General features: G+C 38.1%; 1 protein-coding gene across 1 annotated transcript; it reads left to right on the top strand.

Annotated features, from left to right (window-relative positions):
- The first annotated feature begins 26,757 nt into the window (after positions 1-26,757).
- On the top strand, positions 26,758-53,723 carry LOC134213732 (protein takeout-like). Its single transcript, XM_062693051.1, has 4 exons — positions 26,758-27,110; positions 36,395-36,632; positions 36,696-36,829; positions 53,264-53,723. Exons 1-4 carry the CDS (start codon positions 27,038-27,040, stop codon positions 53,569-53,571), a joined length of 753 nt encoding a protein of 250 aa, XP_062549035.1. The 5' UTR covers positions 26,758-27,037; the 3' UTR covers positions 53,572-53,723.
- The last annotated feature ends 18,366 nt before the right edge of the window (positions 53,724-72,089 follow it).

Here is a 72,089-nt window from a genome sequence, read left to right on the forward strand (position 1 = left end):
ATAAATATCAATTAAATAATGCAGTCGTATGCATGTTAGGCCGGGAATGGGGTAAGAAATCCTAATTGACGTTATCAGTGAACATCATCGCTTCTGTATCCTATTCCAATTTTGTTTATATACAGCGCCGTAGCGTGTGGTTGGCCGGGTTGGCCCCCGCCAAGGGCGCCAGCCCTCAGGGGGGCGCCAAAGTCAAGAATTACGGTATGATAAATAGAACAATTTTTGTTAGTTACTAAATGTGTTGTTTGTTTTGATACTAAATTATTAACTACAGGGCACATTTATAATGAACCAACTACAGAGTTCAAATATCTATGATGATATTTTGAGAAATGTAGAGCAAACAAAAAATATTCCTTTCAACTATTTGAGTTGTCGAATAGTTTGATCTTAGGTTGAACCGCTATTTCTATTTTTTATGGCTTCCAGAACCGATTACAAAGGGTCATGAATAAGTCTAGAAATCTCATGATGATGATACGACTATTTGAAGAGCCAAAAATGGATTGGGTGGTTCCATAAGCAAAGACACTTATGCGAAATCCACGGGATGAATAGAGAAGCCCTCATTTTCCAAATTGACCCAATAGATAGGAAGAATAGTCCGACCTCTATCCACAAAATATTAACGATAGAAAGTTGATTGAGAGTTCGACTGCCAATGTGTGAGTATTTTTGAGGTTTTGGCTTTTCAGTCTGTGGGTTTTTTAGAACAACCGTTTAAGATCTGAAGGCAACAACAATTTTCCGAAACGTTGGGACAGATCTTAAACATTTGTTCTAAAAAACCCACAGACTAAAAAGCCAAAACTTAAAAATTACTGATAGAAAGTTGGCAATCCCACTCTTCCTATCCAAATCGCTTCAATCGGGTGTCCTGATGGTATTTTCAAAAGATATTTTAGTTACTAGATAAAGATTGTCGCTTCGGTTCCCTTTGTTCTGCTGTCCGAAACATGTGTGGTACATACCTGTCAAATCGTATGGATTTTCCTTCTTTGACATTTAGCTCCCCTATCCTCGCCAGCAAAAGATGTTCCGGACAGCGACGACAGCGACAATCTTTATCTAGTAACTAAAATATCTTTTGTATTTTCATATAAAAATATGTAATTGTTTCATACGCAATATTAATTAAATATTTAAGAGATATATTGGAATTCGCTCATTAAATTAACCTTCGGGGAATTTTCGGTGAATAATTGGAGAAAATGTTTCGTTTCGAGTCAATATCTTGAAAAGGGGGCTCCGAAATCAGCAAGTTTGAAAAACAGAATTCTTGATTCTAAATTCTTATCCGCGGCTGGTTCCTTGACGGCCACTGATGTCAAGGGAAACCACATACGATTGGCATGGATGGAACACACGCCGATCTCACAGGATTGAAGGTGTTCCGAAAGATGCGTGCAGGTTGTATACTATTTCGCCGAAAACCATTTTGCGGAAAAATTTTTCGCGGTACGATATTTCTCGGAATGTATCTACTCTCCGAAACACATTTCGCGGAATGCACATTTTTTCCGAAAGACATTTCGCGGAATGTACCTTTTCACCCAGTCATTCCGCGGAATGCCATTTGGCGGTATTCACGAGACACGAGACTTTTTGTATTCGTAAACTCGTACTTAACCCGAACACGACGTAATTTAATTATTTAAGTCCGCACTATTTAATTTCTTACCCGTACCCGACCGTCTGCCCGGTATAAGGCGAAGGGAAGAGTAACGTCTACTTCAAAAGAAAGCATCTGCTTGGTATAAGGCGAAATGAGTTGATAATGCCTTCTTTAAAAGAACGCGTCTGTCCCGTGTAAGGCGAAAGGAGTTGATAATGCCTTGGATGCGTCTGTCTGGTATAAGGCGAAAGGAGGGGTAATGCTTTCTTCAAGTGGATGCGTCTGTCCGTTGTAAGGCGAAGGGAGTTGAAGCCTAAAAAAGCCTATCTGCAACAAAGTAAAAATAGGAAATAATGCCTTCATTATATCTGGCCCGTCTGCCATATATAATAAAGGATTTGTAAGAGACAATTGAAATTTTGAAAACTTCTTCTACATATTCTGGGAGGTGTTTCTTATGCATGTAACTTGGCTTAGCAGGAAAGCAGGTAATAATTGTGCTGAATAAACACTAAGCTAATAATCCGCGAAACGATGCATTCAGCGAAATGGTACGTTCCGAAAAGGTACAAACCGCCAAATGTCGTACCGCGAAAAGTTACAAACCGCCAATTGTTATTCCGCGAAATGTTCAACCGCGAAAATGAATTCCCCGAAATAGTTTTCGGTGAAATGTTATACAATCATGCGTGCATATATGAACAACGAACTATCATCTTGAAGGTCTGCTTATCATCGGCTGTTCCCCTGTAAAGACTGAATGCATTTTGGAGTTTTGGAAATACTTCCTTTGGATATTGAAAGGAAGGGATTCTGTTGGAATGCCTTCTTCTTCTTTGCCCTCGGGACATCAGAATCATTTTCTCGGAAACTTAGGAAACTCGGATTTAGGTAACTTTATAAATGTTGTACATTATATTTCGATATCATCTGGATCATTATCCCGAACGCTGATTTCGAGCAACATTATGTGAAGATCATTCCATTCTTCACCAACTTGTTCAGAATGGACAGTTTTTTTTTGTCATATAATGACTTGAGATCTTCATCGCAACACACAATTTCTAAAACCACAACTTCATGATAATTCAATTTCTATTTATTTTTTGAAGTTGAATTTGAATGGAAGATGAGATTATTTTTTTAAAAACATTGTCAGAAAACTTCATATCGACCGCTTTCAATCAGAGCCTACTTCACTCTATTTGAAGCTCATTTAGAAAAAGTCAAAACATCTAATATTCAAAAATTGTGGATCGAATTATTTTCATTTTTGGACACTTAATGTCACCAGTTAGTTGACCGCACTTCGAAGGGTGGACTTTGATTGAAGTTACCACTGATGCGAAGAGAACGTGCAACGTAGCATTGCTAGTTATAACATTGAAGGGTATGTGTAATCTTATATCGAACTTTGGAGAAATAGTTCGGAAATTTTGAGTAGATCTCCTTCTCAGAGTTTTTCAAATTGACTCCCCCTGAGGTAGTCTCAACCGAGAAAATAAGACGCGTCGTGCGGTCTCCGAATAGAGTGGCGCTTGAGTCGCACGATTTTTAAGAGCATCGGCCAGCGCTGACTACCCTGATAAATGGCTACTTCGGTCATCAAGGCTTTCGTAGATTGGCAAAAAAATTCTACAATATGCACTGTCAAAGCACTCACTGCCCCAATTCACCACGTGGCCCTCTTGCTTTTGATGGCGATTCCCTCCACTTCAAAGTTGGATTTTATTAACCCAAAGAAGTATCGCAGTGCCTCCAAACCACTGCACTGACAGATTCATTCTAAAGCATCCGATACCGATTTCGAAAGTCGATCGATTGGCTTGAAGGAATCATGAGTAAAGAACTTTCAGCAATTTTAATGATCTTTCAGCGAGTTCTAGATGACTTTACAGATTTCATACGATGACCCAGTAATGGCCAAGACTCTGCAAGGTTCCTTACATATTTTGCAAATAGTAAAAATTCCACTAAATTTCAAATTTTTCCAGGGACATATCCCCGAATTCTTCTTGCTATTTAAAGCATCTAAATCTTACTTTTGAAGGAGATTCAAAATTATATTGGAATGTAAAATATTGCACATCTTTTTCTTAGTTTGATAGGGGCGCCCAAAACAGATTTCGCCAAGGGCGCCGGGAACCCACGCTACGGCTCTGTTTATATATTATCATGAAACGTTAAATAAACGTTTGACAATTCGCTTATTGCAATAACAATAATAGTAAGATAGTTAAACGCAAATTGCATGTAACTTAACAAAGCATATGAAGTTTGCTTTCATTAAACGTTTCATTTGCATTCATGAAGTTAAAATTCATTAAACCAAACTATAACTCCAAGACTGATAAATTACTTTTCGGAAAGATATTACACTAACTATAACGTCATTGAACTCTATTAAGCTTTTGTTCGACTGTTTTCAATTTTGTTAAGTAATGACCAACAACAAAAGATATTTTAGTTACCAGATAAAGATTGTCGCTGTCGTCGCTGTCCGGAACATCTTTTGCTGGCAAGGATAGGGGAGCTAAATGTCAAAGAAGGAAAATCCATACGATTTGACAGCTTGGTACCAAAAATGCTCCGAACAGCAGAACAAAGGGAACCGAAGCGACAATCTTTATCTAGTAACTAAAATATCTTTTCCAACAACCCCATTACCAGTATTATTCAACAACATAGGGTTTAATTCAGCTTGGTACCTACTATACAAGGCATAGGCGTAATGTAAACACGAGGGCTGGGGATTCAAAGGTCGTTGGATCGATACCGGTACCCAATTTATTTTTCATCTTATCTCTAGTGTGTTGAACAATGCCTTAATAAGTGTAGTGTAATCACCGACAAACCGACGTGCCTTCCCATAGAAAGTTCTTCAAATTTCTTGGCAATTACTCTCCTTTCATTACCTAGCTCCATCTGTGCGATGGTTTACACAACAGCTCTCACAAATGTGCGGGCAAACTTGATCATGCACGCTTTAATTTATTTCATCAGCTTCCTCATAATAATCAATATGAGATATTATAAATATCAAGAGTTTTATGATAGGTTTCGTTTGCCAAATGAAAAACATTCGACTTTCAAAAATCTGTGTAATGATCTTAAAAACTGAAATGTTGATTTAAGCATCAAAAAAGATTTTCTATCACTTGCTTATTTTTATCTTCATCGCTGTGTAGATTGTTTGAAACGTGCATATAATGCTTACGTCGACCAGCTGGTGGATTGCGCGCATTTTGCTTTTTCTTTTTCTTGACTTTTTCTATAAAATGAATGTTAATGTCAGTAATGACAGAACGAGTTACTACACTCGAAGTAAAACGATTGTAATTTTTTTTGCCAATTTTGGAATCAGAGAGGCCCGTCGGTTTGTCGGTGGTGTAATAATTGTAATGAAATAAATGTATTTAGAAACGCAAAATCAATCAAACTGAGTCAGTTTGTCGCAAATAAGTTGAATTAACATGATATCTGGTTTTTGGACAAAGTCGTTGAATAAACATTATTATCGACTATTTAAGTAAAGTTGAAAAGAGATAACTAGTTGGTATTGAATAAATACTCCATTTTTGGGCGTACAATGTTGGAACAATCATGTATAATAGTAGGGGAGGAGGTTCGGTTGTGGGCACCGTTCGGTTATGGGCACCCCTTTGTATCTTTTGACAGATAAGAGATAAGTCATTTGTTTGCTATAATAGCATGATGTTTTGTGCTCAATATCAAACCAGATGGGCATCTCTACTTTGAACTAGAAACAAATAAATGTTTCGTACAAGAAAAACAACACGAAAGTTTTTTTTTGCCTTTTTCAAAGTGTCATAAATTAAAGGATTTAATTCAAAAAGTGAGTTCTAATGCGTATTTACACAGTAAATTTAATCTATTTGAGGCTCAATGTCGATTGCCATCAAAATTTTAGCGCGATTTTTTTTTTCTTCTCGTTCCAAAAAGGCTGCGAAATTCGGTTGTGGGCACCCTCATTTTATTGATAAATCATTCAATATCGTTTTACTTGTCCCTTAGCTTATTTTCAACCCTTATGCGGCCAACAAAAAAACACACGTGGATGGCCGACAGGGTACCCGTGTTCCACTAAATTGATATTCTCATAACTTCAACAATTTTCAACCGATTTGGATAATTTTGACAGTTTTGGAAACAGAAACTTATATACTTTTTGCCAGTTGTCAAGGTTAACAGCTTATGCCCATGGTTATTCAAGAAATCTTTGAAGTAAGGCTTAAGAGTCTACACGCGTAACCAAAGGCCATTCAATCAGTTTCAAATATGCTACAAGCTCTTTGCGCTTCTTAGAATTGAAGGTGTTCACAGTATATGCTTCGGGTAATGCAAAAATCCCTGAAATGAGGTCTTAGTCATCCAAGAAATCTCTGGAGTAAAGCCTAAGGATCTACTCGAGTAACCAAAGGCCTATTATGCAAATTCAAATACGGTACATGCTCTTTGTGGTACTTAGCATAGAATGCGTTTACAGTATATGTTCCGAGTCATCCAAGAAATCTCTGGAGTAAGGCCTTAAGGTCTACACTCGTAACCATGGGTCTATGGACTTGTCTCAAAAGTGGTACATGCTTTTTGCGCATCTTGAAATCAAATGTGATCACTACATATGTTCTGCGCTATCGAAGAAATCTCTCGGATAAGTCCTCTGGCGCCTTCATTGCATATGTTCATGGTCATCCAAGAAAACCCTGGAAAAGGCCTTCAGGTCTACACGCGTAAGCAAAGATCTTTTAGATTGTTTCAAAAGTGGATGCCCTTTGTGGTACATAGAATAGAGCGCTTTCATTGCATATGTTGATGGTCATCCAAGAAAATTCTGGAAAAGGCCTTAAGATCTACACGCGTAACCAGATATCTTTTAGATTGTTTCAAAACGGGTACATGCCCTTTGTGGTATATAGAATAGAACGCCTTTATTGCATATGTTCATGGTCATCCAAGAAAACCCTGGAAAAGGCCTTAAGATGTACACGCGTAACCAAAGATCTTTCAGATTTTTTTAAAAGTGTTACATGCCCTTTGTGGCACATAGAATAGATTGCGTCCATTGCATAGGTTCATGGTCATCCAAGAAAACCCTCGAATAGGCCTTTAAATCTGCATGGGTACCCAGAGATCTTTTGGCTTGTTTCAAAAGTGGTACATACCCTTTGTGGTACATATAATAGAATACGTCTATTGCATACGTTTATGGTCTTCCAAGAAAATGCTAGAATAGGCCACAGGATCTTCACACGTAACCAGATACCTTTCGGATTGTTTCAAAAGTGGCATATGCCCTTTGTGGTACATAGAATATACCGCTTTCATTGCATATGTTCATGGTCATCCAAGATAACCCTGAAGTAAGGCATTAGGATCTACACCAGAGATATATCAGCCTGTTTTAAATTTGGTACATGCCTTTGAAGTCCATGAATAAAATGCGTTCATGGCATATGCTAATGGTCATCCCAGAAATTTATGGAGTAAGACTTCTAGGCTTACAAGAATATCTAGAGGGTCTTTAAGGTAACTCCTTACGGAATCCAAGTTTCAACAAGACAACAATAACTACTTGGAATGTTAATATATTAAGATGAGGTTTCACATCTTGTTTATTCTTCATTAACTGCCCAGAGCTAATGACAACAACTTGAACTACTTGAAATGCAAACATATACCAATAGCCTTCCGTTCGTGGGTTGATCTGCAGATCATTCCTATATGGAGTTCATAGACTACCTAGTACCATGGCAAAAACAAAAACTACAGCAGACGTTCGATAACTGCAAGTCATTTAACTGCAATGCTTTTTAACTGCAATTCGATAGTTGCAACAGTTTTACAGTTATCGGACCGCTAAACTTCAAACCGATGTCAGACTCAATGACAGCTACAATGCGCTGCACATTTAGATGCACTTTTATTGCATCTGACGTCGATTGACAACCGTTTGACGTCTAGAGTGCGTTACAGTTATTGAACGGCATTCGATAAATGAAAAGTAAACATTTTGCATTTATCGTACGGCTACTGTACTAGGAATGCGTACATTCACTCAGATGAGGTTGACCCGATTTTGTCACTCCCAGATTTTGTCTACCCCTGATTTTGCCTAACCCGATTTTATCACGTTTTCGACCCAATTTGCCGCAAACAATAAAGATTTTCATGAAATAACTTTCACTGCCTGTAGCTTATTATGAATCATTTATGAGTACCTGTTGATAAGTTTGTAAGTCTCTTCGACAAAAAAATACGGAATCCGTTCAAGTATTTTGCCTTGCCTTCATTACAGAGCCCATGACAATGAAAATAACTACTTAAAATACACACATATACCAAGAAGGGGTCACGCAACTTGTTTATTCTTCGATAACTGCCTCCATTACGGAGATTGATCTGTAGATCTTGACTGTATGGAGTTCGTAGACTACCTGGAACTCACGACAACAACAAGAACTACATGGAATACAAACATATACCAAGAAGGGGTCACACAACTTGTTTATTATTCAATAACTGCCTCCATTACGGAGGTTGATCCACAGACCTTGAATCTATGGAGTTCGTAGACTACCTGGAGCCCACGACAACAAGAACTACTTGGAATACAAACATATACCAAGAAGGGGTCACAACACTTGTTTATTCTTCAATAACTGCCTTCATTACGAAGATTGATCCACAAACCTTGACTCTATGAAGTTTGTAGACTACCTGGAACCAATGACAACAAGAACTACTTATAACACAAACAAATACCATGAAGGCGTCACACAACTTGTTTATTCTTCAATAAGTGCCTCCGTTACCAAGGTCGAACCCCATACCTTGACTCTATGGAGTTCGTAGACTACCTGGGGTCCTCGACAACAACAAGAACTACTTGGAATACAAACATATACCAAGCAGGGGTCACGCAACTTGTTTATTCTTCGACAACTGCCTCAATTACGGAGATAGATCCGAAGATCTTGACTGTATGGAGTTCGTAGACTACCTGGAGCTCACGACAACAACAAGAACTACATGAAAAACAAACATATGCCAAGAAGGGGTCACAAAACTTGTTTATTCTTCAAACGCTGCCTCCATTACCGAGGTCGATCTCCAGACCTTGACTCTATGGAGTTCGTAGACTACCTGGAGTCCTCGACAACAACAAGAACTGCTTGGAATGCACACATATATCAAGAAAGGGTCACGCAACTTGTTTATTCTTCGATAAACGCCTCCATTATGGAGATTGTTCCGAAGACCTTGACTGTATGGAGTTCGTAGACTACCTGGAACTCACGACAACAACAAGAACTACATGAAAAACAAACATATGCCAAGAAGGGGTCACACAAGGATTCTTCAATAACTGCCTCTATTACGGAGGTCTATCCACCGACCTTGAATCTATGAAGTTCGTAGACTACATAGAGCCCACGACAACAACCAGAACTACTTGGAATACAAACATATACCAAGAAGGGGTCATGCAACTTGTTTATTCTCCGATAACTGCCTCCATCACGGAGATTGATCCGAAGTCCTTGACTATGGAGTTCGTAGACTACCTGGAACTCACGACAACAACAAGAACTACATGAAAAATAGATATATATATCAAGAAGGGGTCACACAACTTGTTTATTCTTCATTAACTGCCTTCATTACGGAGGTTGATCCACAGACTAAATTTATGGAGTTTGTAGACTACCTGGAACCAATGACAACAACAAGAATTACTTGGAATACAAACAAATACCAAGAAGGGGTCACACAACTTGTTTATTCTTCAATAACTGCCTCCGTTACTGAGGCTGATCCACAGATCTTGAATCTATGGAGTTCGTAGACTACCTGGAGCCCACGACAACAACAAGAACTACTTAGAATACAAACATATACCAAGAAGGGGTCACGCAACTTGTTTATTCTTCGTTAAATGCCTCCAACACGGAGATTGATCCGAAGACCTTGACTGTATGGAGTTCGTAGACTACCTGGAATCAATGACAGCAACAAGAACTACTTGGAATGCAAACATGTTTTAAGAAAAGTTCATTGGATGACCCGGAACATATACTGTGAAAGCATTATATGCTAAGCACCATAAAGAGCATGTATCGTTTTTGAATTTACACGATAGACCTTTGGTTACGTTAGCAGACCATAAGATCTGATTCCAGGGATTTTTTGGATGACCCAGAATATATGCTGTGAAAACCTTCAATTCTAAGAAGCGCAAAGAGCGTGTAGCATATTTGAAACTGGTTGAATGGCCTTTAGTTACGCGTGTAGATTCTTAAGCCTTACTTCAAAGATGTCTTGTATAACCATGGCCAAAAGCTGTTAACCTGTCAATGGGCAAAAAGTATATGAGTTTCTGTTTTCAAAACTGTCAAAATTATCTAAATCGGTTGAAAATTGTTAAAGTTATGAAAATATCAATTTAGTGGAACACGGGTACCCTGTCGGCCATCCACGTGGTAAAAAAAATCAGATGTCCCTCCCCACGTCCCTCCTCACTGTATCAACGTGATTTTCTCACAGATGCTACATTTTATGGAGTTCTTAGATGTCACCGAGTTTCAGCTTTCAGCTATAAAAATTCATTGAAATATCACCATTTGAATTTGAAAAAGGAACACGGGTACCCCGTCGGCCGCATAAGGGTTAATAACGTTTTAAGGCAGTTTTTATAATTAGTTTGACATAATTGTTCGAAATAATGAGTTTATTTAATATTTTTGTTCTTTGGGCATGTCTAGTCATTATACACACACTTTTTGGAACAAAGCGTTGACCGATTTGCTTGCAACAAGTTGCATTCGACGGGGAATGCTTTCCCATTGTTTCCTATTGAAAATTGGTCAGATCGGACTATGGGATCAAAATTTATGGCCAAAATATTATTTTTTGAAATGAACGAGTAAGGCACTATTGCCGCTAGGGTGATCAATCAGGATTTTTTTGACTGTGATGCATACCAATAAAACGTAAATCAATGTAAAATTGAAACCCATTTACCTAAAGTGCTATTTTAGACCTTTCTTATGTGATTTTTTTCAACATCCTCCTTAATGCACCAAGGCAGGCATCATCACTGCTAGGTAAATTGATTTGAGTTTTTTTTAGCGTCTCCAGGCTTTTAGAATGAATAAACTATTCCTTGTCTTTAAATCTGGGTGGTTTTTATTCGTGCTTCTTCATTTTTAGCTAAGTTTTCAAGGGTGCTGTTACGATTAACTATTCTAATTCAACGGAATTTTAAAGAAATGATAAAACTAAGAAAACTACAAAACTAATTCAATTGGGAAAAATTCACTAAAATAAAACTATATTAATACAAGAAAATTTACTAAACTATTTACACTTCAGCCCTCTCAGGGTCTGTCCGGGATAATCGTTGGGGCGGACTCACTTCCCAAGCTTGCAATGCGAATTCAATTTCAATAAAACGAATGATGGAGAAAAGGGATTTGCGCGTGAAATAAGTATGCTAAACACTAGATATCAATTCAAAGTTCACTGGTTGGGTTTATTTAGTATTTACAGGAGTTCACTGGGTTTATGGGAATGTACAAAATTTTCACCTGACTTCAAAGTGATTAATTATTTTAGAGCGTCTTAAGGGAAATGCTACAAGGTTAAAAGACTATCATTCTTCCATTTACTTCCACTATTAACTTTTTTATGTATCAACAAGCAGATACGTATTTCGTTTCCTACTTGGAAACTTCTTCAGTGTTTGTTATCGACTGAAGAAAAACATTGCTCATTAACTTTAAATATGGTATGTAGGTAAAAATTAGGGCATATCGCTTGGACCGATTCGTCGTCGTCCCGTGGGTAGTAATCTAAACAGCCAGGTATATCCGTTTCCTTGATCTTTGTTAAGTAAGTTTATTTGTTTTTGTTTGTAAATTTCTAAGCTTTCCGCTACGTCAAGTTTCCAAGGATTTTGTATTTGTCTGAGAAGTGATATGTTGTCTTTGGTTAATTGATGATCTTCGTTAAATATATGTTCGGCTACTTTAGATTTGAAATGATAATGTATACCTTTTTGTCTTTGTTTGCTTTAGTTACTTCTGCCAAATGTTCTTTGAACCTCGTGTCTAGTGTTCGTTTTGTCTGTCCTATGTAGATTTTGTCACAGTGTGGGCATGATATTTTATAAACTCCAGATTTTCCTAATGCGTCAACAGGGTCTTTTGTGCTTCCAAGTAGTGTCTTCAGTGGGTTGTTCCTGCTACTGAAAACTAATTCGATACCAATTTTCTAAATTTAGAGCGTAATGGTCTGGTTATGTTATGGTCAAAATTAACGGATACTCGTCGCAATTTGTTATTGGTGATAATGTAGTTAATGATTTTCTGTACTGGGTTTTCTATGTTTGTCTATAATAGCTTGAATAGTTCTAGTTGAGTATCCGTTTAGTCTAGCTGTTTCAAAAATGTAATTTAATTCTTTCTGTTTCCCTGTGACGCTAAGTGGAAAAGTCTCGAGTCTATGTATCATGTGTTGGAATGCGGCTGCTTTGTGTTGGTGTGAATGGTTTGAAGTGTTGGGTATAACTCTTTGTGTGTGTGTGGGTTTTCTGTAAATTTCAAAATTTATTTGGTTTGATTCTCTAACTATTAAAACATCCAAAAAGGGCAATTTTCCGTCTTTCTCTTGTTCACAAGTGAACTTGATATCCCTATGTGCACTGTTAATGGCTTCTAGAATTGATGGAAGTGCGTCTTTCCTTATGATGCTGAAGATATCATCTACATATCTCCACCATCGCTCAGGAATGGCCCCTTTTTCCTTCAAATCCTTTTCAAGATTAGCCATGAACAGGTCACATAAGAAAGGGGACAGAGGATTACCCATTGGTGTTCCTTTTGTCTGCTTGTAGTATTCTCCTCTGAATGTAAAATAGTTCTCTTCTATGCAAAGTCTTGTTAATTTTAAATATGTGCGTACTTTTGTCTTCCAAATTGCGTCTGATTTTTGTCTAAGTAACCGATCTTCCAACAAGACAATAGCTTCTTTTACGGGTACACTTGGGAATAGTGCAGCCACATCAAATGAAACCATTATCTCGTCTTCTTCGATATTTCCTGAGTTTTGCAATTTTTCAATAAACTGTTTTGTGTTTTGTACTTGTCTAGTGTCTGTTTGTGTATGTGTGTAGAGTGTTTGGAATTCTTTGACTAACCATTTTGCTATTTTGTGAGTTGGAGATCCTTCCGCAGATATTATTTCTCTGATTTCGTTTCCGGGTTTGTGAATTTTTGGTTGTCCTCTAATTCTAGGCAAAGTTGGGTTGGAAATTTTAAGTCGAGGCAAATTTTCAAATATGGGTTTACATTCTTTGATGGTTTTATCTACTTTTTTCACAATATCTGTCAAGGGATCTTTTCTTTGTTTTCTGTATGGACCATTGTTAAGTTTTTCTATCATAAGGTTATCGTAATTAATTTTATCTAGAATGACAATTGCATTACCTTTGTCTGCTTTCGTATAGAAAACTGGTTTGTCTTTTAATTCCTTAATAATGTTAGTCTCGAGTGTGTTGGGTGTGTGTTCTAGTGTCTTTAATGTGTCTTCTGTAAATGTCCTAGCTGTGTTTTTTCTGGTCAAGGGAAATTTGGCATGAATCTATGGCCATCTCTAAGTCTATAATTATTTGGTTTAAATCAGGCTTTGAGGTCAAAGCGTAATTTAAACCATTTTGTAATACCTGTACTTGTTCTGATGAAAACTCCTGCGATGATCTGTTGACGACGAATCCTTCCAAGGGTTGCACTTTCACTTTATCACTTTTCACTATATCACTTTTCACTTTATCACTTCGGAATTTTAATAAATTTAGTTTTTTAACATGTAACAATCTTTTGCGCTCAGACTCACAGTTTTCTGCTACTTTTACTTTAGTCAAAAAAGAGGGGAATTCTGCTGGATATTGTTTAGCTAATTTAAGGTGCAAATTATAACATTCTAAATTTTTGATATTCAATTTACTGTACAATGTTTTTATGCTTTCTTTTACGTGCTCTCGTTCTATTTTCTGAATAAGATGGGCATGGGTTGGTGATCTGACTTTAATTTTATGGCTGACGGGGGTAAGTTTTAGTTTTAGGCAATTTTTCAAAAAGGAAATATCTTTATGTAATGAGGCAATGATTTTCTTGAGTGCGATGAACTTATTTGGCTCTGAGGGCTTGGTTGCCATTATAATGATTAATTATTTTAGAGCGTCTTAGGGGAAGACAAAAGTACGCACATATTTAAAATTAACAAGACTTTGCATAGAAGAGAACTATTTTACATTCAGAGGAGAATACTACAAGCAGACAAAAGGAACACCAATGGGTAATCCTCTGTCCCTTTCTTATGTGACCTGTTCATGGCTAATCTTGAAAAGGATTTGAAGGAAAAAGGGGCCATTCCTGAGCGATGGTGGAGATATGTAGATGATATCTTCAGCATCATAAGGAAAGACGCACTTCCATCAATTCTAGAAGCCATTAACAGTGCACATAGGGATATCAAGTTCACTTGTGAACAAGAGAAAGACGGAAAATTGCCCTTTTGGATGTTTTAATAGTTAGAGAATCAAACCAAATAAATTTTGAAATTTACAGAAAACCCACACACACACAAAGAGTTATACCCAACACTTCAAACCATTCACACCAACACAAAGCAGCCGCATTCCAACACATGATACATAGACTCGAGACTTTTCCACTTAGCGTCACAGGGAAACAGAAAGAATTAAATTACATTTTTGAAACAGCTAGACTAAACGGATACTCAACTAGAACTATTCAAGCTATTATAGACAAACATAGAAAAACCCAGTACAGAAAATCATTAACTACATTATCACCAATAACAAATTGCGACGAGTATCCGTTAATTTTGACCATAACATAACCAGACCATTACGCTCTAAATTTAGAAAAATTGGTATCGAATTAGTTTTCAGTAGCAGGAACAACCCACTGAAGACACTACTTGGAAGCACAAAAGACCCCGTTGACGCATTAGGAAAATCTGGAGTTTATAAAATATCATGCCCACACTGTGACAAAATCTACATAGGACAGACAAAACGAACACTAGACACGAGGTTCAAAGAACATTTGGCAGAAGTAACTAAAGCAAACAAAGACACTGAAAAAGGTATACATTATCATTTCAAATCTAAAGTAGCCGAACATATATTTAACGAAGATCATCAATTAACCAAAGACAACATATCACTTCTCAGACAAATACAAAATCCTTGGAAACTTGACGTAGCGGAAAGCTTAGAAATTTACAAACAAAAACAAATAAACTTACTTAACAAAGATCAAGGAAACGGATATACCTGGCTGTTTAGATTACTACCCACGGGACGACGACGAATCGGTCCAAGCGATATGCCCTAATTTTTACCTACATACCATATTTAAAGTTAATGAGCAATGTTTTTCTTCAGTCGATAACAAACACTGAAGAAGTTTCCAAGTAGGAAACGAAATACGTATCTGCTTGTTGATACATAAAAAAGTTAATAGTGGAAGTAAATGGAAGAATAATAGTCTTTTAACCTTGACTTCAAAGGTTGAGGCGATTTCCAGTCGGTCGGTGGATGTTCGGACTATTGGCTTCGACCGGTCCACTTCCTCACCGATGGCTACGTCGACGATTGGGTCGGGTCCAGGGATGCAACGTCCGAGGTTGAAGGGGGGGCGTCGCACAGTTCTCTTCCTCTTGTACCGGATGGGTGATTTCACTATCACTTACGGTCCACCTATCACAGGCCGTTAGATCACCCTCGGCAATTCCGATGATGGGTGGTGACATCAATTTTCTTCCGAGACACTATCTCTGCCAATTAGCAGTTCACTCGCGAAACAGCTAGGAATTTTGTTCCTAAAGGAGAAAACTTGAAGAGAGCAACGGAAGGTTTAAACTGTCGGAATTTTGTTACCAAAAAGAGCCCTTGGCTTAGGCTTGCTGCTTAGGCTTATAAGGCCTTCGATGACACAGCAAAATCCAAGTATAGGAGAACATTTCCCGGGATGGTTTTGTCTGTGCACAGTTGGTACCGCGCGCCATGATGGTTATGTACATATGGGATGGGATACACTTTTGACAGATCGATACCAAGGGGATAAATGTGGTGAAATGGGATTTTTTTGAATTCAATTTTCTTTTCTTTTTTTTAATCTTTTATTTTTCTAATTATTTACATTAAATTTTAGGGTAAATGGTATCTTAGGATAGGGAATATAAGGATTTATTTACATATTTACAGTTTTATTTATTTATTCTAGAATTAAAGCATACTTATTTACAAAAAAAAGGAAAACGGAAACTAAACGATAATAAAAGAATCAAGTTTAGGGATTGTGACCTATTGGAAAGGTAACAGTGCCCACAACCGAACTACGAAATGAAAATGTCCAAAAATGTCAAATTTTCTTAATTGTCAATATTTTTTTCTAAATCGATGAAATCATATTAATTTCTTTGTAGTAAGGTTATAAGTTTAGCTTTCGATTGCTATGCAAATGTCGACATAAGATCCACCAGGGCCAAAGTTATGGACCAAACACAAAAGGGTGCCCACAACCGAACCTCCTCCCCTATAACTTTCATTCAACGCTGGATGTATAAATCTGAACTGACAACTCAACTGGCAATTGGTAACATTTAGTGAAAGAATTAATATGTATAAAAATTTTAATATAGTTTCCATGGCTTTATTCAGCGGCGCAGCCGAGTTTTTTTTATGGTATGAAAATCAGAATTATTCCGCGAAATTCCGTTTAATTTTGTTAAAAGTATGATTTTTCTGTCGATTTTTTTTAATTTATCGATACGAAATGAAATCAGAAAATATCGCATAAATACAAGTCGAGTCAAGTACGAGACACTGAAGACGACCACGCAGTTGTGGTCGAAATACGTATCTGCAAAGATATAGAAATAATTGGGGGCATTAAATGGAGGTTACTTAACTCGTCTTAGACGGTTGAATACATTCCACTAAAAAGAGCTTAACATATTTTTTCAGAAAATATGATTTCGTCATACTCAAATTCCGCGGAATTTCGTTTCGAAGGCCCTAAAACGAAATTTTTCGAAATACCGCATGCTTGCTTTTTATTGAGATGAGATAAATTTGTTACAGTAAGATGATAAAAGGAACCGTTCCTCTTTTACATTGATAGTGTTTAATTATCTCAGTGAAATATTTAATCGAAGTTAATGATCTTTGCATTGTTGATTGATTTATCCCAACGCTGGAATCCTGCGCTGCGAGGCTTTCATCTGTTTGATGTCCATATACGTAGGCCGAGACAGCAGTTTCCGCTACCGTTGCGTGAATGTGTTCAACGCAAGCGTGAGCATAAAAAAGTGAGAACCAGATCAGAATCATAGCAATCCGATGAATGTGTGTTCAATTATCTTTGCAAAGTAGGCTGAGATATTTCTATTTGTTTGACTGAAATGGTTCTGACGCCCCCTGATTGCAAATAATTAAATTTGATAATCGGTTTGCTGAGCCGCATTCAAAAAAGAAAATTTTTATTGAATGTAAATTGCAATCGTGAGATATTCATTTGTGATGATAATTGCGATATAACTGCACATGGGTTATTGAAGTGATCTCTTGTGTGTGCTTATTACATTTCATATCTTCAACATTTTATTTTACAAATTTCAGCTTTGAACATCAGGTACTATTCATTGTTCAACCTGCGTGTTGACATCCCGGTTCCGTAATAATATCAAATCGCGTGTAATGTAAATGCGTATATGGTTATTCAATTCGCACACGAGCCGATGCTGATGACGATCTGATCGGTAAAATATACGTAAGAGTCAAAAACAACTCGCTACCGCAGGGATTACTTCCTGACATCGGAACATGGCAATCTACGTTCTCATGTTGATTACATTGCAAAATATAGCAACTTGTCACTCCCCGCCTGTCACGGCTCATCACTGATCGTTCCTACAGGGTGACTTTGAAAATTTATGAAAAAAAATGATAATCGATTATTGAAAATAGGAACTGCGCAAGAACAACGAAGATTTTTTTTTAATGGAAAAGGATATCTCTTCAAAGTGTATTTGTTTTCTTCAATATGAGTTATATCACTTGATAAACTTGATAAATATTCTTTTTCTTCATTTTCAATGGCTCTATATTCCAACTGTAACTTGGCCTGATTTTCAACTTAGTATTCTATTAGCATTTTCTTAGTTATTAATTGAATGCTTTTCTATGCTCGCCATTGCACGAGTGTGTATTTTGTTTGGCAAGTAAAATGAATACTCTCTACCCAGGGAGCCGAACATCCTAGACCGGACAGAAAATCGAACTCGCTATTTTCGGAATGGAAATTTTACGCTTTTGCTCACAAGACTAACTGGAGATCCCATAAAGAGTATCTTCCTGTCAAATTTTCACGTTTCCAAACAAGATACTTTTTATCAAGTGATAAATCCTGTAGTCTAAAAAAGTTATAAGACAACGAAGAAGCTTAATTACAATACATTAAATTAAGCATCATGTTTCTTCAATTCAAGATTTGGATTGTCACCCTATTTTATGAAGTGATCAGGTGCGCTCATCACTTAGTTCATTAGCTTCCGAAAGCATTTCGTAGAAGCGTGCAGGCATGACATGAAAAGTGCACCCGCTTATGCGCTTTGGTGACAGTGATGATGTGTCTCCGATTTATCATCATCATTTTTTATTCTGTCGCTCTCGACATTGTTCCGTGTGAGAGTTGAAAAGACGCGTTGCGGCTAGCCACAACTATCGACACACGACAAGCACGCAACCAGGAAAGGTGTAGATAGAATGATTGTGGTTAATACGTGCTCACTTGGGTGGGTTTGATGGCTAAGCCAAGCTAAATATTTCCAACGAATTTGCTTCGTTTAGCATTTTTGAGGCGAAACGGAGAGTCACAAACAAAAAGAACATTTTGTGTGTTGATTAGAATCTGGAATCTAATTGAAATACATTACTATTCGACCCCATACTCCCATTGTCATCACTGACTTGGTACTATCAGCGACCGTCAAAACAGAAGCATAAACTTGGCGAAAACAAAAATATAGGAGCGTAGTTCTCAATCCTTGGCTCACACTCCATGTCTTCTGAGTTTGTTTTTCCTTTGATGCATTAAAACTCACGAATTGGTTTACCGATTGGCAAGATTTTATCACTAATCGATTCGTCTTGGGACCAGCAATGTTTGTAAATATAAAAAGTTGGTAAATTTGACGGGGAAGTTTGACAAATTGTAAAAATAAAATATCAGGGCAAAATGTAAAGACATCCAATGCACTTGCATGAAAATTGATCTAAAGTGCAGCGCCGCATCCATTCAAGAAATGACATTTTAAAGCCAAACGTGAAAACAATCCAGAGCAACGCAGGGTACATTCTGATAGTTTTTCTATAATTATTTATCATTAATATTTTTAATTTTTTTTTTATCATTAATCAGGTCGGTCTAATATTAAAAAACTATTTTGTCTCCCCCCTCGGATTTTTTTTGCCAAAAAATAATATTTTGAGGGGGCAACAAAATAAAATTCGGATAATTTTGAGGATTAACAAATCCAAGGAGTGTTTTGATTTTTTTTTCATTTTAATATTCATTTTTTATTATCCCCCCCCCTTTGACCTTTCGGAGACCAGTAGGACAAAATGGTAATTATATATTTGTAACGACCTTAATGGTTGATGGTTAATTGAACAATAAGCATTTAATAATATGTAAGGTTAATCATTTGAAATGCTTATTCCATGTTTATTAACAGATTAAACGCAAATTATTCAGGTAAATGATTGTTTCGAAGAGAAATTGGAAGTAATGTAGAGTTTTGAAAAAAAAAAACAGTGATTTAATTTTTTTTACGTTACATTCATCGTATTTTTGGATTCTATTTACAACGAAATCGCATGAACATTCCCTGCTCCTCACCGTAATCGAGTACACTTTTAGTTTTCTGATTAATTTAAAGTGACCAGATATTTCTTGGGCTAATCCGGGACGCTTTACTTGATATTTGATGGGGTACAGCCAGTCATTGCAATTTATTGCATCATTCGATCTTCTGAGCAAAGATATTGTTTATATGAAGCGATATCTTTTGTTTATCGGCTTTATCGGTCATTTCTACTCAAAGTATGAGGGAGTATATAATCGAAAGATAATTGAAAATCATCAGATTGAAAGCCGTTCGCTAGGGCGCGAACAAGTATAAAACGATAGAGGGTGAAAGGGAGAAAGGAAGACCATCTATTGAACAGCACACAATCGAAGCGTGAATCTTCTTGCCTAACGCCCTGGTTGTAGACGGCTTGGTTAGTGGTATGGAAACCACCGTGCCAAGACAGGCACCAGAAAATCATGTGTGGACCATTTAGTCACGACCGAATAAAATCATCGGCCTCATCGAAGCGCAGTATGAAACTTTTACTATGCAGAGTCCTGCATAACGGAGCATTGTCTGACCCCATTCGGGTAGTCGTTGGTGTGAGGCAAGGATATATTCTATCTACGCTACTGTTCCTCATCGTAATCCACAAGATCATGGTGGATGCAATTGACCGTGTACTAAACACATGTTTCACACGAATCAATAAGGCTAGAGCTGCTTTTGTGAGTTTAGGTAATATATGAAGATCCAATCAGATTAGTCAACGCACCAAATTTCTTTATACGCCAGTGATACGTGGTTTGTATCAGCAGAGATCACGCAAAAACTGCAAGTATTTGTCAACTTAAGTGTATGTTTTATGATTCGGGTCTGGTGGCCTCACAACTGGATCCTGAATGCTGATCTCCATCGACGAAGCCATAAAAAAACGATATAACTAGAAATTCGAAAATGGATGAGAGTCGGCCACACATTACGAAGGAGCGGAGATGAAATCTGCAAGTAAGCGCTGGACTGGAATCCGGCATGACAACGCAGTAGAAGCAGACCCAGGAGCTCGTGACGACGTAGCCTCAGAAAAGAAATAAAGGAAGTCGACAGGAATCTGATCTGGGCCCAGTTCAAGGCTAAAGCGGGCAGCCCTTATATCTTTGGAGAAATAAGAAATGTTTTACAATCAAAACCTCGTGTTGTGTATTTTGAGGCTTAGGTTCAATTCTTGCTCCAGTCATGGAATCTCTTCGACAAGCGAAACATTCTCCACTGGTCTACTGGGTATTTCCGTTTTGTAGGTCGTTAAATCTTCGTAGATTCAAGGATACTTCAATTTTAACATATTTTACATGTCGTTCAACACAACAACATGCCGTTCGAAAAACTTCAACCCAGAATGCCTAGATTCTCTACTACTTACGGAAAATTTCAAGATTATTAAAATTAATCAAATCTTCATTGAAGCACCCTCTTCATCTGATTATTCAGATCTTGATTTTCTATACATCCTATTTCCATACATTCTCCAGACTTTACAGATTCATCATGGAATGCGGGACGTTTTCCGGGACGCCTGGCAATGCGAGACATGTAAACTGAATCCGGGACGTCTGGTCACTTTAGATTAATTCTATTTTGTTAAACCGTCTAAGACGAATTAAGTACTGTCCATTTAATTCCACCAGTTAATTTTCGTTATCTTTGCAGATACGTATTTCGACCACAACTGTGTGGTCGTCTTCAGTGTCTTGTACTTGACTCGACTTCTGCAAAGATAACGAAAATTAACTGGTGGAATTAAATGGACAGTACTTAATTCGTCTTAGACGGTTTAATACATTCCACTAAACGAGCTTAATATATTTTTCTATTTTGTTGCCTAAATGCAGATTAGCAACTAAAGTATTGAAATAGACATTATTTTTTTTCAAGAAGTGGTATATTATACCAAGTTCGTGTATGATTTAAAATCATTGATACACTGCAATAATCATTCAGTTGTATAAAACGTTATACAGGATGATGAAATTTTATCAAAGAGTGGAATAATATCGATAGGTGCGATGTGAGCGCACTGGCATTGTTGCTGAACTAAATCAATTTAAATTTAGCAGCGACAGCAGCATCCTTGGCATAAACAGGCAAAGGGACTTCCAAAGCTATAAACAGACGAGCACCTTCGCAGCCGCCGAATCGTCCGCAGTTAAGCATTGGGGCCACAATTCCGATGGGAGCAACTCAGGACAAGAAGTCTAGACCAACATTTGAAAAGGGGGTAACAGCCAAAATTTATTTCTTCTGATTCTTCGTCCACATATATAGCTATATATGTAGACGAGGAATCAGAAGAAATATTTTTTGGCTGTTACGCCATTTTCAAATGTTAGTCTAGAAGTGCGAAACGCATGAAACTTATGTTGTCTTCTTGAAGATCTCTGGTACATGTTCAAAACAGAAGCTTTTTTTTAATAAGAGGAACTATACTGGGGAGCACGTTCCAATTCTTTACTTTTTATTCTCTTCGTTTTATTGCTTTATAATAACTTATAAATTCATCGAAACAACACCACTAAATACGTACAGGGCATCTTCTTATTGGCATTACATCCCCACACCGGGACAGAGCCGCCTCGCAGCTTAGTGTTCATTAAGCACTTCCACAGTTATTAACTGCCAGGTTTCTAATGTCGAATTCGTTTTTAAAAAGTTCCAACCTAAGTGCTGTCAAAGTGTTTTTTTATTCGCTCAGGTTGGAACTAGGTTCGCACTAGTTCCAACCCCAAAGCTGTCGGGTTCGCACTGTGTTGTTTCACGGTTTCGCACCGGGTTCACCAATACAACTGTACTTCAACTGTCAAAACCACGTGGGTGGGTGGGACTGGTCGGAATAAACAAGCAGAAGAGAGGAATGAAACTGTCTGTTTATTAAAATAAAATGCGCGTTGAAAATATTTTTTTCCGGGAATTTTGTGATATTTGTTATTGTAGTTTTAAATGAAATTAATCCGGTACTGTTGGCTAGATTCAGTTTCAAAAATAATTGTTAGGGAAGTTATGTATTCATAAGTTCATTCAGGTTTTCCTCACAGATGGTGTCCTAAATTAGGTCGGTGGATGGAATTATGTACCTAGTTTGGGAATTCCCCTTGAAACCCGTTCATAAAATCTGCTAAGAATTCTCAGAAAAATATATTTGAGGAATACCGAATAGAATTATTTCTTATGCAGAATTTCTTTTGAACTCTTTCGTGCGTTTCAGAATTTTCTTCGGGAATTCTGCCAGAAATTACTTCAGAAATTCTTTCAGTAATTCTTTCTTGAATTTTTGGCGATATCTTTCAGGCATTCCTCCTTATTTTTTCCAAGGGATCCTTTCGAGATGAATTTCTTTGGAAATTCTTCTAGAAATATCTTTGAAAACTGTTCCAGGATTTTCTCTGAAAGTTGCTCCAGGAATTTATTTGGAAATTCCTACAATATAAGTCTTCTGGAATACAGGAAATTACTCGAAGTTTCCTTCAGGAATTGCTCCGCAAGTTTCGTACATAAATTCCCCCGGAAGTACCTTGAGCAATTCCTCCGGGAGATTCTTGAAATCCGGCGGAAAATTTTCCCGAAGTGTGAGGCTCCCTTTATCAGGAGAAGTAGCGAGGAAAACAAATTAGCGAATCCTGGAGAATTTTTATTACATGCTTTTGAGTGTTCTCCGAAAAAAAACTTTTGCAGAAATAGATGATTTTTTGTAGAATAGAAAATCTCTTTCACATGAATTCTATACGGAATTCTTGGTATAAAAATGTGCACGGGATTATTGAATATAATTGAATAGGGGAACTGTTCCGATCTCCATCTCACTGAACATATATTCATCTCATCGCGAAACAAAAAATGCAGCACCAATTTCGTCGCCTCTTTTTGTCAACATGCGTGCTCACTGCTGAGAAAAATCACAAAAATAATAAACAATCCAAATTCCTTTCAATTGCTTTGTTTTTGATGGGATGAATATCGGAGCCATGAGATGAATTCCAGGAGCAGTTTCCCTATTTATATCCACCCAAAAGTAAATTCCATTATCCGCAAAAATCAGTTCACGCACTTGAACATATTTATTTATCATGATCTGATCAGTCAAGGCCAACGCACTGCCAGTGCACTGGATGTCCTGGATCATATGTTTCGAATCAAAACAAACACGATGCTACGCACACCAACATATCCACTGACAGATGGAACTGAAAATGTTTTTTTATTCAGGGTTCGGGTTGGCAAGAGTCCTATAAGAAGAGTAACGTCATATGCCACGTTTGACAGGTCTCCTGCTTGTTTGGAACGCGCATTTGTATGGAGCTGACAGACGATTCTGTTCCAATTCTGACACTTGACGACACTGTTATTATAGTCACTGTATTAAAAACGAATTCGACATAAGCCAAGTTACCATTTTTGCATTCGTATATCATGAGTCTAACACGATGATACTTTTATGCCCAGGGAAGTCAAGACAATTTCTAATCCGAAAATTCCCTAGACCGGCACCGGGAATCGAACCCAGCCACCCTCAGCATGGTCTTGCTTTGTAGCCGCGCGTCATACCGCACTTGCTTCGTTTGCTTCTATTGCCGGTATCCGATTCATGCTTTAGTCAGTCGGTTTCCAGTTATACCGAGGAATTTGAATTTCTTAACCACGGTCAAGTGTACTTACATGGACTTTCTGCCTTCTCCGAGCACGAATTAAGTATTTAAAAGATACTATATTAGCATTCGTTTTCACTCATCAACTCAATGCAGTAGGGAGGATAAGTTGTCACCAAATTTGCTTCGAAGATTACAGAGCATTCAATCGGGTGCATATGTCTACGTGTCTTCAATCGGATCTCCTTGAAAGCACTTGGATCTGAGTGCCACTACTAAACTTAAACTAGTTGCGTTGCAGGCTCAATAAAAACAAAGGTGCATTTTTGAAAAATATGGATTTCGGCGCTAACTTTTGAGCCCTTAGTTCGATCTGACCAATTTTCAAAAGGAAACAAGAACCAGGATTCCAACTTGGTTAAGGAAAAGTACCTTAAAACTAGTGATTTTTTTTGCGGTGGATCAAACATTACATTTTTTCTCCACAACATCTGATTCTGTATCATGTTCTGGGTGTCCTCCAAAAGTTTGGGCTGATTTGAATAAAATCTGATTTAGCACAAGTCGTTTCAAGTTTGCACGCAAATTAGCATGGGGAATTTTTTTTTCATTATACTGACTTCCCTGTTAACCGCAGAAAAAAGAAAGAAAACCTACATAGCTGAAAGGAATATTCAACCATCTTTCCAATAATTAGTAATCGAATTTAATCTATATCGTAGTTTCCGGGAGCGGAGGGCGTAATGGCGTAAAATGTATTGGAGGTAACCACTTTCCTTCGATGGGACTAGAGCCCACGACCAATACGTTAGGCTGCTGATTTTAACCAACTAAGCTACGATGGACCTCCGTCGGTCTTCGCAACTTAGCGGCTACTGAATGAGCCCGAGATTTCCAAATCGGACGCATAGTTGAAGCATTATAAAAATTGTACGAACGAATGCAAATGGAATTTTACAATACTGCTCACAATCTATTTCCCAAACCAACGCTTATACAAGTGTTATAAGTGACCTTTTTGAACGATTGTACTCAATGACCGACAGACTGCCGGTGAGAGCGATGACCCATTCGAGCCCCCAGACCCATTGTCACCCCTGATGTCGGTATTCTAAATCATTGCCTAGAAGCAAGGAAGCTAAAAGAACTGTTTTAATCAAATTATCGCTTTCGGGACGGAAATGCCCGAAATATATGCCCAGCGTTTTAGATTGACTGTGTAAAATCACAGAAGAGTGCTAGGTCCTCGCAAAAGTGTTCATCGGGATGTTGGATTTACAGGAGAAATATTGGTGAACAAGTGTCACTATACCCGGAAGACCCAGATATACGAAATCTTGGGAAGATTTTGCTTTTGAGAGCATGCAAATGGATCTGGAATATTTGAGTCCTCTACCTCATTGTATGATAGTTTTGAACACTTTATGAGGCTTAGTCATCTTGAACGTCAAGCCAGTGATCAATTCTCAGGAATACGAAATGTTCAAGGTATTCCAAAACGTTCTCGAGTTCAGCCTACGTAATCAACCAAGTATTTTGATCCTCATCATCGCTTGCCTAGGATGTGACGGGGTTTGACAGTGGGCTCTGTTAAACTTCTATAAAAAGCTGCATGTATCCGAAAGCAGGCTCCGCCAAAGCGACCGTGTGTCGCTCAAAGCGCACAAGCCCAAATCCTGATGTTAAGTGGGACGCTAAACAGACCTGACACGATGGTCCTCCAACGTGACAGAAGGTTTGCGCATGCCCAATAAGCCGCCTTTGAAAACAACCGTATTGGTTGACATGGAAGATATTACGACTCGATACAATTGGCAACGACATAGGCGACGACTAATGCATCACGATTGAAATCTCGGAACATGGTAACTTCAGAACATGTTTTTTTTTGTTAAATATAGCTCAATATAGCTGCAATGCACTGGACACAGAAATACAGAAACCTTTCAAATCACGGCCTTCAAATTCTTCAGTAAAAAAAAATCAAAATTGGAGAATATTTTATCATTGCGAAAATCCAAAGTGTCAACTCGCGCCGAAGTTCCATGGAATGGCTTGAGATAATAATACGAAAATAAAACTGAACTATGACTAGCACTGTTCTATGAAGTCAAACAACAGCATTAAGAACACATTCGTTGCTCATGTTAGCCTTAGAACTACAAACGTCTTGCAAAATCAGTAGTAAACCAGATACCAATAATTAAGACAATCATTCAACGAAACAATTTCAATACACGTCTTGTAAAAAGCTTCACCTAGCATTGCGAACCACTGTTTCATAGCACAACAGCAAGACAAGGGAGTAAAAGCGCAGCAATAATTGATTCTACCAAGATGCATCATGTCGTCCCGCGACGCAGGCTTGTCTAATTTGTCGAGTGGTGTTTTATTGTATGCAATAATCTGTTTTAGGTATCAAAAGAGAAAACAATCACTTGCCCTCCGCGCGGGTCCCGGTCTCCGTAGCGAGAGGACGGGTTCAAACCCCCTGGAAGAACAACGATACTGGGCCGACCCGTATAAATAGTTCAGCAGCGGATCCGAGCGGGTTCAGTCGGTAACGAGCAGCTGCTAAACACAGGGAACGGTTCACAGGGTTACACAGTGTGGCAAGTGGCCGGCCGGTGACCCTCCTGAGCAAAATAAATAACGAATCAGAACGAAGAATTCGCGACTTACAGTAGCAGAAAGCACCTTCAAGGGCTTTGGTTACTCGAAGAAAGTGATAGCGCGGCAAAAAAAAGTAACAACAGCGGGAAGTTTTGCGAGGTGCAGCAAAAAATTTCCGGAAGTGATATTGAAGCAAACAGCAGCCATGTGTCAGTCGGCGATTGTGATAAGTGTGATAGCGTTAGCGGTTGTGATTAATTCAGTCAGCGGTGCACTGCGTAAGTGATTTACCGTTTAGGGGCAACTTTTCAGATTAATCGTGTCCTTGGGTGAACAATGATTTAAATGGAATTCAAACGGTGGGAAGTTTCAAATATGGGTCCGATTGATGTCTGCTGTAGCTCAGTCGGCGTGATAATGCTATGGAAAAACAACATTTATGAATGATTCAATAAACTTGTGACCTAATGGGAAATTTATTGCAACTGCAGTTTTTCTAGTTTTCCTGTACTGTTAATCGTTCGAAAGGCTATAACTTAACTGCAAAAAATGTTTTTTATCTGTTTTTATAAGAGGCTTTTTATAAGAGCTAAGACCCTCAGTCTCACTTCTCTCAATCATATTTACTCATCTCAACTCATAACGATGATTATATTATATGTAATTAGTTTTGGTTTTCGAGTAATATTTATGTCTCGACAGGGAAGTTTATCGCCATCGCCGTAAACGGACTACAGCTTTGCGTTAGAAATGATAGAATAGTTTTCTGTCGTGGTTAAATGCGAGAAACGATTACAAAGAGGTCTTTTAGTGGAATGTCTTCAACTGTCTAAGAGTTTAGTACTTTCCATTTAATTGCATTACATTTTGTTATCTTTACATAAAGATAACAAAACGTAGTGGAATTAAATGGAAAGTACTAAACTCGTCTTAGACAGTCAAAGATGATTAGTTATTTATATAAAACACAAGAACAATTTATGAATAGTGTATTCCGGGAAACTGAATAATTCACATTAAAGAAACTCGTCTATGTTAGAATATATGACATTGAAAAAAGACTTGATTCCCGCATTTAGAGTGAAACACCCGGTCGGGTTTCAATTCGTTCATTCTGAGTGAATTGCTTCACAAGACTTCGTACACAATTATGTCAGCGAAGGGAACTAACAGTAAAATGCTGTAATATCTAATCTGCCGTTATACGCATAGCTGTCCCATGTACATAGGAAATCCCAACAAACATCGGACAACTATGCGTATGACGGCAGTAATAGAGCAATACGAATCACTCCTCCTAACGCTCCTTAAAATCTTTGATTGTAATTGTTAGAAATATAGGGAAACGGTTCGGCACTTCATCCCATAGCTCCTATTTCCATCCCATCAAAAACAAAGCAATGAAAAGGAATTTGGTTGGTTTCTTATTTTTGTGATTTTTTTCACCAGTGAGCACGCGTATTAGCAAAAAGAAGCGACGAGATTGGTGCTGTATTTCTCTGTTTTGCGATGAGATGAATATATGTTCAGTGAGATGGAAAATGGAACAGTTCCCCTATTATATTTTTGATTTTTTTGTGTGTTTTTTTAATCATTTCACTGCAAACCAGTGTTGGATAACAATGGAATCAGACAGCATTAATCTACATTTGCTATATGTAGTTTTTTATGCATTCTTTATTATAACTTGTTCGTATTTAGTATTTTGATCGAATCTGAACATTTATTAAAAATAATTTGGTGTTTGCTGTAGAAAACTTATGGCTTTCCTGTTCATATCCCTTCCATGGACGTTTATTGACCTTTAGCTCCATATGACTTTCTATAGAAATTTATGGGCAACTCCTCCCACAGAATTTTTTTTGAACAATTCCCATATGCATTTGCCACAACATATGTTGGAGGGGAGGTATCCACAGAATTTCGAGAATTTGCATTGGAATTTTCAAAGGAATCTTCACACAATGTTCCTACAATACAGGATGGACTGACTGACAGGACTGACCCACACTAGACGTTTTAAGTTGGTATGAAAATTTATATTGATTACAGCTCTTCCTCATTCAGCGATGGTGAAAAGAGATCCTACATAGCTGTAAGGAATACTGAAGATCTTAGACTTCACAAAAATTAATAATATTTATTGACAGTGTGAATTCACGAACACAGATTGTAATATTCACATTCATGTCTGGAAATGTCCTCTTTTCTTTGCTACACATGCCTTCAGTTGTTTAGGGAAATCATCGACGGTGGACGATATATCCTCCCCAGTTATATTGGTTTTTAAAATGATCTTACAATGAGAGTAGCTCAATACAGGCCTTGGACTCACCACTGAATCAGATAGAGTAAACAAGTAAATATGGTTAGGAATGTTTGAAGGCCATGTGGTTAAATAGCTTTGGACAATTCTGTTACCAAGCTCTAGAGTACTTTTTGTACCATGTCATGGGACTCAATCTTGCTGTTGTATCACCTAGGGAAGATCCATAAAGTACGTCACGCAAAAACCGGCGATTTTCAACCCCCCTCCCCCCTTCGTAACACTTTTTGTTTTAAAACTCTAAATTTTTTGTATGAGTCGTCACACTGCTTGGAACCGCCCTCCCCCCTAGGAGCGTGACGTACTTTGTGGATGGCCCCCTAGCAAACGTAGTATCAAAATTCGCGTAGAAAATGACTTCGTTGAAAATCGATTTTTCGTGGTTTTATCGTGTAGCTGGATCTTTTTGAAAAACCGCGTGAATTCCGAAGTTCGCGACGACCCGTCCACTTGTTTTATCAAACCAAAATGTGTAATGCTGTGTATAGTGCTTTGGTAAAAGGTGCTCCTTTAGAATCCTATGGTGTTAGTCAGTTGATTTTGATCGTCTTTTTCGATGAACTGAGAAAAAAAAACAAGGAAGGGAACAAATAATGTATGTATCAATTTATCTCTTAATTTCAATACTCTATTCTGAGCTGTGTATTATTGCCTAAAAGCACGCTATTATCCATTTACTTTTTATATCCTCTGTGTTTCAATTTTATGCAAATTTTAATTACTTAATTTATTGTTTTTCTCAGTGCTGTAAATACCAGGTTTCAATTGGTGTACAGTACCGGTATTTTCGGTACTGAAATTCGTCGACATTCCTGGTTATTTGACCCAGAGCGAATGGCGATGACAGCAGCCCTACGAGGGTGCGTTGCGTGTGCACGCCACGAAACTCTCACAAAAAGAGCCGAGTCATGACTTGCTGCTCACCCATTGAGACGCTGATGTGTTCATTTATAATCACTCACTGATGGTAACGTACGTAACTTACTCCAACCACGCGCGAGACGAGATTGAACAATGAACATTGTTGCATCTGAAAAACAGATTAGTTCCTTTGAAAACTTGTCTTGACATCGTGGTTTTCAATCGCAAACAATGGAAGTCAATAGATTGTATTGTTTGAATGTTTAACTAAATTGGTACCTAGGTTTCTCTGGAACCTGCGTTTCAAACTAAATTTATTTCAACCAAAATCAATGCTTCCAGGACTCACCTTGGGATTTTCTAGATCGTCAACCCTTTTCTCGGCAATCTCCCAGACGCGTTTTGTGGTATTCCACACCACAGCCTATTTTCCAGCGGTCTTCCAGTCGCTCTTTGTGATTTTCCAAACCACAATCCATTTTCCAGCGGTCGTCCAGACGCGCTTTGTAGCAATACAAACCTTGTTGCCTTGTGTGTGTTTTTTAAACTTCGAATATTTTTGTTTTAGCACAACCACTTGAAATCAACTCACCTTTTGAAATCGGCGTTAGGATCCAAAAAATAACCTGGCAGGCAGTGTTGGTAGAATCATGCTCAAATATCACTCACCGAAGCCTCATGCACGAGCGATTCTGCATGGAGAGCATCGCGCATGAGTTTTTCACGCAGAACTTCATCGTTTCGCGCATTCGCCGAAAAATGACTTCGCTCCAAAAATTGTGAAAACCCAATTGAAGCGTATTTTATGTTAACGTATGGATTTATTATCTATTGCTTTGAGCAAAGAAAGTTATTCTGAAGAATTTAACGAAGAACACGCAAAAATCACATGATACAAATCGCTAGTCAAATCATGAACGATTCTCTGGGCCATGAGTCGGGTGAGGTTTGCCTCGCGCTTGATTTGAATCGTGAGATTTGAGAGAGAGATTTGAGAATTTGAGTTTTTACCAACACTGCTGACAGGATCGCCAAAATGTGTGACCCCAATTGGTCGAATTGAAATGCGATGACAGCAGCTTTCCGTGCACGGAAGAAATAAACTACCCAATAGTGAGTTTAATTCACCCAACCTCGAACATCCGTACAGGAAGCCAAAATTGAGTAAGTAGGGTCGAAGTAGTTTGCCTTTACTCCCATGTTAAAAAAGGACCCAACGGAAAATTTATTTACCCAAATGTAAGTTTAATTCACTCAATTTCGACCTCAGGTAATAAAACTTGGCTTCCCGTATTGAACTGGCGTCGTTGGATTGTTCGGCTCTTTTGTTTTTGACAACAAAAGACAGAGTGGATGAAAGAGAAGAGAAAAAATAACTCAAAAGTAAGTTTAAAAATGCTCAATTTTGGGTACTTTTTTTTCTTCCGTGTGGGTGCGTGTGCACGCCACGGAGATCTCACAAAAGAGCCGAGTCATGGCTTGCTGCTCACCGATTGAGGTGTTAGTTTATAATTACACCCTGATAGTAACTTACATAAACTTCAGACTGGTATTTTCTGTACCGGTGGCAAAGGATTTTACAAATCCATACTGTTAGAAGACTTTGTAATTAGCAATTCTACGTCAAATTTTGGTGCATGTTCCTATCGTATGGCAACCACATCAAATCACATGGAGTCTAGCGATGCCAGATCTACGGAAATTTCCGTAGATCTACGGAGTTGAATGCACTCTACGGATCCGTAGATAAAATCTACGGATTTTTTTCTCAGTTTTAATTTTAATCGTTGACTCAAAAGGGCATAGTCTCATATTAGTCTGTTATGGTTTTCTGGTGACTTGTTCACACACCCCTACAACAAATTCAACGACACGTTATTCATGACTTTTGCTGAAGACCTTGAGTACTCGTAAGTTTAGCAATTTCATAAATATATTGGGCTCACAACGTGCATTACTAGTGAATTTTCCTACGGACGGACTCGGACTCTGCCGGAGAAATTCTTGGAAGGTTTCTAAAACTCTTGCTAGAAGAATTCCGGGCGCATCTCTCATAAAATATTTGTTTGATGAACTCGTAGAATAACTCCTTGAGGACTCATGGAAGATTTTACGCAACAAACCATAGGAGAATTTGTTAAGGAATTTGCTGTAAATATTTCAGTGTATCAAGACAAAAATACGAAAGTGACGATTCACAAACAGGCAAAATCCCAACCAGAGTGCTGAAATTTAGCATGGCGCTAAATTTGCGAACTCGCGGATAATTTCCGTTTAGATACCGCCGGTGTAAAAGTGGATCTTTATATAAGGCTCAGAAATAGGGATAGGGACCTAAATAGAGATTAACGTGGCCATGCCCAAAATCGAGCAATTTATTCAGCAATTCATTTCGACTGAACTTTGACAGACATTTTATTTGTACTCCAGCACATTTTATTTTCTAGCAAAATCCACTGTGCTGTATATCCAGTAAATACAATTTTATGTATTCTTCGATGAACACTCGTTGATGTTGTGATTTAAGCTACAATATATTCTGCGGCTCTGACTTTCTACGTACGTTTCTTGATACATCTTTAGGAAAAAAATTGTTTTTGTTTTTTACTCGACTGTATTATTGAACTTATTTTGGTAGATTTTTGGCTTCGCAGAGTTAGGGATTCCTTTGACACGCACCAGTTTAAAAAAAAAATTAAAAACACTTTATTCGCGTACTTCACTTATCGACTAATTACTATGAAATTAATTATGCTTACCTTGCGCATTTTGTTCAGCCCAACACATGATTTTTAGTGAGGCGAGGCGTGATGCACCACGTTGCATAAAACTGCCCCTAACTCTCCTAGCAGGATTTCCTAACGCAGTCTTGAAGGGAATTGAAAACTATGTTGTTAATCTTTTCCCGACGTTTCGGTCCATTCAGGTCCGAAACTTACCTGGACGGTACCTGGACTTGCTAATTTCTACCATTGCTTTTCTGCTTTTGAATGGACTGAAACGTGGGGAAAACAAAGTTTTCAGTTCCTTTCAAGGCTGCGAAGCCAAAAATCTGTCAAGATAAAACATATAGCCACCAGAAAGCCAAATAATCAATTAAACGTTTGTTGTATTTATTCGAAACTGGTTTTTCGCATACTGGGTAATAGCCAATGAAGTCCCAAATCGGGTTTTCCATGTAAAACTTGTCAAACAAAAAATCTTAATCATACACAGAAAAAATAATGAAAAGTAATCAGCGCGTAAATAATTAAGACGTCGAAAATTACGCTATTCTGGGCGTACATGGATCTTTTTCAACAAGTTCGCCCTAAATGTATGCAATTTACATAGCATTATGACACTTATTCGTATAAAAAGTGACATAATGCAATACAAATTGTATACATTCAGGTGATAATATCGTTTAAATTTACGCTCTTTTTGGCATTCCCTTTATGTGCATTACTTTCGTGTAAATTTCAACAACTTTTTCTATCTGTGTACTTTTATCTTGTTGAAATTTTGATAAGTTTTCCTTGTTTAATAAATTACTGTTGAACAATTTAGATCCATGAAAAAAAAGTTGAACAATCAGCTTATGTAAATTCCTAAGAAACTGATATTCGGGAACATTCAATATGGGACAACGTTGGTTTGCTATTTTGTTACATTTCTTTCGAACAAAATCTCACATTTCATCATGTTATTCAAAAGATCGATAAAATGAAATGCATTTTATTGAATTAAAATTTAAATTTCAATAACTTTTTAAATATCACCTGTTTTTTCTTCAGTTTTTTCTTGGAGTCAACTCACTGTTTCCACAGAAAAACAGACATAACACTCGAGATTATTTCATCGTTCACTGATTTACTGGTCAGTTCAAATAATCGTTAGCTAACTAATTGATCGCTGGCGGCATGCTAATTTGTTTTGTTCGAGTTTAAAGTTTGCCAACTACCGTAAACAACAGATGTCGTTAGTGTTTGTGTGACTATTATTTTTTTTCGGAAAACGTTCCATGTGTTATGTATGTTTGTCTGTAGGGGAGAATGGGGAGACTTGATCCCCTTTTCTGATTTCCGATGTAATACAGCTAAAAATAAATAAACATACTCGATTTTCACACAGACTCTCTAAGAAATATAGTATTTAACTTTCGTCAAAAATCAGATTTTAAAATATTCGGGAGAAATTGATCCCTCTCCAAGAACTTGCTTTGATAAAATTAGACAGGTGCCTTCAGATTTTTTAAATATGTTTCTATCAAAATACGCGGAATTTTCGAATGCTGTGCGTATACATTGACGATTTTTGTTATTGAATTCGGCAGCACATGCAAATTTAAAATTTGGGGAGACTTGATCCCCTTTCTATGATATCTACGCAATATTTTTTTTTTCCTGCCAACCCTTCATCAAATCTATCAAATCCACAAAAAATTAGAAGCCTGAAAACAGATTTATATTTTTTGAAATTTTCGCCAAATTTGTGTATGGGTTACTAATGGGGGATCAAGTGTCTCCATATTGAGGCAATAACTTCAAATCCAAATATCCTAAAACTTTGATGGAATGTTGACATTTTGATCAGTACAGACCATCAGGCATACTTATGGCTTTGTGCTGTGAAAAAACGAAAGCATTTGGTCTTTGTTATGAAAAGTAGTTCACATTTTGCGTGGCCATTAAACATATCATTAGGAAGGCCAAAACATACAAACAAATTTCAAAATATTAATGTCGATGCAATTAAATTATTTTTTTGTAGTTTTATACATACTGTATCTACCAATGACTTAAACACTAATAAGACAAAGTTATATAAGACCTATATAACAGATCTAAAATATAGAAGACAAGTTGTGTTTTACTGTAGGAGATTGCGACTCGTAGAATGGATATTTTGACGGGCTATGCCAAACTATAACTAAACAATACTGACATGGAAATGCTAATATCATCTTCCAAACTTGGACGTACATGTTCATGATAGAATTAGAGTTCAATTAGAATTAGAAAGTATAGAATTGATAGTTCCGTTAGGATACGGCAGGCATGAAGAATGTTTTTTTGTTTATAGATGTCGATTTGAAAGCGAGCGGAGGGCAATATTTGTGATGGCACATATCACACGACCTTCCTTCTGCCAAGCTCCCGTATGAAGGGGGAGGGAAGAATATCAGTGTGGAAGCTGATATATCTCCACTGGCAAAAGGAAGGTGATTTGACTTGCCAGTGGAGATATACTCAATCCAGTAGAAACCCGAAATTGGGTGCTAGCGAAGTTGGATTTTTCTCACAATCCGTACGTTGAATCTAACTTCGGAAGTGGTGCGCTGAATAGCGCTTCGCGATATGAAAACAGCGCACCACTTCCGAAGTTAGGTTTAACGTACGGATTGTGAGAAAAATCCAACTTCGCTATCCCCCAATTCCGGGTTTCAACTGGATTGAGAATATATCAGCTTCCACACTGATATTCTTTCCTCCCCCTTCATACGGGAGCTTGGCAGAAGGAAGGTCGTGTGATATGTGCCATCACAAATATTGCCCTCCGCTCGCTTTCAAATCGACTTCTATAAAAAAAACATTCTTCATGCCTGCCTTATCCTAACGGAACTATCAATTCTATACTTTCGCCTCTAATTCTATCATGAACATGTACGTCCAAGTTTGGAAGATGATATAAGCATTTCCATATCATTGTGAATCGTTTAACTTCACGTTGAAGTAACACACACGAAATCATTAATTTAGAATACTGACATATCTAAATTTATATTTTGACTAGACTTTGTCCTATGTGACTGACTTGACTGACCAAACCACATTCCTTAAAGCTTCCAAGAGGATTATGTTAGCCGATTCCCACAGTCCGGTGTTCATTTGGTCAAAGTAGACTGGTTCTTCCGGCATAATCACTTGTCAACTTTCAAAAACCCACCCCGATCATAGCAATCATAAGGGGCAAAAAAAACAATAACAGAGTACTCATTAATAGGTAAATTCATCTATCCGTGTAACGGGACTCTTATAATCTGTCGCCGTATCCCGATAGATGTCGGTTGGATGGGATTTGATGCACTAGACTACAATAGATTGAATAAAATGGTTAACAAAAAGTTATTTTTCGCATGGGCAATAAAAAAAGAAATAATGCTGTCTGGTTCAATACTAAATTTGGATCTACTGATTGCTTTGTTCCAAGTTAAGGTGAAAGCTGTATTTTTCCAACATTTTAGTGATCATTAGATAAACAAGATAAACGTAGTGTCGTTGCAAATTGATCAGGGATTTTATTATTTCAACATTGTTAGTCACGACATATAAAATGCATCGTCTATCAAATATCAACTAATCATTCCAACGTTTTCTTTCTGTCCTCAAACAGCCAGCATAATAAAAGTATGTTCGCGAAACGACCCAAAGATCGACCAGTGCATCATCGATGAGGTGGATCACATACGGTCCAACCTGGCGAACGGTGATTTCGGCAAGGAGTTCGACATTCCCAAGCTGGAGCCGCTGTACATCGAACACCTCAAGATGCAACGGGGCCAGGACTTCAACGCCGTGTTCAATAAGCTCAATGTGTACGGATGCAGCGCGTTCAAGATCGATCGGTTGCAGTGAGTGATTTTTGATCGTTGAACTGTGGTTGTGATGTGTTAATCCTTTTTCGTTAATTTTAGGGCTAAACCAATGAACCTATCGTTTGATCTAGCGATGAATATACCAAAGTTGAACTTTACCGGCAAATACTCGCTCAAGATGAAACTGCTGCTACTGAATCTCCAAGGAAAGGGTGATTTGAAGGGATCGCTTAGTAAGTATTTCTCATTAAGTATATTTACTAACTTCCTGCTCCCAATTGATTTAAAAATGCCACATAATTCACTTATCCTGATCTGCTAAAGTGCATTGCTTTATTTCTTGATCATTGCAATACTCAGTGTACTTAAGTTCTGTTCATTTATTTACAAAGCCCATTGGCGTTGTTCAATGCTTAAGGAACCGCATGTGCGATCAGCATTGAAAAAAAATACTCTCAAATCTCATTCAACGAGGTTTCATGAGCAACGAACTTTCTTGCGATGCTGTGGGATAGCATCGCGCACGTGTTTTCCATGTAGAATTGATTTTCTGCTGGAATATTTGTTCGCTTCAATCAACATGTGTTTAAACATGCAATATTACGCATTATTCTTCACAAAGTTGTTAATAGTACAAGCCTAGATTTATAGTTTTATATGTACACTCATATTTTAAGAAATAGGTGTACTGCCCACACTCGCATAACAGTCCCATTAGACTTTTTATCACTTTCGAGCTAACCCAGTGAATAGTGTTCTTTTTTAAAGTACTTCTTTAAATCATAATGAAAATTGCGATTTTGTACCTATGTTCATGAGTAAAAATAATACCAAGTCATGTGCGTCCCATATTGAAAGTGCCCGTAAAAAGGTCCCATTAAGAACGTCATGACCTGATTGCACAAAACTTTACAAAGTTTCAATCAAAATAACTTCTGTATCAACTTCTTTAACAAACTTCGATAACAAAACACTGAAGAAGTTTTCAAGTTTTCTACTTACGAAATACGTGTCTGTTGATACAAAAGTGAATATAGCGGAAGTAAATAGAAGAGTGAAGAATTTTAATTCATACTAAACCGTTTCACGGTAATCTATCGAGTGATGGACGCCTCGACAAAATTTCAACAAGATCTGATGATGTTTCAATTTATTAGATTTTTGTTTAAGTTTTATATGGAAGATGCGATTTGGAACTTCAGTGGCTATTATCTCAATATGCGAAAAAACGGTATGGGACTGATATGCGAGTGGGAGCAGTGTACTTTAGCCACAGCAGCAAAAGTTTTAAGGGTCCCATACATGAATGAGTACTTCATTTTTGAATTGATAACTATTCCTACGTCCAAATAAACATTTTCAGCTCTGGTGGAAGACCACAACTTTAAAAAATAATGGAACAAAGTCCTTATTCCTCTTGTTTAGTTCTTATTCTTCTTCTGCTAGTTTTATAGAGGTTTTAACTGCTTTTGCAGTCTCTATTTATGTAGCAGAATCAAACATTTTTAAATTCTCATCGAACTAAAGTATCAGTTTAATGCAATTTCAGGAACTTCTAAAAACGACATCATTATCGAGGTATAGTAAAGATATGATTGTTCTACTAAATGTTTTGAAATTGCGGAAAAATGTCTGAAATTATTGTAATTATGTTATTATCTTAGAATTAAAAAGATATTTCAGAACTTTCCATTAAAATTGCACGTGAAGTTATTTGAACCCATTCATTATGAGTCGAAACATTCTGTCGATTCATCTCACGCAACAACATTTCTGCTGTGACTTTACATCCGTACCTTCAGTGACTGCAATGCGCTCAAGTCACGAACCGGTTCTCAATGTTGGAAGCTGTCTTTTTTTATGGCGCGCATCATTCGCGGGTAGTATAGCAGCAGGCGAACGATTGCGATAAAATTTCGAGATAAGGGAGCTCAGTATTGCGTTTACTAGACTACCATTTAGCATACACATGAAATACGCTTACCTATGCAATTTTGCTATGTTTTTATCAGGGGGTAATATGCGGTGCATCGCGCCTGCTCTGCATGTAATATGAAGTAAATGTAAATAAAGAATCCCACATTGTTTTCGTTAGTCACCAGTAATGTGGATTAACCAATACCCTACAAGGTTCCAATTCGAACAATTTTACACTTGCCATGCATACACGATAAAAAGAAGAGGGCCCAAATGAGAGCCTTGAGGAGCTCTCGAAGTAAATTGAATTGGTTTTGATTTGTGTCCATTAAATTTGATAATTTGCTGGCGGTCAGTTAGGTATGATTCAAGTCATTTCAGGAGTCGTGGTTCAATTCCAATTTTGTTTAGTTTAAAAAGTGGCATCGGTATATCAATGCGATCGAATGCCTTGCTAAAGTTCGTATAGAGCTTCTACATGGTTGCATTGCATTCAATGAAAAGTCTACGAATTGAAGCAAATTTGTTGAGGTCGAGCGACCTTTAAAAGTCGTGTTTCGTGTCAGTTACTCTGTTTTTTTTATTTACAACGAGAGGCTACGTTGACAATTGGCTCGAAAAGTTTAGGAGTGCAAGAGATAAGGGCTATGCCACGATAATTACGCACGTCTGATTTTCGACCAGATTTGATGGATATTGGTACTAGAAAAGAATCTTTTCCATATTTTTGGAAAGATTCCAGATTCCAGAGACTTATTGAAAAGCCAATATAGAGAAGTAGTGAGTTCTTTTGCTATTTTTTTAATAAATACTGGTGGAATCGTGTGCGGGCCAGGTTCCTTCGAAGCATCCGAGTTCATTAGAGCGTCGAAAATTTCCTGGACTTGAATTTGATTTACGCCAACATCTCTGAAAAATTCTGGATAAAACACAAAATGATCTTCTTCCGAAAATGCAGTGTAGATTTCTTGAAAAAAAAAAATGGCAACTAAATTGCAGTTTTTCCGCGCTATTTCCAACATTTACGTCGAGATGCATTACAGGTGGAAAATTTTCGATTTAAATTTTGTTTTTTAAAAGTTCTTTGGACAGGACGTTATTACAAGCTCAGTTTTTGAATTATATTCTTCGAAGAATTCTATTCTTCGAATTATATGGTATTCGAAGACTTCCTCGTACTCATAGTCGTTGGGTCTTTGGTGGGCGTGAATGATTAAAGAATATTCTATTGCTGTGTGAAACGCCCATTTTTCCACAATGGATTTAATGATTCAGTCACACAGAAACCTTCATATACGTTAGTCTTGTCTTGTCTTAGCACATGCACAACCAGTATTGAAAAGCAAATGGAAATGTTGGTTGTATTCCCGATCATTTTCTTGTCAGCATTAATATTGGCAGCATATCATAAATATAACACAAATAATAAAACGGCCAGGCCCACCGTGCAGGCTTGATATTGAGAGATAATTCATAACTCTCCGGCAATCAGGTTATTCCGAAATGAATAACATGATCAATGAATTGTTTTGAATTCACGGAAGGAAGAATCAGGGACAGCCGTACCATCTGTTTCATAATCATTCAGGTTTATTGAAAGATGACGTTGGGAGTGACATTGCTAAGAAGATTAGTGTCCCTCCTTGCTGATCCAGGGATGGGACACAGGTGTTTCTCCCATATGTCCTGGCTTTTATGCCTAGGCTAAAGCGCCATTACTCGCTCTCTGAAACGAGATAAAATAAAAATAAAATAAAATAACATAAAATAAAATCATAAAACATAATTTACATACCTTGATCACGTATTATTACGAATTTAATCAGCAACGAAGATGAACTTTGACAAATCGCAAGCCAAATTTTAGAACAAATTAATAAGGGACCAGCATTCCAGGGTGCTTTGGAATGTGTCTAAATGGACCTTATATTCTAAGAACACATACGTTGAAATTATTTTGAAAAATCATAAATACAAGTGTAAGTATTAAAATACGCACTATCACGAACTATCACTATCATGAAAAAGATGAAGAAGTTCTCTTCTTTCAGCTAGTGTTTGATCAAGCAAAAAGTAATACCAAGGAGTTGGCAATTCCACTCTTCCAACTTATTTGCCTCAATGTTCTATATGTAATTAAGGAATAATTTGGATAAAAGGTTCATTATTGGCCTATCCTTTCTACCTGTAAAATCTTTGTATTACAAAACTCGAAGTAATGAAACCTTCATATACATTAGTTAATAAAAAGTCCAAATAGCACTGCTGTCTGTTTTTTATATGGTCAATAAAATTGAGCCCAAATTTAGAGGTTGAATTGAAAATAAATTGCAATGTTTCATTGTCTCCAACGACTGGGAGTAGTATAAATTCATTTTCAGAGTCCAGAATGAAATCGGCATTGCGTTGGTTAAAGTCGCCATAGATGTGAACTCTAACCTCTGGAGGGAGTTGTATTAAAATTTGTTCAGCACATTGGAAAAAACTTTCATACGTGCTTTTATGAGCATGATCAGGTGGAAAATACACCGAGGCAAACACGTGTGTTTCACCTGCGATGTATGATTTTACCCAAACATGCACATGTTTAGATGCTCCATAGTTTGGTACACGGTCAATCGCATCCACCATGATCTAATCTAATAAGGAACAATAGCGGAAATACAGTCACCTCTCCACATTTCGATACTAAAGGGACCATCGAGATAGGGAGAGATCGAGGAACGGAAGGAAAATTGAAATGGGTACTAGATCCAAAAAAGCTCGTTGGTTGCTATGAAAAACGACAACAAAACAAATAAAAATCATTTTTTCTAGTCTAGTAACCTTAAAATACATAATAGAGTGAATCTAGATGATGAGAACAAATCGAGATAAAGAGATATTGAGATAGAAAGGTTATCGAGATGTAGAATGCCCAAATGTCTGTAGATTGAAGGGACCGAGGAAACCATCGACATAGGGAGAGATATCGAGATATAGAACATCGAGATATAGAGAGTCGACTGTATAATACAACAAACTGGACAAACGACCACTGAATCGGTAGACGATTTCAGTTCCAAGTTAAAAGTTCTAGAGAAAGAACTTCTGGCTTACAAGATTGTTACAGCTAACAAGTGACCTATATTTTGTACAAAAATATTGACGATCAATGCCGCCAAAAGGTCACATGAGCTTGGCATCCCAGAAGTGAATACAATTACTTGTTGCTTTCGACTGTGATTGATTATTGACGACGGTATTTTTTCCGGCTCTTTCAGTCTTTATGATAAGCTAAAACGGGCTTTGCGTCAACTATCCAACGTTTCGGTGTTTATTACACCTTCTTCAGGGATTTAGAGGCTGCGTTTTAAGTACAACAAAACGCAGCCTCTAAATCCCTGAAGAAGGTGTAATAAACACCGAAACGTTGGATAGTTGACGCAAAACCCGTTTTAGCTTATCATAAAGACTGAAAGAGCCGAAAAAATACCGTCGTTGAAGTGAATAACAAAAATAAGAAGCTCATCTAAGCAGAAGCTACTACGTTGAAAATTCTGAGGTTATACAAACGAGTTTGCTAAAAGCGTTTGTCATGCCTTGGGAAAACGGTGCCACAAATTTAAGGGTAAGTTTGACCGAAACCCTTTTAGGCCGAACAAACCATTAGGCCGAAACCCATCTAGCCGAAAGTTTCGTTTGGCGAAAAGGGCCATTTGTCCGAAAGGGTCATTTGGCCAAAAGGATCGTTTGGCCGAAAGGGTTATTTAGCCGAAAGGGCCATTAAACCGAAAGTGTCATTAAGCCGAAAGTGCCATTAGGCTGAAAGGGTCATTAAGCCAAAAGAGTCATTAGCCCCAAAATGGTCACTTGGCCCAAAGGGTCATCATTGTTCTCTTCTCACTGCCTTACTACCCATTTCGAGACGTCTCACTTCTTACTCCTCATTTCTCACTTCTCGCTGTAAAAAGTGAGTAGTGCAACGTCTCACTACTCCGCGCTCCTCTTTTTTTACAGTGAGAAGTGAGAAATGAGGAGTGAGAAGTGAGACTTATCTTTATAACTTCTCGCTGTAAAAAGTGACAAGCGTGAAGAGACGTCTCATTACTCACTTCGCGCTCCTCATTTTTTACAGTGAGAAGTGAGAAATTAGGAATGAGAGTCTCTCTCCTTACTCCTAATTTCTCACTTTTCAAATGACCTATTCGGCCAAATGTCCTATTCGGCTACCTGACCCTTTCGGCCAAATTACCCTTTCGGCCAAACGAGCCTTTTGGCCAAATAACCCTTTCGGCCAAATGACTCTTTCGGCCAAATGTTCTATTCGGCCAAATGACCCTTGCGGCCAAATGAACCTTTCGGCCAAATGACCCTTTCGGCCAAACGACCCAAGCAAACCATAATGCTTGCATGTAAAGATCTATTTGTCGTTTGGAATAACATAACATCAAACTCAACCAAACCAAACTGAAGCTTTATAAGAAGTCAGTTATGTTTTATTGACACTTGTTCACCGATGAAGGTCTCAAACCAGATGAGCCAAAAATCGAAGCTATTCGTAAGTAACCAACACCGCTGAATAAGAAAGAGCTTCATACCCAGTCAACACAAGATCGTATCCAATGTCACATATGATGCTGAAGTGGAGGCAATAGAAGTACTTCCCCATACAATATATACGTATATCGCCTCCACTTTAGCATCTTAAGTTGCACGATTTTGTGTTGACTGGGTAGGTTCATAGGTATGGTGACATATTTGGGTCGTTTTATGCGGAACCTTACCGCCAATATGATCAGTCTACGCAAATTTTTACCCGAAGCTCAACCGTAGAGTTGGACACCCGTAGAAGAAACATAATTCAAGTACGTCAAGAACTTGGTATCGGGCATCACAACGCTACGTTATTACGACGTGAGCAAACCAATCACCTCAGTTTTACCGCTGCTGTTGTCGAGAACAGTCGGAAGCAAACGTGCTCTCTGTAGTTAGTTTTGTTCTACACACAGTGTGTGCCGTTTGATGGTGATTTTATCACATACGCTTTGTTTCGCGGTCGTTAACTTCTGCTCCATTCGATTTTGCCTTTAGAAGCAAAATTTCAAATGCGAAATGTGTGAGACATAAGCGAAATGTGTAACACCGTACAGTTTCGGAAGACAAAAAAGTACCCAAAATTGAGTATTTTTAAACTTACTTTTGAGTTTATTCTAACGGTCTCAAGGACAAGTGTTTTTTGTGTGAAGCACAGGAAAGAATCTTTTCCACAACGCGTCCGTAATAAGCAGGCGAAAAGGCAACAGAAAGGGGTAGCCAGCAATACATATGCCGCAGTTGTTGCCGAAACGCATGCTGAACCAGAAGCGCTGGAATCGTTAGATAGGACGGAGTATTTGATTGAAGAGGAACATTCGAACATTCGAAAGCGAAAGATGTCCAAGCAGCACGCGCAACATCTTTCAAATAGGTGTTTGTTCCTAATAAATTGCATTGAAGACACTGGCAATACATCGAGTTACATTAAAGCCACTTTCCAGTTTCAGAAAAACACAATGTTTCATTTCCGTTTAAGTGGCGTCGCAATATTCTACCCATCTGACTTCTGGGGTGGTTTGAAATTCGAGGTGTTTCATATTCAGAAACAAAACAGATAAGTTGCAGAATTAATAACACTTCGGTTCATTGCTGTTACGACAATGTTTCTGATATGTTGCAAAACACTTTGAGCTCAGCTGAGCAATATTTTATTTTTGACAGTCCCCTGCTTGTTCCGTATAAGGTACAATGAAGTTACAAATGGCTTTGTTGTTTATGTAGTGCACTAGTAGCAGAATCTCCAAATAGAATCGATGGTGTGATGGTTATAGTAGAAGGTTGCAAATCTCAAGGTCCATAGTTCGATTCTCGGTTGGTTTTTGTGTTTTTATTTCCATTGTAGCCGAAAGATGTTGCAAATAGGCTCCACCTCTTGCGCTTTTTGTGTCACAAAGGAGTTCCAAATACGACGCGTTGTGCATAACTCAGACCTATAGTAAGTCACACCACAGTTGTTGTTACTCACTGAGAAACAAAAGGTGTTGCTTGGGTTTTGTTAGTCGATGATGCTACCGGACCAGATTCTGTGGAAAAACAACGTAGAGAAAATGTGAAGACACTGGAGAAGGAAGCCCAGATGCTACTCAGCGGCGAGCTCAATTTGCGGCTTCACGGTCCAACTCAGTAACTGCTTCAGGCTCCTGCTCGAAAAAGAAGTGTGCGCGTAGATGCTTTTATTAATTAAACTTAATGAATTGCTAAAATATCAAAATGATAATCGGCTTCGTAGAGTTATTTATTAAACAAATGAGCCTAATAAACAAACGATTGAAAAAAAAAACAATCACCATAGAATGTGATGCTAGCAGCATTGGCCACGGCGTAGTGGTATTCCAAAAAGACAAAAATGCTGTCATAGGATATGCTTCGAGAACTTTGAAGAATTGATCCCAAATAAAAAAAAGAAGTTAATCGCCCGAGTAACACTCATGTTGTAAACCAGTTTTAGATACTCATATGTGATTATATTTGGTCATATATAAGTTACTGCAACCAAATCAACGTGATTTGTGCTGCTAGGGTTTCGATCAGTTGATAGTTGGTTATCCGAAGGAAACTGTGAAAACTGATCACAGGCCGCTGCTATCAATTTTCAAGAAACCACTGTGCGCTCTGCGCCGATTGCAACACATGCTGCTGAAACTCCAACGATACAATCTTTACCTGGAGTTTGTTATCGAAAAGAATAAGGTAATTGTAATTTCTGATGCGTTGTCCCGCGCTTTATTAGCAATCGTGGATTCACAAGTTGAATACAGAAAGAAGCATTTTTTTAAATTACGAAGTCATTCAAGAGAACTAAGCAACTATCTTTCTGTTACCAGTACCAGACTGGATGAAATAATTCAGGAAACATAAGCAGATCCAACAACGCAGCTGACCGTCGAATACATCCAAAATGGGTGGCCGAAGAAGTAAGTGGAGAAATGTCACGCTAGTCACAATGGAATGGAAACGAAGTTGCGGTTGCCACGGGCTAACCTGTTCAGGTCTGCCAGATTAAGGAAACGGTGAATACCTGTGAAAATCTGTGCAAAGTTTGCTGTGTCACAACCGAATCCTTCTATGAAGAGTCACGTGGTTCCCATCCATCCGTTTCAACTAGTGTCTATGGACGTTTTTTCGCACAGGTGGTAACGCCATTCAAAAGGCAAGTTTCTGATAACTGTGGACCACATTTCGAACTTCGTCGAGGTGAACCGCCTGAACGATTTGAGTCCCGATTCAGTTATTATCGCTTGCAAACAAAATTTCAGTCACTATGGAATACCGCAAAGAATTGTGACCGACGACGGAACGAACTTTTCAAGCCAAAAAATTAAAAAGTTTTCTGATGACTGGGATTTTGAATTGACTCTCATCATCTTCACACCAATAACAAGCCAATGGAAAAGCGGAGACGGATGAAAAAATCGCTAATCATCTGATGAAGAAAACCGAAGAAAGTGCTAATGACTTCTGGTGTGTTATTCTTCATTGGTGGAACATCCCCAACCAGATTGGCTCCAGCTCAGTGGCACGAATGGTTTCACGTTCTACTCACTGTGGCGTTTCAAAGGTGGTCGAAAATGTATCGGCTTAAAATGAAGAGAACCGTAAGCGCGCTGAACTACACCATGACAAAAAGACAAGAAACTTAGCTGAATTAGAAATTGGATCTCCAGTCTACGTTCAACTACATGCATCGTCAAAAGAATGGAGCCCAGAAGCTGTATCGCACCAGGTTGTAGACAGTAAACGTAAACGGAACGATCGTCTTTTGTTGGTCTATGTGAAGCCGCGTAAGGAGTCCAATACGCTGCAAGCCGTGAAAAGCATCATCCTGAACCGATTTCGAACGACAGTCCTTGAAGCTCACAAAAAGGTGATGCAGGCGATGCACATCGGCAGAGTGCTTACCTTACCTTAAATTTGTTTCATGTTGAGGCCTAGGATAGGATGTGCCAAGTAGTCAATAAAAATCGTACCGATTTGCTATCACAATCGTACCGGTTGCTGATTGGTTGAAAATGACAATCGATTACTTTGGTGGCGGCGCGTTTTTCGAAGGACAGCATGTTGTTAGTTTGGCCGTGTTACAGTTTGTAAAGTTGATATTAAGCAAAATACGTAAATGTTTGAGTTCCAGTTTTTTGGTAAAAAGTAAATTTATATTGAACTGCAAACATCATATGAATTCTTCTCAAGGGTTTGAGCATGAGCATGAGCATGATTGACCGCCCACGGTTGCTACTCCGTTATTGCCAGGTCAGCTGTTATTACACAGAGAACCAATAGATGAAGTTTGGGATTAACATCATCTTCAATGTGTAAGAACTGGTGACCCCAAAAATAAGCAATACCAGCGCCGGCCGTGTCCGAATGCAGGTCAATTAAGGAATAGGTAGGAAATTGTTGACGTGATACTCGCTTTGATAGAAGCCGACGAGTCATCTGCACTTCCACGAGAAATCACTGGGATGTTGGATATATGGGGTAGGTATTGTGGCAGGGTTCGTTTTGGTAAACGGTATGCCGTGTATAGTGTGTAGTTTGATCAATTCAAAACATAATCGAACGAACACTAATCATTTTAATTACAGACCGCACTAAGCAGAACAAAACTTTCGATGACCAGCCGATCTCTCTGCTAACCGCACAAAGCAGAACAACATTTTCGATGACCGGCCGATCGTTTTGCTTACTGACGCGAATCTTCACTATCTACCTAATTTATTCACCCGCACAAAGCAGAACAACACTTCGATGACCGGACGATCGTTCTGCTAACCGCACAAAGCAGAACAAATTATATGATGACCGGCCGATCGTTCTGCCTACTAAATAAATCACGACTGTACGTAAACTCTGAATGCTGAACATTTGTCTTTCAAGCAACAAACAAACATGATCTACTTTTTCACTCAATTCTGACAGAAAATTTGATACTCCTAATAAACGTCTCTGTGGCATGTTTTCAAGTACAGCATTGCGATTAGTTAAATCTATTCACATATCGACCGCACAAGCAGATCAAAAGCTTCTGATTCTCGCGAACAATCTGCATATCATATAAAAACGCACTCTGATCTATTTTCCTATCACCCTAAAGGTATAAGCATTTTTACCACTCTTCAAAGAATCAGCTATGTTTTAGGCTTAGATGCATTTTCTACTAGCAAAATGGGATGCGAGGAAGATAGTTGACAAAAGAGATATACTTGAAATAGGCATTGAGAAGGAAGATTTGAAGATAGTCAAAATAGAAGGCAAGCAAAGGCCAGAATAAATATATATTGTGAAATGCACCTCCGTAAATCGGATTTGTCTTGCTTCAATCCACCTTCAATAATCCGCTACATTCCGGCACTATATTTTTCGTGAATTGAAAATATATCAGTGAATAACATAATGCAGAATTATTTAATGAATGTACAATAATTAAAAAGGGGCCCTCCTTAGCCGTGCGGTAAGACGCGCGGCTACAAAGCAAGACCATGCTGAGGGTGGCTGGGTTCGATTCCCGGTGCCGGTCTAGACAATTTTCGGATTGGAAATTGTCTCGACTTCCCTGGGCATAAAAGTATCATCGTGTCAGCCTCATGATATACGAATGCAAAAATGGCAACTTGGCTTAGAAACCTCGCAGTTAATAACTGTGGAAGTGCTCAATGAACACTAAGCCGCGAGGCGGCTCTGTCCCAGTATGGGGATGCAATGCCATCAAGAAGAAGAAGAAGAAGAAGAAGAAGAAGACAATAATTAAAAATGACATAAAAAAGAAAATGCAAAAATAGATGATAAAATTTAAATATGAGGGGACAATTTTTTTCTTTTCCGCCATTACTCGCCCCCTGGAGAGAAAAAAATGAGTGAATAAAGCGATGAAAAACAAGCGAAATCCTAAGACTATCAAAATATGCCATATTAGATACTTACAATAGCTTCATATTTGTCTTACCTGCAATCGCTATCTAGATTATTCCCGTCAAAAATTATGAATATTATGAAATATTATGAACATTCTTGCTTTGAAATAGTAACACTTACATTAATTTCAACTTAAAAGGTTCATTCATGTTCGACCATTTCAAGATTTGGCCCTATCCACAAATAAAATCTCGTAAAGCTAAAATGTAATGGTACTGTGGCCGTGCACAAACCGGGGCAAACTCATAAAGAACTTTGCAGGAGCAAATTTAATCAATACTCCGCACTAATCTGCATTTAGGGATAGTGATTGGTCACTATGTCAACGGAGAGCTGCGCGACAGACTTAAATGGATTGCGGGTTCTTTGCCCCGCATGAGATGTTCAGTATCCACAACAAACCTCCAAGTCACCACGATTTGTTAACGATTTGTATTATTAAAAGACAAATCAATACATGATGAGTATGTTAAAAATAACACTTAGATATTCATGCAGAAATAAGACTAATTATGCCATCTTAAATCAATTTCTTATTAACAAATTTAATGACCCGTCCCAAGACGAGCCTGCACTACTCCATTCGATTCCACCACCTTATTGCATCTTTGACAGATACGTATTTTGACCTCAACAGTAAGGCCGTCTTCAGTGTCTCGTACTTGACTCGACTTACGTAAGGTACAATGAAGTAGTGGAACCAAACGGAACAGTACAAATTCGTCTTACGACAAGTAAATATATTCCACTAAAAGCTTAAAATAATTTTTGTATCAAATTTAATGATCCGTGACCAATCATAACGGTTTGATGTTATAGTTGAATATAGCTCATTAAATTAGTTAACTTTGAATTGATTGAAGTTAACTTAATTCATCTTATTCCTACATGATGTTGTTCTTCTAATAGGTTTCTAATACTAACCTAGGATGATTTTTTATTAGTTTTATACCATCTTTATTGTATGGAGTCTCGATATTAATGATCAGGGGGAGAATATAGAACACGCTCAAGAGTTGACACTAGACAAGTTGCGGACTATACCTCACGCCGCCCCCATTGGAAGTGATATACATAATCCGCTTGCCTAGCCAGTGTAAGAAAACACTGGCACTGTTGCCGTGCCACAATTACATTTATTTAACGAAACTTAGTTTGAAAAAAGATAGGTCTTTATATTCAAATTGTGTGCTGAATCAGGGGATGGATAACTACGGTCCACACATAAAGCGAAGTTTAATACAATAAGTGTTACTACAAAGTCAAATTGGGCCGAAAAATTTGAACTACAACAAAGGCAGAGAACTAATTGGCTTTGAAAAGTTCTCATTTGCACACTCTCAACCCTTCCAAATGATTTTTGAATAGTGAAACCGGAACAAACTCACCGCGAAAAATTCTTTATCCTGATTAGCAAGATTCAGTTCCCATACGATTTGCGGGCCAATCCTAAAATATGACAGCAACTCGACCACCAATGAACTCCTGTCCAAACTTGAACATTTTCCGAAACTGAGGTTGGTGTCACTAAATTCCACTGATTGACATTCACACTTCCTGACTTGGTAACACCTCTCTGGAGAGAAATTGTAGTCCGATCCGGATTTTAGATTTCGTTTTTTCAGTTTTCACTTTTTTATCTATAAATTATTCTCAAGGGTTTTAAGGTTTAAAACTGTTGAATTTAAACACCTTTCACCTTTCTGTCATTTTCGATCGCAAAGTTATATTTTCATTAGCGAAAACTTCTCTCTGTTAGTCTTTTGCTTCTCTTACATAAATAATGGCTGGAACGGAAAGAAAAACGTCTAGTTTTGATACATGATATTTTGAAGATTTTGTACCAAATTACTTTGGCTGCACTGGCGACCACCTCGTCAGAGCAACCGACTAAAAAACAACAAGGCAGTCTCAATTGAGTTGTCATATCCTATCCTTATCCTATCCTAGGTTGAGGCAACCACCTTATCTCTACCACCGCTTTCACTCACAGTTATGCAACAATCTTCAAGTGATTCAACATCGACGATGACTAAAATGACAACAACGCATATCGGCACTAAATTGAAAATGGGTTCTCTTGTTACTCTTGTTATACACAGCATTAGAATAAATAATAAGTCAAATTTATTGTTTTGGTTTGCTTGTTCTCAAGTATGAAATTTGGGCTACTGTGATGAAAAACATGGATATCTGACACATAAAGTACCGTCTCGAACAAAACATGTTGATCACAAGATGTGAAGCGTTACTAGAAGTCTAATTATGCATCTACTAATAAATCAGCAGTTATTCACATCGTTCGGGGCTGTCAGTTTGAATATGAATCTGAAACATTCATTTTCCCAGCAGCTGTTCTAGATTCATTTTTTATACCAGTCAAATGTCAAAAAAATAAAACTGGTATAACGCTCCATTCTGTTTTCTGCAGATTTGAACCACGATTGAATCACGAGATTCAAATATATTTTCCAATTGTTTTGGTGTATGAATGCGTCATTTTATCTCCAGATCAATCGACTTTACAATTACAGCGCCTTTTGCAATTACGGCGCCAACATGATGATTTCATTTAATTTAAAATTTGAAAAAGATGAATAGAACACTGCTGGGGAAACCAGCGAGTTTGTTCTATTTGGCTCCAGATTCGAACTAGAATAGTGGTCGAAAATTTGGAATGAAACTGAATCACTCCTGATTTCACTCTTATACCGACCAAATTAGACTGATCGAAGAGCACGATTCGTCTTCCAGAAAAAAATGAAAGATTTACATTTACAATTTTAAATTTGAAGAAACGTTTCTGAAACCTCTCTAGAAGTAATATTTCTAACATTGTAGAAGCAAGTTTGAAATATACCAAACGAACTTCCCAACCTGAGTGAAATCAGCAGTGATTCAGTTTGGTTGCAAATTTTCGAATACTATTCTAGTTTGAATATGAGCCAAAATAGAACAAACTCACAGGCTTCCCCAGCAGTGTTCTATTCATGTTTGATTGTTTTTCCATTAAATGAAATGATTATGTTGCTGCTGAGGAAGGCGCGGTAAATGCAAAGTGGATTGATCCGTACATAAAATGACGCATTCATGCACCAAAACAATTGAACAATATTTGAATCTCGTGATTCATTCGTGGTTCAAATCTGCAGAAAATAGAACTGAGCGGTATAACAGTTTTAAGCTTTTGAATCTCGACTGTTATAAAAAATGAATCTTGAGCCACTGCTGGGAAAGTGCATGATTCAGATTCATATTCAAACTGACAGCCCCGAACGATTTGAATCACTGCTGATTTTACTCTAACAGTGATTCAGTTTCATTCCAAATTTTCGACCAATATTTTAGCTTGAATCTGGAGCAATATAGAACAAACTCGCTGGTTTCCATAGCATTGTTTCATTCATGCTCATGACAAGTTTCGTAATCTATATTTCTCGGGTACTTATTCAAAAGGACGTATGTGATTTTGTAAACAAAGATTCAAACGTCGGTTTGTCCAATCTGATAGCACTCCCACGCAAACCATCACCAAAGACAGGTAGGGGAAGCCTTCGGCTACCTGTTAATGGTGTCGGTTTGCGTGGGAGAGCCATCAGATTGGACAAATCGACGTTGGAATCTTTGTTTACAAAATCACATACGTCCTTTTGAATAAGTACCCGAGATTTCGTAGAGCGGATACAGAGAAAACTAAAAAAACGCTTTTGACATTCACGAAAATGGTGGTCCGAAACCGATCTATTATTTTACACGCAATTGCGCATAATTTCTATTGATATAGCTTTTTGGAGTCAATACAGATTACTTTTCAGTCTACTTAATTTCATTTTTGACATTTTATTGGCATGCATATTTGTAAAATATTATCAATCACTCCAATCCGAGCTGCTGTATCTGTCGAAATAGTTTCCTGTCTATCAGGCGCTTACGTTGAATAAGTAGAGTGTAAAAAAATAAGGTCGGCTTCGGACCACCTCGACTTTTTTTTCGCAAAATAACGCGTCGTTCAACAATACACCAGATATGAGTAGTGTGCATTGTAGCCAAGGCCATGAACAATAAGAATAAATTACCGTTGAATTTCACAATTCACGTTAAACAACGTTTTGCTGCTCCCTGTATCCTGTATTCGTGTAGCAGAAATAAGGTTCGATAATATAGTCACCAAAATTGCCCTCCGCTCCCTGTATAAAACCACTTCTTTATAAAAAAACTTCATGCCTGCCGTATTCTAATGGAACTATAACAAACATACGTTTAAGTTTGAATGGTAATATTAACATTTCTATGTCATTAGTTTCACTAATTATGAAAAGTTATTCGCACAATTTGTGTTGACGTAAAGTACAATAAATTGTGAACAATAGCTTGTAAGTTTTCGCATTCGTAATTTTCGTTTCATATCAATGAATCTTACATTTGGCAGCGATTCAAGCTTCAAGAATGGCGATTTTTCCCACATTTATTTAAGCAAAGCTATAATTTGGAGTACACCCTACTAATTTACATGCCGGATAGTTGGATAAGTGAATGATGTTTCATGCTACCATTGAACAAAATAAATTAACTGGGAAATATTATCTGTGAATCTATTGAAACTGGTTTAGCTAGATTTAATCGCTCTGCTTTCAACACTAGATAGCAGAAAGATGCAACATCAACTCTGACAGAACAATCAATCTAAATCACTTCTATGGGTGGTGAATTCCCTCAATCAATTTCACATTCATATTAAAAAACAAATACTTTGTTTCCTACAGCCAACACCCGACTGGCGGCTCGCATCCGCGGCTACACGGAGAAAATCGACGACAAGGAGTACATACGCTTCCACCGGATAGGAATCCGCCTCAAGGTGGAAAACGGCTCGTTCCAGCTGGACAACCTATTCAACGGGGATCCCGTGCTGGGTCAGGTCGGCAATCAGGTGATCAACGAGAACTCGCGGGTCCTGCTGGATGAGATCATTCCCGGGCTGGAGAAGAACTTGGGTCGGATATTTACGGAAATAATCAACAAACTGCTGAAAACTGCCACCATCGACGAAATGTTTCCCGAGAAGGTCTAGCACTGGGACGGGGGGTGCAATGAGGAGGGTGTGGGAGTGTCTCGCGCTGGCGAGTATGATTGTGATCTATGTTGTAGTCATTTATGTACAAATAAAGAAGTGATCCGTTTTTCAGTCTCTGTTTATGTATGAAGTTTAAAATTAATGCGAAATTTTTGATTCTTATAATTGAAAGAAATTCTTGATAAATAATGTGATTTTAGGATTATTTCGCTTTACTGTGGACTGTATGTTAATTTGAACTTCTGAGTTTTGGTTACTCTAAGAGCATCGGTTCTGGCTGCTCTGTTTGCAGTTTTGTTTTGTTTCACGATCTTCCATTATATTTTCTTCAAATCACGCTAAATGGCGTTAGAACCATTTTTAATTTGAACGACAAACCAAATGTTTTAAATTAGGAAGTATTCAGATTTGAAATAATTAATTCAATAATTAATTCATGGACGTGTACCAGGATGGACATACATTGAACATGAATTACATTCACATAACACTAGATCACCGAATGATGTACAAACACCACAAACAGGGTGTCTACTATCTGAAAAAAACCTTGAACTATCAGGGAATTCTTTTCACCTGGAAAAATTCTGGAATTATCAGGGGATTTCTGACACATTAGAGAAATTTTAATACCCGGTAATCAATACATCAATAAATGTAAAATGTCAATGTCAAATCATACAATTAAAAATGTATTGAACATTAAAACATTAAATGAACATAAATTGCATGGATCGTTATTTCGATCCATGGGCATAAAAAGGTTTTGTCATCTTCAAAGGAATTCCCTGAGAAATCTTAGAATTTATTCGGTAAATCATTGAGGGATTACTTTGAATTATTTGAATTATTTTGAGAAACCCCTCGTAAACTCTTCAGGAATTTAATAAAAACAATACAAAATTTCTAAGTATTTTTCAAAGCAATTCGTGGAGGATCTTCCAAAGAAATTTCTGGATCAATTTTATAAGAAATTTTCTCACTTGTCATGAGACGTCATGAATCGAGTCAAGTTACTGTTGAGGTCGAAATACGTATCTGTCAAGATACAATTAAGTGGTGGAATTCAATGGGATTGTACAAATTTGTCTTATGACGAGTGAAGACATTCCACTAAAAAGCTCAAAATAATTTTCCTAACAAGAAATTTTCTGAAATTTTCAAAGGATTCACTAAAGGTGTGTCCATATAAATTATTAGCGTAATTTTCGAAATTCTCCTGGAGGAATTACCAAGATGAGTCCCTGAAAGAATTCATGGAGTATTTTCAAAAGGAATTGCAGGAGAAGAACCTGACAGATTTTTGAAAAAAAAACTAGAGGAATTTGTGAAGGATTTTGGCTAATGAGATTTTTGAATTTTTCAAAGGAATTCTCAAAGTAAATTTCAAAGGTATTCTCGAAAAAAATATCCTAAAAGAATTTCCTAATATTTACTCAGAGGAATTCTAAATAAATTTATGATAAATTTCTATGTAAATTTAAAAAAAACTTTCTAAGGCTCAAAGGAATTTCTAGAAGGTTTGCCAAAATAAATTGTCTAGGAATGTCCGAAGGAGCTTCCGAAGAAGTTACTGGAGGAATTTCCAAAGAAATATCTAGAACAATTTCCTTTAGGAATTCCAGAAATAATTTCCGAATAAATTCTTGAAGTAATTTATTAAAATTTCCAAATCAACTCGAAGACGAATTTTCCAAGGAATTTGAAGGAAATTTCCATATAAGTTGCTAAAAAAATCCAAAAGAATTCCGGAAGAGGGTATTTCCAGATGAAGCGTCTAGTACTTATCCTAGCACTAGCTTCCAAAATATGCTTAGCTTTTGGGCCGTTTATTGTCCATCATATTGTAGTGCATGCTTAGGTTTCTTCACCAAGATTCGTTTGACCCTACAGGTACCGGTACTTTGAAAATCAGGCAATTTTCGAAGCAGCCCCTAAAGGAATTTCCTAAGAAACTCGTAAAGGAATTGCCAATGGTACCTCTAAAGGAATTTCCATTCCCAGAGGAATTCCGTGAAGTGTTTTCTTAAGTATTTGTAAAGATATTTCCGAATGAAATCCTGAAGGAAATTCCAAAGAATTCCCAGAACTCCTCTTTTAAAACAAATCTTCCCTTTTGATTCGAAGAATTTTCCAGGAAGAATTTTCGAAGAAATTCCTGGAGGAATTGTTGATTGAATGGCTGAAGCAATTTCTGGATGAACTTGGGAAGGAATTCCTAGAGGAATGAAATGATATGAGGACAGCAATAATTTCTTTTGTAAAACGCATTTTGCAATATTCACTTGTATGAAATGATTATTTTGCTGCAAAAATCTATATATGGCACGTTTGTTTTTACCTTACAATTTATGCAGCGACATTAACACATAGAGCGAGAAACATGATTGAAATTTTTTAGGATTTCCCTGGATCCCGGGAAGTGGTTATGAGCGCCTCAATCGTCAGAAATTTATTCAAAATTATTATCAAAAATATATTTTGGAGATTAGATTATTTCGTCACCAGTTTTGAAATAGTTTTCTCCCTTCTTTCTGTTAACATGCATGTTCATTGATGAAAAACATCACAAAAGAAAGACCCAATCGACAATTTGAGCTGAATAGACTATATTTTGTTTGAATAAGCGTTTTATCAGCTTTTAAAGTTTATTGGGGAAACCTTTTTTTGCCAAATTTATTTGTTTTCATTAAGATGAATAAAAAAATAATAAAGCATGTCTCTCATCTCCATGTTAAAGCATCAAATTTATTCCAAAAATATTACTTCCTTTAAAATTATTTTTAAGAGTCTATATTTTTTATTTGAAGGATAAACGAAACTAAATTTTTAGAGTCTAAGAATGCACCAAAAATTTAAAATCGATTTGAGCCACCTTGACATTTTGTCCAATCTAGTTTAAAAAATTGCAGAAAGCATATCTCTTTATGCGAAAGGGAATATGAGCTAACCCATTATTGTATCGCATATACTATCCGAAATTATGAATAGGTCTAATAAATATGGAAGGTGTTGAAGCCATCGATAAGCCACCGGGGTGTTTCAAGCACACCGCCCCAGTGGACGACATGCCTCATACCGAGGCCCCAACAAATCATCATATCACCAATTATATTGCATTAAATACTTACCCCTTTTTTATAACGCCTTACTTCACTACTTTTTGTTTTTAGCAAAAAAATAAAGTCTATGTAAATTGCAACAATGATACACAGCACAAAAACAAAAGCGACGGCAGTACATACAGCACTTAAGCTTCGACCAACGAATTTAGAAAACAACAAAAACGTATTTTTGTTTTTGGTCCATAACTTTCGTCCAATTGCTCAATGTGGTGATATTTGCATACCAATGGAAGCCAATAGGCATAAGCTAATAACTGGTGGAGAGATTTGTTTTATTTCATCTACTGGAAATTTTTTATTAACAATTTTGTTAAGCTTTGATTTTATGCCGTATTATGTGACCGTAACCCAAAAAGTAGCCAGCTTTCTCGGGGAGGAAATTCCACTTTCCGACTGTGATCGAATAGAGCAAATAGTAGTTCGTGTGAAATTGCAGCTCCGCTCGCTTTATATAATCGCTATTTATCTTCCTCCCAATTCTCACTTTGAGTTAGGGGAACTGGGGGTAGGACGCCCACGTTAAGGAAAATGCCATTTTTATCAATGAAAACCACCATTTCAGCCAGTTTTCATCAGCGCATACTGAAGAACAGCATATCTGCGACTAACTACCGATAACAGATATCTAATTGTCCATTTTATTGCACAGAAATTTGATTTTTTGAGCACCCGAAAAAAAATGATTTTGAAACCATGCGGGGTGAGATGCGCCAGTGGATGGGTTAAAACGCGCATGTGCTTATCGTACTGATTTTCATTTTAAATGCCTACATTAAGGCAATTAACCGAATGTTTCAGCTGTTTCGGTCATACGAAATGAGCATGGGCGTAATGCCCCACACCGACCTCAGAAGCTTGAAGGCCCATAAAATCGTTTTAAAACCATTTTGACGACGATTTCGTGTGGAACATAAAGAACACGAGTAAGCAGCATGGCTCATGGCTCAATTATTAATTTATCAATGTATAACAGCGACAGAAAGACTAAATTCCACCGAGCTAGAATTGCATCAAAACACGCAAAATCGTTTTTCGAGTTTTCATGTATAACTAGAGAAAAATCATGAAATATATGTATCCAATGGCAATATTTTTCATTGCTTTATCGTATAGACTATTGAAAATAATCAAAATGGGGATATTTAACCTTATTCAGGGGTGGCGCGTTTTAACCCCTATGGGCGTGCTACCCCCACTTCCCCTATATTTCACTCATGCCAACGCAATGCAGCATCTAATGGCCTGCACATCCGAAGAGGATCTGGTTTTATCCTTGGGCGATTTCAACTTCCTGAATTTGCGGTGTTAGTTTGATGACGAGGTGAATGGTTACATTCGGTACAACATCGCCTCTTGGGTAGTCTAACCGATAGTACCGGAACCGGTAATACCGGTATTACCGGCCAATTTTGAGTACCGAAAATACCGGTATTAGAGATGGAAAATACCGGTATTTCCGGTATTACAAATTTTACTGTCAATATAAAAAATCTCGGGTAGTTTTCACCTACATTCACATATACCAGATAAAGACTCACCTTATAAACAACACTTACAAAAATTGCATGCGCGCATGAATTAACCTTTGCACATGTAAGCATCAATAACGACGTGCTACAGTAAAACCGGTTATTATCGTCAATATTCATACGTTTTGTTTAATTCTCTCAGCCATCTCTTTATTTGCCAATGATTATTTTTATTCAATGAACATTTTCGACAATTTTCCCGCAATATATGAAATTGTGTAAAATGTACGTGCCGTAATAATTCTCTTCCGGAGATAAGCGGTGAAAAATGATTTGCTGCAAAAATATTTCCGTTCTGATTTTGGAAAAGAACATGTATTGGTGGCCTGATACCAAGACCCGTTGGAATATCAAGTTATCCATGCTCAAACGGTTCAATGAGTTGAAGGGGTCCGTTCAAAAATCTTCTGGGATGATGATTTTTTGGTGATAGGTAAAATAATCCAAGCCGTCGAACCTGTTAAATTCATTGGGAATTCATGAGAGACGATCAGAATACATACGCTTTTCTTTTTGCTTTTTTTTAATTATCCTGGCGTGAAGAAATTGATCAAAAACGATTTTTACATTTTCTTTCTTACGAGATTTCGAAGCGTCTAATCATTCCAGATGTTGAAAACACTTGCAGAGCAAAACACTTACGTTGCCGATGGCAACTGGATTCTTGCAAGCAATCCGTAAATAACTATAAATTTATAAATACTACACTACACTACTATAAATTTGAAGGGATTAAGGGCAAGTATTTAATACTGATTTTCGACGCTTTATCCAACTTAGGTTGAATCAGAGAGGACATTTTCAATATCTGGCAACAAAATCCGAGGCGGACTGGGAGATGAATCACCCAGTATGTTATGTCCATTTAAGTTTCACTTAGTGCTTAGTGCTTAGTTATCGATCCCAGTGTACCTTCTGGACCCCTTGGCCGATTTTAACCGAATTTGGAACACACATTCTTTATCTTAAGTAGCCGACGATAGGGTGTTAGGGATGCTCTATGGAAAAGAGGGAGGGTATGGAGGGAGGGGTATTGTTTAGCAATCGATCAACTCAATTATAGTCTTGAACCCCATGATCGAATTTAACCTAATTTGTATCAAATATTGTCGGAAACGATTTTAGTGGATGTCAGTAGGTCATTTTTAAAGGGGGAGGGTATTGTTTAGTTATCGATCAATTCTGTATAACTTCTGAACCCATTTTCCGATGTTCACCAAATTTGGAATCCATATTCTCTGTCTAAGGAAGATTATATCAGACTGGGTAGGAGTGTCATAGATGAATGAGAGAGAGTATATTTTTTAAACGAACAGTTTAGTATACCTTTTTATCGCATGGGTAAAAAACAAATTTGTAAACACCTATTTTATACCCAAAGGAAACTATTATGAGGAGCCTAGGAGGGACTTTTGGAATGCGGCACGATATTGGGGCTGGGTATTGTTTAGAAAACGACTTCTGATTCCTTAAGACATAATTTAAATTCTCTATTATTTAGTTCACCCAAGGTTCTTAGACATTGTACAATGTTCCGAAAACCGATTGTCCGAATTCGTTAAAAATAGCAAATTCTCGCCAATATTATTTTACCGGAAAAAACATTTCTCCAAAAATGACTTGAACGAAAATTATATTTCCATTCCCCTGAAAATGACATATCCCTGAATGAAGCAGACCATTAGCATAACACAATTTGGCCTAAGGTCATTCGACATGAAAGACCATTTGGGAGAATTATGGACAGCATCATGAATTTGCTGGGTATACATCAATGATAATTGTTATACTTCATCGGAATCATAGTTCGCCCAGTGAAAAGCAATGATTAGTGTGCTTCCTTTTGAATGGTGGATGTGCTTGCTTCTTCAAAAGTAGGCATTCGCCCGGAATAAGGCAATGGTGGGTGTGATCTCTTCTTTAAATATATGCGTTTACCCGAGATAAGGCATCGGTGGATGTTTTTGCTTCTTTAGGAATAGACGTTTGCCCGGAATAAGGCGATTGTGGGTTTGATCCCTTCTTCGGAATCAGTGAATGTTCCCAAAAGCCTTATTTTAATCAAATGAAGAAGTATCAATATGTAAAACAATTACCCTGTTGGCCAATTGGCTTTATAATTTTCCGATTGTGAAAAAAGCTTCGAACCAAACTGGCAATTTCGAGCAAGGCGGGGTACAGAAAGCTAGTAAATAAATAAACTGTGTGGTCGTCTTCAGTGTCTCGTACTAGTCGAGTCAGTACGAGACACTGAAGACGACCACACAGTTGTGGTCGAAACACGTATCTGTAAAGATATCGAAATAATTGGTGGAATTAAATGGAGTTACTTAACTCGTCTTAGACGGTTGATCTTCGATCTTGTTTGACGTACGGAATACACCCGATTCTGTTTTTACACGGCCGTGTAAAAAAAATCTCAAACAAAATTTTTGCAAAGTTGCTCCATTTATTTGCATGATTCGACGAGAAATCATAAAACTCTTTTTACACGGATTTTCGAATTTTGAACTGAAAACTTTTTTTTTACACGGAATGCATCTCCCGTGTAAAAAAGAATCGGGTGTAATATGATTCAAACACACTAGCGAAACACCGCAGGGCACTTGACTCAACCTTTGACAGTTACTACGGAAGAAAAAAAGTACCCAAAATTGAGTACTTTTAAACTTACTTTTGAGTTATTTTTTCTCTTCGCTTTCATTCACTTTTTCTTTTGTTGTCAAAAACAAAAGAGCCAAACAATCCAACGACGCCAGTTCAATACGGGAAGCCAATTTTGAGTTTTATTACCTGAGGTCGAAATTGAGTATAAAAAATAAATTATAAATTTTCCGTTGGGTACTTTTTTAACATGGGAGTAAAGGCAAACTACTTCGACCCTACTTACTCAATTTTGGCTTCCCGTACGGATGTTCGAGGTTGGGTGAATTAAACTCACTATTGGGTAGTTTATTTCTTCCCTGTGTATGGGCCTGACGTTTTGGGCTGATGGTTCATTCGTTCTGAAATGTTGCACATTTCATCGCCGCGATGGCGACAACTAGTCGCCGCGATTCTATCGTTGGGTCGCTGCAGGGAATGTTCATTTACGCTTCCATACCAACGGCGAAAGAATCGCTGTCGCCAAGCGATAGAATCGCGTCGCGACTGTCGCGTCGCGTGTGTTTGGGGAACCTTAAAATGTCTTAAACGCAAATATTTGTTTTACTGATTAAGACCAGAATTTTTAATTCATCGGTTCAAGTACTCTTGACCGATGCACTTCTGTTTGTAGGGCCTTAGGACCCAATTCTTCTTCTTCTTCTTCTTGGCATTACATCCCCACACTGGGACAGAGCCGCCTCGCAGCTTAGTGTTCATTAAGCACTTCCACAGTTCTTAACTGCGAGGTTTCTAAGCCAGGTTACCATTTTTGCATTCGTATAACATGAGGCTAACACGATGATACTTTTATGCCCATGGAAGTCGAGACAATTTCCAATCCAAAAATTGCCTAGACCGGCACCGGGAATTGAACCCAGCCACCCTCAGCATGGTCTTGCTTTGTAGCCACGCGTCTTACCGCACGGCTAAGGAGGGCCCAATTATAAATCACTAAGGGCCAATTTCTTCACCTCCGCTTAGTGCTTAAACCAGGTTTAATCGTATGGGTAAGCACCGCTTAAGACTTAAGCGGAGGTGAAGAAATTGGCCCTAAATAGAGTAAATTTGCTTTGTAAATACATAATGCGCTCACCATTTCGATCGTTTTACTTCGGTTTATAACACTAAGCAAATGACAACAAATCGACCAAATTTTATGAAATTTTGCCACAATATTCTTTGATATGCAAAGAATGTTGAGGCCAAATTTGAGCCTAGTCAGTCATAAAAACCCCCCTGCCAATAATAGAACAAAACCAGCCAAAGCCGTCATTCCCCCTACCTTCTGAGGATGTTTTTAAATGTGTGAATTGACAAAACTTGTTGAAACAATAATATTTCGTTATTGGTATTATGTTACCAAATCTTGTTAAAACAATATTTTTTGTCATATTTTCAATTAAATGTAAACAGTTAAAACAGCAATCCCATTTTTTAATTCAATGTAAACAGTTTTCTGTCCGTGTAACACAATTCAAGCGACAGTGTCTTTCACACGTTAGAGCTCCCTTTTGAACAGCCAGTCGATCAACTTTTTATTATTGACTAATTTTGGTCCTCAAGGTGGCTAAGAAACACTTTGTTATATTTTATGATGAGCCGCCTTTCTCTTTGATGACTTTATGCTCTGGAAAACATTTTAGCCAAATCGGTCAACGTTTGGGTAATGCTAAATTCATTGGAAATTATATGGGAAAATGAAAGGAGAAACATCGAAAAACAGTAATTTGAATTTGAAGCTAGTTTGTACCAGGGTTGTGATTCGATAAATTATCGTCGTGGTTAATTTAACGCCATCTTCGATAATGGGAACGATTGTACGATGATCCTTCGTTGACAATACAGTGAACGTTGATTTACGATTATCGAGTATTCGTTGATTTATTGATAATTATTATCGAGTTAACTGTAATATGTACTGCAGGTAAAAATTAGAATATTTACAAGAATATTTAGAATAGAATATTTAGCATTGCCATGAAATATTAAGTAACGCATTTAAATCTTGCAATTAAATTGGAGTTCAAGACTGTCACCGGATTGATAAATCTCATTCATTAAATTTTACAGAGAGTCGCAGTTTTCCATAATACTAATGTACATAACACTCTAACTTTCACCTACTCAGTGACTGAGTAAAATTGTATTGCTATCTCCTTTCTTCCCACGGAAATTTTACTCAATTTCCATCAAAAGCAGGATTACTCATAGTTTTGAGTTGTCCTGCTTTTGACGGAAATTGAGTAAAATTTCCGTGGGATAGAAAGAGAGAGCAATACAATTTTACTCAGTCACTGAGTAGGTGGAAGTTAGCGTGAATCGTATTTCTAATGTTTGAATCACAAAATATCTATTTTAAAGATCCGGAGCGCCTACATGTATATCATAATTTTGGTTATTTTTATGAGATTATTTTATGAGATTGGACTGACTCAGAGAGTTAACTGAGTCGTGCTGAATGGTTGATCAATTCGTTTGGTACTGGTGCCCTATACCTGACATGAAATACTACAAGTGGCTGCAATGATCTTTAGCACTTGAAACCCAATCATAAACCCCTAAGTGTTCCGATTCCGGATGCAACTTCTTGATTATCCGAATAAGATTGTCTAAGAAAAAGTTATCATGCCTTCTCAGTAGAAGGATCTGTCTCCATCTCATAGCAAGTCTGTCTGGTTAGCATAAATATCCGCGTTATATTTGTAGCCAGTTCTAGATGTGCCAAACACTTATACAGTGCTAAATAGTCCATCAAACCAGTAACAGAACACCTCGTTCTTCCTCGTTCTGTAAAGTGTTAAAATCATTGCTGCTGAACCTGCTACAGTCAGGGTCATTATTGAGAAATTTTGGAAAAGATCAGTTTATATAAAGTCTCGGCTTCTGTCAAAATTTTACATATTTTTTCCCGCATAATCTAGAAACCACATTATCACAAAATTATAGTGTTTTGCGTTAAATTATCGAAATCCTATGCTTACTGAGTTGATGCATCTTTATCGTGGCAATCGATAACGTTGAACACAATTAAATTTATCGTTAAATTAACGATTAACAACGTTGGTTGGTACCACTTACGACGAAGAACTGTGATATTCATTCGCAGTGTTGGGAAAAATTCAAAATCTCAAAACTCACGAACGATTCAAATCAAACGTGAGTTGAAATGCACCCAACTCAGCACCTAAAAATCATGAATGATTTGAATCATCCATTAGAATCATCGTAGATTTTCTTTTGTTCTCCCTCGTAAATTAACAGTGAATTAATGTTCAATACATAGAACAATGGATACTCTTGTATGTGTAAACAATAAATTTTCCCAAACTGTTTTTAAACACTTTTTGGAGCGAAATGATTTTTTGAGAAATGTGTGAAATGATTCGTTTCAACATGAAAAACTCAGACGTGATGCATTCCTTCAAACTCGCAAACGAATTAGTTCGCACGGGAGCACTCAGTGATTGAGTTTTATTTATAATTTTACCAACACTATTCATTCGTGGAGTTCGTGCAGAATTAAATATAGAATGTGAAAGACCAGATCATTTTGAAATGGGGAACTTTAAATGTGTACATTTTTTAAACTTATAGTTCAATCGAAAAACTTTCTAAGAATGGAACAGAGCTTATATTATTTTATTCAATATTAATAGAGTGGGTGTATCAATTGTCGCTATACTTGAGAACAACTATTTTTCAAAAAATAATTAAAAGGCATGTGGGTGGACTTTATATATCAGGCGAAAGGTTTTACTTCATAATCCTTAGAACAGCTGTGAAAATCACAATTATAATCATCAAAATTGATTAATCCATAATAGGAACGCATGCACCAGTTGTGGCACTATTCTAAATTTTGGTTCCTTATTTGGCAAATCCCATTGTTTTCTTATGCGATTGGCCAAATAGGGACCACTAGTGCGACAACTGGTGCAAAGGACGTCAAAAATTAAGCAAAATCAATTTTTACAATTATGTTTTGCTTGTTTTGGAGGAAATCAAAGGTTTTATCGTATAATATGAATATGCTTTATCGATATGAACTTGGTTTGCGGTGATTTGATTGGCCATTTGGCATATAAAGCACTAGTGCGACAACTGGTGATATAGCCACGACTGGTACTTCTAGCCTAACGGAATTAAATTATGCATCGTTATTTCGAAGAAAGACTAGAAAGTAAGATTTAACTGGTTTATGATTTGCTGACTAACTTGGAAAAGAATTGAAATGATCACTACAAGGAAAAAAATAATTTAGTAGGCGAACATGATTTATTTTTGTAATAATAGAGCTTAAAATTAAAAGGCCTGCGGCGATTAAAAAAATATCAATAAACTGAGTTAACTGTGTTAGAATTTCGCAGGGTGCTATCAATACAATGAATCGCCCAAAACGTCTTCACACGTGTCGATTCATATTTCAAAACAGCTGATTGTTGACTGTGTAGATTGCGCACATACGCGTATCTATGCCATGTTTTCTGGGATTTCGATGCATTAACATTTCAATTATCACATGTCGTAAAATACAATTATCAAGATCTTTCACTGCGGATGTACGTTGCGGATAAAGCCTTATGGTACGCTGTTCGCATATGATTTCGCATGTAATTATATCCAAGCCATTAAATCGCAACCCAGCCGAACAAGATAGTGCAACAATTGTAGTTCCCAAGCTAATGAGCGATTTCACACGTTATTTTCTGTCCACAGCAAACTTGTTCTAGCCATGTAAACACATTCCCCCGACAACTGAACTGGAAATCCCCATTGCACTCGATAAAAAGATACATCACTGAAGATCCCAAAAATTCTCCGAAACTGAGCTTCTCTACCATTCGCGAAAGGCATTTCAAGATCAAGATGGTTTCGTGTTGTTTTGCCTTCGACCTCTTCACTTTGCAGCGATCCAGGAAATAACAACTAATTTAATAAGAACCATCCATTACTCAATACACGTGCACCGGGCGGAGAAGTTGCGTTAGTTGTTTCACGCAAACGTTTGTTCGTTCATCGTTCTAACAACAAAAACGCGAGTACGTCGATTTGAATTTGGCGGACCCGGCTATCAGCTTGCCAGTTGTTGGTAGTGCTCAAAGTTCTACTTCTGATGTGAGCACCTGATCTGCACCTGACGGTATCTCGATCGTTGTCCGCTGCTAACCCTCCACTGAGCACTATGGCGTATCAGGTGACCAAAAATAAATCCTGCATTGCTTGATGCTTTGGGGGTACCAATGTCGAATGCGAATTACATAATTTTAAGCTTTACCCATTTGATTTAAAACGAGCTGAACATAAGATCATACTACGGAAAATGAAATAATAATCCCTGATCAGTAAGCCAGCACGTATGAAAATTCCACAGTGCGCTGCTGATATCGTGAGTGGTAGCTGCCTGCCAATGCAAATATTTAAATGGATAAGTTGGTTTGCTGTTTACGTATGCTGCCGTCGAGTGCGAGTCAAGCCGGGATAAGGAAGATTGGGCATTCGTTGAGTAGCTCAAGCGGAACATGACTTGATTATACGCCTTCTTGGGCAAAGTTTGGCACGGCACTTGGAGCGCTATCGATCGGTCCAACTCCATGCCCAGTAAGCAGGCGCATTGACGTAAGAGCGCGAGAGGTTAGTCTTTGGGGTTGGCTTTGGGATACTGGCAGTTTGGAGTGATAGTGCAATTTATGGATTTATGGGGAAGATCAGTCGCTGAATCGGTAATAATTATGTTTGGTTTGAGTTGAAATGTATAATTGCAGCCGGTAGGCTTATTTCCATAAGATACAATAGGAATCAGCTAATTTGCACCCGTGGGATCCATGAAAGGGCAAACTTTGGCGTATATATGAGTTCGTCGTATTTTCTTTTATTTCCTTAGATTATGTGTTTGTAGAAGAACAAAGAACGTTTAGCATCGTCATCGTTATTTTCTCAAATCACTTAACTGATTTAAATACTTCCTTCCTTCCTTCTGTTTTATTTGGGAGAAGATTCAATAGAGAAATCAAGAATAGATATGGGCAGCATATCAAACGATTTTTTCAAGTGAATATACAATCAAAATGTACGGTTCAAATAAAAAATATATAATGCTTTAGCTTTAGGTCGAATTTTCATCAAAAGAAAAAAAGGTAAAAGGCCCAATAGTGAAGGCAATAAGCACCCGCTTTTACTATTTAATCGCTTACACCTGATCGATATTGCATTCAACTTACCTTGAGAATATATTCAAAAGCTCATTATTACTATTTTATGCAAATATGTCCCAATTGCTAGGAAATCTATTACTGTTGCCTAAAATCATTCTTCCAATTATTGGTACCGTGTTCCAATAGTTGCGGTATTTTTTAATTCGAGTCAACGATATTGTTGTTTGTCGCCATTTCATCAATTTGGAAGAGAGCTAAAACATGCTGAAAGCATCACATGAAGTGTAGAGATTCATCTGTTTTGGAAATGGATCGTGTCAGTGTATCGTGATTTTTTTTTTTTGAATTGGCTTTGGATGGTGGGTGTTCGAGATTTCACGTGGCCAGTGCAAAGGCCAAATTTCGGCGGTAGGCCCTTCCGGATCGTTTGTCAAATCTGTGAAGTACAAAATTCAGTAGAATGCGTGATTTGACTGTGTTCAAGGTTCGATATTACTCGATCCAACTACGAAATATCTATTTATTCAAGAAAACCTTCGACATTTGCGTAAAGACTGAAGTTTTAACATTAGCCTATTTAACTGCTATCTGAATATCTTCATCGTTCAACTGACATTCTGCTCAGTTTATTGCGGGGAATTCTCCGCTCCGAGTTTTTTTGTTCAAATCCTCCGATCCGAAAAGTTTTCCTCATTGGTCGGTTTTATGGATAGATGTTCTGCGCCAAGTTTGTTGTTCCTTTCTGACTGTAGCGATTCAGGATAGAGCGTTATAAACACTGGATTCATGGATACCCGTACAGCCAAAGGTGTCCACCCAACCGAAGTATGTCGACGGGAGCTCCCAACCGTGATTTACTGTTTTTTTTTTCAAAACGAATAAGGCCTAGCCAAGGGAATCCCTGCTGAAATCGACCACGTGGCAATATCAATTGTTTTTGAGGGAATGGTTCCAGTAACCTTGGGCACGACGAGGCACTAATGGTGAAACAATTTGAGGACCTGAACGAAACAGCCAACTTTAGCTTTTCTCTGGCGTATAATTCAGCTTCTCCAAATCCAGTAACGGGATCGTTCACCGACTCGCTAGGTACAGACAGCCGCGGTTGGCCATCCTTTCTGACAGGAAGCATACTTGTGACCCACTGTCCACTGTACCACACTACCACTGATATCATGCAGATTTACTACGGCAGTCAACGGCATCACGGTTTTTACAGCTTTGGAATTATTTCACAAAATTGAAGTATTGGGGGTTATTGACGTGAAGGGTTTGTGTGTGTCACTTGCTTCTGTGATTAACTTAGGGGAGGGGGAGGGGGTTTCTTCTCTAGTAGCTCATGGGATTGGGAAGGCTTAACAGTGGACTCTTCGTGAAGAAGCAAAAAAAAGCGTCCATGAATTCGTGGTGAACAAACGAGTTCACGGTGTATTTTTTCGGGAACAACAGTCCCGGATTCGGGAATACAGTCACGTTTTCTGGGACGTTCTGGAAAACGTGACTGGGGTTCCCGTATCCATGAATTAAATCACGGTGTATTTTTGCTGGTTCACGAATTCGGGAGCGCTTTTTTTGTGCGTGTACCATTTTTGCATTCGTATATCATGATGCCAACACGATGATACTTTATGCCCAGGGAAATCGAGACAATTTCCATTCCGAAAGTTGCCTAGACGCACACGGGGAATCGGATCCAGCCACCCTCAGCATGGTCTTGCTTTGTAACCGTGCGTCTTACTGCTAGGCTAAGGAGGGCCCCTCCTTAGCCTAGAAGTACACCCGATTCTGTTTTTACAAGGATTTTTTTACACGGCCGTGTAAAAAAAATCCCATACAAAATTTTTGCAAAGTTGCTCCATTTTGCATGATTCGTCGAGAAATTATAAAACTTTTTTTACACGGATTTTCAAATTTTGAACTGAAAACTTTTTTAACACGGAACGCATCCCCCGTGTAAAAAAAGAATCGGGTGTATAAGACGTTGATAAATTCAGGACATTCAAAATCCCTGTGAACTTGCTTACAAATTTTATGATGTGAGGGCGAGCTAGAAGATGAGACAGAATGGACTTTTCGGTTGGCAAGTTTAGTTCATTTTCATTTATTTGGTCTACATCTAAACAGATAACACTGAATCAACAATTTGACGCCACAATACACGGCTCGGGGACGCATCTCTCCATCCTCGAATACGCCCCACGATCGCCAAGTTGTTTTTCACCTGGTCTGCCCATCTTGCTCGCTGCGCTTCATGCCGTCTCGTACCTGCCGGATCGGAAGCGAACACCATCTTTGCAGGGTTGCTGTCCGCCATTCTTACAACATGCCCTGCAAATCGTACCCTTCCGGCTTCAGCTACCTTCTGGATACTGGGTTCGCCGTAGAGCTGGGCGAGCTCGTGGTTCATTCTTCGCCGCCACGCACTGTCTTCTTACACACCGCCAAAGATGGTCCTAAGCACCCGTCTCTCGAATACTCCGACGAGAGACGCATTCACAACCATTCCAACTTTTGTTGCTTCACGTTTCAGGCGGGCGTACAGTTCTGCCACCTTTGCAAATGTTCGCCCGACAATGTCCATGTCATCCGCGAAACAAATAAATTGACTGGATCTGTTGAAAATCGTACCCCGGCTATTACACCCGGCTCTCCGCATGACACCTTTTAGCGTAATGTTGAACAACAGGCACGAAAGTCCATCACCTTGTCTTAGTCCCCGGCGCGATTCGAACGAACTGGAGTGTTCGCCCGAAATCTTCACACAGTTTTGCACACCATCCACCATTACTTCGATCAGTCTGGTGAGCTTCCCAGGTTCTCATCCATAATTTTCCAAAGCTCTACGAGGTCTATACTGTCGTATGTCGCCTTGAAATCAACGAACAGATGGTGCGTTGGGACCTGGTATTCACGGCATTTTTGAAGGATTTGCCGTACAGTAAAGATCTGGTCCGTTGTCGACCGGCCGTCAACGAAGCCGGCTTGATAACTTCCCACGAACTCGTTCACTAATGGTGACAGACGACGGAAGATGATCTGGGATATCACTTTGTAGGCGGCATTAAGGATGGTGATCGCTCGAAAGTTCTCACACTCCAGTTTGTCGCCTTTCTTGTAGATGGGGCATATAACCAGAGCTGGCATTTCCTCACACACTGTGCACAATGAGGAGATTTTAATACACACCACAGAGAATGACGCTCATCCTCATCGTGTAAAAAAGCCAACACGATGAGTGAGGACGAAGACGAAGAGTGAGAGAATTATTCTGGTGAGAGTTGGGCCAACACAAAGTTGTGCCACTTGGTGCAATATTCTTCAAAATGATATTGTTTTCCATAATGCTCGCAGAAATACTTTGGAAAACAAACATATTTCGGCGGGGTTTCAATGAAGTGCGTCATGCTGAAAAGTATAACATTGGCAAATAAGGGTTGCACAAAGAAGAAGAAGCCAAAATATGACATTCGAAAGGGATGGCACGGGAAAGCAAACGGTGAAATTTTGAAAACGCTTCTCAATAATTGAAGAAGCAATTTAGATAAAAGCGTTTAGGGGTCGTTCACCTAAGGTGACGTTCAAATAATAAGGGTGAATCAATATTTCGACGGCAAACACACAAAACCCGTTATCAGAGCAGTAGTATTTTGGGCATAATGCATCAAGAAAAAATATAGCACTGAAATAAAATAATGGGACTTTATATAAGTTCCATGTTTTCTGTTTTTGTTTCGATTTCATTACCTGAGATTACCTGACGGAAATTGTATTTAGAAATTGTCAGTAACACATTTTAATGCGACGTAAAGTGGCGTAATAATGTTGGCGAAACAAAAAGGCTTCTGAATAGTTTTGCCTACAGACATCACAAAAGCAAGCAAAAACAAAAACATCTTATTACGCATGAAAAGTATTAACAGCTTCGTTAAACTTTAGCAATGCTTACTTTCATTCTGTTCGATTCACCGTTATATCAAAACTCATTGAGGAACACGGTGTGTTTATTTCATCATTTATCCTCAACTCTTCGTGTCTGACAAATGCATTCGCTGCAGAGTAAAAACACAAAGAGGCCTCACTGCGTTGAGGAAGAGAAAAAATGAGCGATAATCGAAGCACACTCCTCCGGTCTTTTTGAGGAGTGCAAAAGACACGCACATTTCGACTACTCTGAGGAGTATGCCAGCTCTGCATATAACCCCTTCCTTCCACTCCTCCGGTAGCTGTTCGGTTTCCCAGATTCTGACTATCAGTTTGTGCAGGCAAGTGGCCAGCTTTTCCGGGCCCATCTTGATGAGCTCAGCTCCGATACCATCCTTACCAGCTGCTTTATTGGTCTTTAGCTGTTGAATGGCATCCTTAACTTCCCTCAAGGTGGGGGCTGGTTGGTTTCCATCGTCCGCTGGACTGACGTAGTCCTTTCCTCCGCTGCCTTGATCCTTACTGCTTGTACTTTCAGCGCCATTAAAGTGTTCTTCGAAGTTCTGCTTCCACCTTTCGATCACCTCACGTTCGTCCGTCAAGATGCTCCCATCCTTAGCCTTGCACATCTCGGCTCGCGGCACAAAGCCTTTGCGGCATGCGTTGACCTTCTGATAGAACTTGCGTGATTCTTGAGGACGGCACAGTTGTTCCATCTCCTTGCATTACGCTTCTTCCAAGCGGTGTTTCTTCTCCTGAAAAAGCAGGTCTGCTGTTTCCGCTTCCGTCTATAATTACCGCGACCTCCCACGCTGCGTCATTGTCTTCCAGAGTCTGTCTGCACTCTTCGTCGAACCAATCGTTTCGTCGGCTGTTTCCACTGTATTCCAGCAGCTCTCAAGAGGGGCCTAATCGAGCTCACCCTCTTCCGGTAACGCTGCCTCGAGATGCTGCGCGTATGCAGTGGCGACATCAGGTTGCTTCAGGCCCTCTAGGTCGTACGGCGGCGGCCGTAGGTACCGAACATTGTTGATGACGGATAGTTTTGGGCGTAGTTTAACCATCACCAGATAGTGGTCAGAGTCGATGTTAGCGCCACGATATGTCCTGACGTCGATAATGTCGGAGAAGTGCCGTCCATC

This window comes from Armigeres subalbatus, chromosome 2 (genome assembly GCF_024139115.2).
Source record: "Armigeres subalbatus isolate Guangzhou_Male chromosome 2, GZ_Asu_2, whole genome shotgun sequence".
Lineage (NCBI taxonomy): Eukaryota > Metazoa > Arthropoda > Insecta > Diptera > Culicidae > Armigeres > Armigeres subalbatus.

Bases quoted from the DNA above. Each gene is read 5' to 3' on its own strand.
- LOC134213732 (XM_062693051.1), top strand. From the start codon at position 27,038: ATGTGTCAGTCGGCGATTGTGATAAGTGTGATAGCGTTAGCGGTTGTG. The intron at 27,111-36,394 runs GTAAGTGATTTA...GTCCTCAAACAG, and splicing joins TTCAGTCAGCGGTGCACTGC to CCAGCATAATAAAAGTATGT. The intron at 36,633-36,695 runs GTGAGTGATTTT...CGTTAATTTTAG, and splicing joins TTCAAGATCGATCGGTTGCA to GGCTAAACCAATGAACCTAT.